The sequence below is a fragment of the Nerophis ophidion genome, linkage group LG27, assembly GCF_033978795.1.
Source record: "Nerophis ophidion isolate RoL-2023_Sa linkage group LG27, RoL_Noph_v1.0, whole genome shotgun sequence".
In the NCBI taxonomy this organism is placed as follows: Eukaryota; Metazoa; Chordata; class Actinopteri; order Syngnathiformes; family Syngnathidae; genus Nerophis; species Nerophis ophidion.
The window spans coordinates 4,681,981-4,749,691 of NC_084637.1; the positions used below are offsets into that span (position 1 = coordinate 4,681,981).

The following is a 67,711-nucleotide window of genomic DNA, read 5'->3' on the forward strand; positions in this document are numbered from 1 at the left end:
TGAAGTTCAGAAAATAATCCAGTTCCTGCCTGCTTAAATCTCACCCCATGTGACAGGAATCTGATTATGCAAGAGGTGTAAATCGACACTCTGATCATGCTACAAAGTTTTAGATGTGTTTTAGGAACAAATAGGATGTTGTTCTTCAAAACTTCCCCAGAATAAAGAAGACAGCATTGTCTTTGTGCTCGGCATGCTTAAAGTGAGTTCATGGTATCTATTTGCGTCAAGGCCTGTAAAAGTTCCCGAGGACATAACAGCAAGTGATAGAATTAACTTGGAAAGAATGTCAACTTTATTTATCAAAAGACAGCATTTTTTTTGATGGGTGCTCCTTTTTGAACGCCGCTTGAGTCTCGAGTTGAAATTCTGCAGGGGCTTCTGTAAATTACTGGAGGGATCATTAGGAGGATAAAACCTGCTGTAGTAGAATCACATCCAAAAATTGGCCGAAAGAAATGTGGAGCTGCTTATGTTAAACCAAGAAAATCTGTTGCATATTTTGCATGCATAATATGCATGTTAGGCTAATTGAAGAGTGCAAATTCTCCATAGCTGTGATGCAAGTGTGAAAGGTTGTCGAGAAGTCCTTTTCCACCACAGGAACTTTCCCATTTACCCTGGTAAATTAAGTACCCCCTGTGTTTCCACCAAAAACTACCCGAGTAAAAAAGGACAGGATGGGATAGACTTTATTTATCCCACAATGGGTATATTATGTGTTTCCAAAAGTTTGGACACACTCTCTCATTTCAATTTGTTTTCTTTCATTTCATGACTATATTGAAGATTGTCACCGAAGGCATCAAAACTATGACACCTGTGAAGTGAAAACCGTTTCCGTTGACTACCTCTTGAAGCTCATCGAGAGAATGCCAAGAGTGCACAAAACAGTCATCAGAGCAAAAGGTGACTATTTTGAAGAAAGTACAATTTAAAACATGTTTTCTGTTATTTCACCTTTTTTTGTGAAGTACATAACTCCACATGTGTTCATTCATAGTTTTGCCTTCAGTGACAATCTACAATGTTACAATGTAAATAGTCATGAAAAGAAAGATAACCCATTGAATGAGGTGTGTCCAAACTTTTAGCCTGTACTGTGTGTGTGTGTGTGTGTGTGTGTATGTATGTATATATATATATATATATATATATATATATATATATATATATATATGTGTGTGTGTGTGTGTATATTTATCCATCCATCCATTTTCTAGTGATTATTCCCTTTTGGGGTCGTGGGGGGCGCGGAAAGCGGGGTACACCCTGGACAAGTCGCCACCTCATCGCAGGGCCAACACAGATAGACAACATTCACACTCACATTCACACACTAGGGACCATTTAGTGTTGCCAATCTACTTATCCCCAGGTGCATGTCTTTGGAAGTGGGAGGAAGCCGGAGTACCCGGAGGGAACCCACGAATTCACAGGGAGAACATGCAAACTCCACATAGAAAGATCCCGAGCCTGGGATTGAACCCAGGACTACTCAGGACCTTCTTATTGTGAGGCAGACGCACTATATATATATATCTATCAACGGAGGGTGCTTACAAACATCAGTCGTTTACCAAGCAAAGGTAACACGCAAGGACATTAACACATCCGACACGTACGTAGGATTAACCGAAGGAGCGTTCAAAACAAGATGGAATAATCACAACGCCTCCTTTAGAAACCAGACTTTGCAGAATTCTACAGAACTCAGCAAACACATTTGGAACCTCAAAGACAATAATGTTGAATATTCAATAACATGGCAAATTCTTGCATCCAGCACACCTTACAACAGTGGTAATAAAAGATGCAACCTATGCTTAAAAAAGAAACTGTTTATTATATATCATCCAGATCTGTCATCCCTCAACAAGCGCAGTGAAATCATTTCTACATGCCGTCACGGACGGAAAGACCTCCTAGGTAACACATGAGCCAGTCACCACACCCCTACGCCTGCCTGTACCCACCCACTCTGTGCCCTATATAAACCATTGTATGTGAATGCTTCCATTAAAATCTCCTGATGATTGAGGGAACCCCTCATGAAACAGTTCTGTAGAGACGAAGTAGTCTTGTGATTTTTCCCACACCTTCATATATATATATATAAATATATATACATATATATATGTATATGTGTGTATATATATATACACATATATATATATGTGTGTGTATATATGTGTATATGTATATATATGTATGTATGTGTGTGTATATATATAGATATGTATATATGTGGAACGAAGTTAAATCACATCCAATATTCACTATTTTGTCGTTTTTGGCATCAACACAAGTAAACTGAATGCTAAAGCAAACAGGCTAGCGCTAAATCGGATTTATTCTCATGTTTATGGTTTTGTATATCGTTGTTTACAGCTTAAATGGATCATAAGGGATCGCCCGACCCTCATAGATTCAGCATGGCTTGTATCCTATTGCCATGTACTGTATTACTTTAGAATATATATATATATTTTAATCAATTAATTAAAAAATAAATATGATCTGACAGTTAACCGATCAATTCCCCAAAGTCTTCTATTTGTATTTGTGCCAGCTGTTTGGTCATTGCAGGCATCACATGCTGCCATCGCTGTGGTGATGATGTACTTGGGCGGGATCTCTGCCTCAAGAGATGTAATGATGACAATAGTGTTATTGTATTCAATAAAATATTGTCCTTCATAAGAAATGTATTTGTTGATCCAATGCTAATAGTGTCTGGTCGTTTCTTAACTGTGTAGGTCTTTTTCCCAGTGCCACCCACACTGGTTTAAATGTAACTTAGATAATGGGTTTCACTATGTAAAGCACTTTGAGTCCCTTGAGAAAAGCGCTATATAAATCTAATCCACTTCACTTCACTAACATTGTTTATTTATATGGCATACATGTAGAAATATACGTATGTACATAACGTCATCAGCCTGATTCGTCTAAGCTACCCTGAAATGTGGTGGAAACACAATCCACACAATTCTGTAATAATCTTTAGTTGCAGGAACTTCAAGTTTGTGAACTTATGGTGGAAATGGGCCTTGTGATTGGCTGGCGGCCATTCCAAGGTACCGCGCTTTTTGTCTGAGAGCAACTGGGATAGGCTTCAGTTTACCCGTGACACCTAATGATGACACGCGGTGTAGATAATGGATGGATGTTATGGTACGGTTTATTTGTTTCAGATATGCTTAATAAGTTACATGAAAGAACGTCATGTGCTCACATCTGCACAATTCAAGTCTGGAATGTGTAGGAAAAAGCAGGTTATTGAGTCATGCTCTCTTTCCGTCTACAAACCTCGTTTCCATATGAGTTGGGAAATAGTGTTAGATGTAAATATAAACGGAATACAATGATTTGCAAATCATTTTCAACCCATATTCAGTTGAATATGCTACAAAGACAACATATTTGATGTTCAAACTGATAAACATATTTCTTTTTTTTTGGAAAAAATCATTAATTTTAGAATTTGATGCCAGCAACACGTGACAAATAAGCTGGGAAAGGTGGCAATAAATACTGATAAAGTTGAGGAATGCTCATCAAACACTTATTTGGAACATCCCACAGGTGTGCAGGCTAATTGGGAACAGGTGGGTGCCATGATTGGCTATAAAAACAGCTTCCCAAAAAATGCTCAGTCTTTCACAAGAAAGGATGGGGCGAGGTACACCTCTTTGTCCACAACTGCGTGAGCAAATAGTCAAACAGTTTAAGAACAACATTTCTCAAAGTGAAATTGCAAGAAATTTAGGGATTTCAACATCTACGCTCCATAATATCATCAAAAGGTTCAGAGAATCTGGAGAAATCACTCCACGTAAGCGGCATGGCCGGAAACCAACATTGAATGACCATGACCTTCCATCCCTCAGACGGCACTGTATCAAGACCGACTTCAATCTCTAAAGGATATCACCACATGGGCTCAGGAACACTTCAGAAAACCACTGTCACTAAATACAGTTTGTCGCTACATCTGTAAGTGCAAGTTAAAGCTCTACTATGCAAAGCAAAAGCCATTTATCAACAACATCCAGAAACGCCGCCGGCTTCTCTGGGCCCGAGATCATCTAAGATGGACTGATGCAGAGTGGAAAAGTGTTCTGTGGTCTGACGAGTCCACATTTTCAATTGTTTTTGGGAGTATTCGACATCATATCATCCGGACCAAAGAGGAAGTGAACCATCTAGACCAGTGGTCCCCAACCACCGGGCCGTGGCCCGATTGGTACCGGGCCGCAGAATAATTTTTTATTAATTTTTATAAAAAAAATAATAAAACATTTTTATTTATTTTTTATTTATTTATTAAATCAACATAAAAAACACAATATACACTTACAATTAGTGCACCAACCACAAAAACCTCCCTTTTTCATGACAAAGAAAAAAAAAAAAAGGACACTCCTCACATCTGAACATTGTTTACAATCATGGCCACCAGCAGCGAGAGCGATACGGACCGAGAAAGCGACGATTTCCCCATTAATTTGAGCGAGGATGAAAAATTTGTGGATAAGGAAAATGAGAGTGAAGGACTAGAATTTTTTTTTTTTTTAAAGACGAGGGCAGTGGGAGCGATTCAGATATTATTAGACAAATTTACTACGATAATTCTGGAAAATCCCCTAATCTTCTTATTGTGTTACTAGTGTTTTAGTGAGATTATATGGTCGTACCTGAAAGTCGGAGGTGTGTGGCCACGGGTGTGGTGACCGCCAGTGTCTCTGAGGGAAGCCACGGTTCTCAACGAGCCGACGCCGGGCTGAGATTCCCCCCCCCTCCTCCACGATGTTGGCATCCGACGGTCGGGGGCGGCCGGTGGGAGGAGGCAAGAGAGTCCGCAGCTGCAGGAGGAACGACGCAAGCTCTGCCCTCATGTCTACGGTAAGAACCGACTTATTACCACCATTTTCTCACCGAAACCTGCCGGTTGACATGTGGTAGGGAACCATGTTCGCTTAACCCCTCTGTTCCATATGCTTCACCGTCATCTTTCTGGAATGTAAACAAGGAAACACCGGCTGTGTTTGTGTTGCTAAAGTCGGCCGCAATACACCGCTTCTCACTTACATCTTTCTTCCTTGATGTCTCTATTATTAATTGAACAAATTGCAAAAGATTCAGCAACACAGATGTCCAGAATACTGTGTAATTATGCGATTAAAGCAGACGACTTGTAGCTGGGATCGGTGCTGGATCAAAATGTCCGCTACAATCCGTGACATCAAACGCACGCGTCATCATACCGCGACTTTTTCAGCAGGATAATTTTGACGAAGTTTAAAATTGCAATTTTGTGTTGCAATGTTAATATTTCATCGTGGCTTTCAGTAGTTCTTTAAAATGATAACCAGCTGTACTTAAACCTGAAATTAAATCGCACACATATAATGCTTAACAGTGACTATCAATGTCAAAGTTGAGCGATGACAACTGATTTGCTCCAAGAATGTTTGTACATAAACTGGTTATTCACGCCACCTTGTCAGAGTATTTAAAGCGTGGTAAACCAGCCGGGACAAATCAGCTGCTTTAAAGCTATTCGCACTCCACTTCCGGTTGTTTTATTTTGAAAGCGTCCTCAACAGGAAGCTCAGCATTTTCTTAGCTGGACTGGTGAAAACTATCAGCGTGACAATGTCGGAAGCCGGAGAAAGAAACACTTTATGTTTTTTTGTCAACGGGAAAAAGGTAAGTGTGTCTATTTTGTGTTTTTATGTCGCTGCTTTTGTAAGAAAAGTGTACAGCTGCCACAACCAATAGGAGCCGATGCAGAATTACCATGAATTAATTAACGTGGACCCCGACTTAAACAAGTTGAAAAACTTATTGGGGTGTTACCATTTTTTTGTTAATTGTACGGAATATGTACTGAACTGTGCAATCTACTAATAAAAGTCTCAATCAATCAAAGTCACTACAAACACTTGGCTGTAGGCTACAGTCGTACAATTGTGCAAAAACAAAACTTCTAAGTTACATATCATGACTATCCGTCAAAAGTGAGCAAATTATTATTTGTAAAGACGGGATGTTTGAAAGTAAATTATTGTGACCAGGGGCGTCCCATGAAAAGAATCTTTACAGGGCCCCCAACACATCATTTTATATAATTTCATCATCATTAGGAGCCTCTCTGGGCCACCCTCCATCATGGGCCCCTAGAATCCGTCTCCTTTACCCCCCCTTTTCGGCGCCCCTGATTGTGACAGTTATGTAACACGATTAGGTGGCGACTTGTCCAGGTTGTACCCCGCCTTCCTGCCCGATCGTAGCTGAGATAGACACCAGCGACCCCAAAGGGGAATACACGGTAGAAATGGATGGATGGATTTGTTGTTACCATCATTTATCGATATAAACTTCACATGTGAATCGGCGCCAAAGAAAAAGTCACAAAAAGTAAAGATAAAATACACAGGTTGATATCTACTGTCATGTTGGACAGGTGTCAAACTCAAGACCCGGGGGCCAGAACTGGCCCGCCTCATCTTTAGTTTGTTCCATTTTGATGGAAAACAATCTATTAAACTGTAATATCTAATAATGCAACAAATTCAAGTTACCAATGATAGTCAGACACACACCAGGTGTGGTGAAATTACTCTCTGCATTTGACCCATCCCCTTGTGGTGAGGGGAGCAGTGAGCAGGAAGGGTAGCCGCGCTCGGGAATCATTTTGGTGATTTACCCCCAATTCCACACCTTGATGCTGAGTGCTAAGCACGGAGGTAATTGGTCCCATTTTTATAGTTTTTTAGTATGGTTTGAACTCACGAATGAATTGATTTAGGTGGACACTGACTTAAAAAAGTTGAAAAACTTATTCGGGTGTAAACACTTAGTGGTCAATTGTAGGGAATATGTACTGTTATGTGCAATCTACTAATAAAAGTTTCAATCAAACAATCAAACGACCTACCGGACACTCTAACCACAATACACTATCATGTCAATAAATATGTTTCAGACACCTGAAATGTTCACACATTTTACAGAGATACACACCTTGTTTCCAAATGAGTTGGGAAATTGTGTTAGATGTAAATATAAACAGAATACAATGATTTGCAAATCCTTTTCAACCCATATTCAGTTGAATGCACTACAAAGACAAGATATTTGATGTTCAAACTCATAAACTTTAGTTTTTTTTTACAAATAATAATTAACTTAGAATTTCATGGCTGCAACACGTGCCAAAGTAGTTGGGAAAGGGCATGTTCACCACTGTGTTGCATCACCTTTTCTTTTAACGGGTTGTACTTGTATAGCGCTTTTCTACCCCTTTTTAAGGAGCCCAAAGCGCTTTGACAGTATTTCCACAGTCGCCCATTCACACACACATTCACACACTGATGGCGGGAGCTGCCATACAAGGCGCTCACCAGGACCCATCAGGAGCAAGGGTGAAGTGTCTTGCCCAAGGACACAACGGACGTGACTAGGATTGTAGAAGGTGGGGATTGAACCAGTAACCCTCAGATTGTTGGCACAGCCACTCTACCAACTTCGCCACGCCGTCTGCAACACTCGATAAACGTTTGGGAACTGAGGAAACTAATTGTTCAATCAATCAATCAATCAATGTTTATTTATATAGCCCCAAATCACAAATGTTTCAAAGGACTGCACAAATCATTACGACTACAACATCCTCGGAAGAACCCACAAAAGGGCAAGGAAAACTCACACCCAGTGGGCAGGGAGAATTCACATCCAGTGGGACGCCAGTGACAATGCTGACTATGAGAAACCTTGGAGAGGACCTCAGATGTGGGCAACCCCCCCCCTCTAGGGGACCGAAAGCAATGGATGTCGAGCGGGTCTAACATGATACTGTGAAAGTTCAATCCATAGTGGCTCCAACACAGCCGCGAGAGTTCAGTTCAAAGCGGATCCAAGACAGCAGCGAGAGTCCCGTCCACAGGAAACCATCTTAAGCGGAGGCGGATCAGCAGCGTAGAGATGTCCCCAACCGATACAGGCGAGCGGTCCATCCTGGGTCCCGACGAGCGGTCCATCCTGGGTCTCGACTCTGGACAGCCAGTACTTCATCCATGGTCATCGGACCGGACCCCCTCCACAAGGGAGGGGGGGACATAGGAGAAAGAAAAGAAGCGGCAGATCAACTGGTCTAAAAAGGAGGTCTATTTAAAGGCTAGAGTATACAGATGAGTTTTAAGGTGAGACTTAAATGCTTCTACTGAGGTAGCATCTCGAACTGTTACCGGGAGGGCATTCCAGAGTACTGGAGCCCGAACGGAAAACGCTCTATAGCCCGCAGACTTTTTTTGGGCTCTAGGAATCACTAATAACCCGGAGTCTTTTGAACGCAGATTTCTTGCCGGGACATATGGTACAATACAATCGGCAAGATAGGCTGGAGCTAGACCGTGTAGTATTTTATACGTAAGTAGTAAAACCTTAAAGTCGCATCTTAAGTGCACAGGAAGCTGTTGAAGCTTTGAAAGTGTTATTTTTTCCCATTCTTGTTTTATGTAGAGCTTCAGTCGTTCAACAGTCCGTGGTCTCCGCTGTCGTATTTTACGCTTCATAATGCGCCACACATTTTCCATGGGAGACAGGTCTGGACTGCAGGCGGGCCAGGAAAGTACCCGCACTCTTTTTTTTACGAAGCCACGCTGTTGTAACACGTGCTGAATGTGGCTTGGCATTGTCTTGCTGAAATAAGCAGGGGCGTCCATGAAAAAGACGGCGCTTAGATGGCAGCATATGTTGTTCCAAAACCTGTATGTACCTTTCAGCATTAATGGTGCCTTCACAGATGTGTAAGTTACCCATGCCTTGGGCACTAATGCACCCCCATACCATCACAGATGCTGGCTTTTGAACTTTGCGTCGATAACAGTCTGGATGGTTCGCTTCCCCTTTGGTCCGGATGACACGATGTCGAATATTTCCAAAAACAATTTGAAATGTGGACTCGTCAGATCACAGAAGACTTTTCCACTTTGCATCAGTCCATCTTAGATGATCTCGGGCCCAGAGAAGCCGGCGGCGTTTGTGGATGTTGTTGATAAATGGCTTCCGCTTTGCATAGTAGAGCTTTAACTTGCACTTACAGATGTAGCGACCAACTGTATTTAGTGACAGTGGTTTTCTGAAGTGTTCTTGAACCCATGTGGTGATATCCTTTAGAGATTGATTTAGTTTTTTGATACAGTGCCGTCTGAGGGATCGAAGGTCACGGTCATTCAATGTTGGTTTCCGGCCATGCCGCTTACGTGGAGTGATTTCTCCAGATTCTCTGAACATTTTGATGATATTATGGAGCGTAGATGTTGAAATCCCTAAATTTCTTGCAATTGCACTTTGAGAAACGTTGTTCTTAAACTGTTTGACTATTTGCTCACGCAGTTGTGGATAAAGGGGTGTACCTCGCCCCATCCTTTCTTGTGAAAGACTGAGCATTTTTTGGGAAGCTGTTTTTATACCCAATCATGGCACCCACCTGTTCCCAATTAGCCCGCACACCTGTGGGATGTTCCAAATAAGTGTTTGATGAGCATTCCTCAATTTTATCAGTATTTATTGCCACCTTTCCCAACATCTTTGTCACGTGTTGCTGGCATCAAATTCTAAAGTTAATGATTATTTTCAAAAAATATGTTTATCATTTTGAACATCAAATATGTTGTCTTTGTAGCATATTCAACTGAATATGGGTTGAAAATGATTTGCAAATCATTGTATTCCGTTTATATTTACATCAAACACAATTCCCCAACTCATATGGAAACGGGGTTTGTATTATAAGCGGCAACATTAAAGACCTACGTTTAGCGGCACATTGATCACAGTCTGGCAACTTCCTTATGCTGCTGTATTGACAACCTCAGCTGGTGAGCTGCTTTCTCGCCACAGAGCCCGTGAAAGTTAATTGTAGATTTTTAAATAATGTCAGCATAAACTGAGAAGTCGGTCAACTTTGACAGCCAACTGAGACCCGGAGATGGCGAGAAAGGCACAGAAAAGACCCTTTGCGAGAATTATAAGTCATTATTCCTTTCTATGGTAATATATCAACATTCTAAAATACAGCATCTCAGTGACAGCAGACATCGTACAGTAAGTGATGTTTGTTTGCTCTCATGAAGTCTGCGTAAGTTGTAGCCGGTGTTGTAGTTGAAGGAAAAAGTAAACATCCTGATGCGTTTGTGAAATGAATACACAAATAGGACATGTTGTTATGAATGTGCCTGTTACATTACATATAACTGTATATAAAACATGGATGGAAGTGTTTAGATGTTTTTTTTAAGCGCTTAATAGGCAGAGTAGAGTAGACTTTTGCTTGCATTTTATTTTGGACCATGTCTGGAAAGAAAAATGCGCTGGCGACTTCAATCCTAATATCCTAATATTTATATAGCGCTTTTTCTCAAGTGACTCAAAGCGCTTTACATAGTGAAACCCAATATCTAAGTTACATTTAAAGCAGTGTGGGTGGCACTGGGAGCAGGTGGGTAAAGTGTCTTGCCCAAGGACACAACGGCAGTAACTAGGATGGCACAAGCGGGAATCGAACCTGCAACCCTCAAGTTGCCGGCACAGCCACTCTACCAACCGAGCTACGCCGCCCCACAAAGTGTACACTTTCAAAAAGATGAAATTTGATACTTTTGGAGAGGGTGGGGTTTCATTTGCATTCCAAAAATCCTCCAGAATGAAACATTTTGCAGAGAGACTCAAATAACGGGTAATAAAAGTGACCGTGAAGAAACATTTATGCAAATTACACTATCAAGCATTATCGAGACGAGGGGTTCTCAAACTTTTTTCACCAAGTGCCACCACGGAAAACACCATGATGAACAACATTAAAACACAGTAGCGTAGTAGGCGTACATATTCCTTAAAAACAAGGCAGGTTTTATTTCACAAGTATTTTTTTATATTTTTGGCCACTGTAACATTTGAATATTTAATGAAATGATTCGGTGGTTTACCACTGAATGTGTCAGGCTTGGACATGGATTGTGTGTGCTCCTTCGACGCAACGGAATTACAGGACGAGCCAGGCGTGAATGTTTTTTTTATTTAAACACTATAATCAAAAATAATCAAACTAAGGGCGCTCACAAGGAGGTATAAAACGTGGCTACAAAATATAAACAAGAAACAAAAACACCTGCTCGATTGGCATGAATGAACTATGAACAAACAAAACAAAACTAGCACTGTGGCATAAATACATAAACTTACTCGGCATGAAACTGTGGACGAGGACGTTAAGGTTTGAACAGCATGGGTAGGGTGCGTGCGAGTGTGAGAAGATCCCAGAATGATGAACAGAAAGAAAATTACTTAAATACCGGCTGTGATAATCAGGAACAGGTGCAGGACCGAGGGCAGGGGCGTGACATGGTGGGAACTAATACGTTGGCATGGAAACAAACAAAACCAGGAAGTGCAAAACGTGACTGAATGTCCAAAATCAAAAACATAACATGACAAAACAAAACATGATCCATAGGTGTGACAGAATGGAACCAACATAACAATACAGTTTGAGAACCGCTGCTCTAGATTAGAGTAGATTAGATTGTACTTTATTTATTCCTTCAGGAGAGTTCCTTCAGGAAAGGAACTCTAGACCAGTGGTTCTCAAATCGGGGGTACGCGTACCCCTGGGGGTACTTAAAGGTATGCCAAGGGGTACGTGAAATAAAAAAATAATTAAAAAATTCTAAAAATAGCAACAATTCAAAAATCCACTTTGACAAAATATGAATGTAAGTTCATAAACTGTGAAAAGAAATGCAACAATGCAATATTCAGTGTTGACTGCTAGATTTTTTCTGGACATGTTCCATGAATATTCTTTTTTTGTGAAGTAAATGTTTAGAATGAAGTTGATGAATCCAGATGGATCTCTATTACAATCCCCAAAGAGGGCACTTTAAGTTGATGATTACTTCTATGTGTAGAAATCTTTATTTATAAATAAATCACAAATTTAATTAAAGCTGCAAGCAGCGTTGGTCGGGTCCGCCTTTGGCCGCTGCCAAGCCCTGGTCTAAGTCAGACATACATAGAGGTCTTTGTTTCATGTCTCTACAACATTCCTAACAGAAGTTACAAGCAGTTTTGTCTGGGTTTTTTCCTAGGGGGCGCTGGAGCGCAATTTTGACTTTTGGGGTTTGATTTTTTATTAGATGGCAATTTTCGCCAATCCTGATGTGTGTGTAAATTTTGAAGCATGTTAAGGGGGTCAAATTACAGATCAGCGTTTCTGGATGTTGTTGATAAATGGCTTTCGCTTTGCATAGTAGAGCTTTAACTTGCACTTTGAAGCATTTTAAGGGGGTCAAATTACAGTTTAAAGAGGCAAAAATGAAATTTTTTAGGAAACATTGCGCAGGGGTTCTTTGAAGGCGCGTAAAATCCAAACCGGAGCAGTAATCAAAACTTTGTTGGATAGTTTTAATCAAAAGGGTTCAATCTCTCTCCTGTGTGAGTTTGAAGCCGAAACGACAAACGCACCCGGAGGAGTTTACGTTTGAAAAAGGTGACGGGTTTTTACAAAACTTTTATTTTGAAGGGGTAATTTTTAACTTCCTGTTGATTTTTGCTGAAGGATGTCAATTATTAAAACGTAGGTCTAAGTGAGACCTACATAGTAGTTTTTGTTTTATGTCTTTCCGGCATTCCTACTGGAAATTACAAGCAATTTTGTTTGTGTTTTCTTCCTAGGAGCAGTTTTTGCTGTGTTTTATTCAAAAATTGCGCTAGAGCGAAATTTTGAGTATTTGGATTTGGTTTTTTCATTAGATCGCAATTTTCGCCAGTCCTGATGTGTGTGCCAAGTTTGGTGAGTTTTGAAGCATTTTAAGGGGGTCAAATTTCAGCTCAAAGAGGCAAAAATAGCATTTTTTTGCGAAAATGTAGCTTTGAAGGGGTTTTTTCAAAATTTTTGTTGATTTTTGCCCTAGAAGATAAAATTATGAAATCTAGGTCTAGGTTAGACCTACGTGACAGTTTTTGTTTCATGACTGTACGACATTCCTAACGGAAGTTACAAGCAGTCTGTTTTTCTTTCCTTCCTAGGGGGCGCTAGTGCGCAATTTTGATTTTTCTGGTTTGGCTGTCTAATAAGTTGGGAAGGCATGCCAGACCGATGTGTGTCAAATTTGGTGAGTTTTGAAGCATGTTAAGGGGGTCAAATTACAGCGCATAGGTGCGGAATAATAATAATAAAACGCACCAGTTTCAATAGGGTCCTTTGCCATGGGCCAAGGACCCTAATTATAAGTTTTTAGTTATTTGTATACCTTTTTTTCCAAATAGTTCAAGAAAGACCACTACAAATGAACAATATTTTGCACTGTTCTACAATTTGATAAATCAGAAACTGATGACATAGTGCTGTATTTTACTTCTTTATCTCTTTTTTTTTAACCAAAAATGCTTTGCTCTGATTAGGGCTGAGAGAGCCATACAAGCAAAATATTTTTAAAAGTATTTCATAAGAGAGCCATATCATTTTATTTTTTTAACACTAAATACAACTATATACGTGGATTTTTTTAAGAAAGACCAACATTTTTTGAGTATAATAAGTCTCTTATTCTTTTTAATACCATTGTTATTCTGAGGCTAACCAAAAATAAATAAAATACTTCTTACCATTAATGCGACTTTTTGAACAGGTGCGGTAGAAACCGGATGGATGGATGAAAATGCATGAGAATGTTTTATATTTTGAACGTTATTTTTGACACTGTGATTACCAGCGGAAGTATTCATTATTTATCGTGTTAAGCAATGTCAGCTACGATTTATCTGAGAGCCAGATGCAGTCATCAAAAGAGCCACATCTGGCTCTAGAGCCATAGATTCCCTACCCCTGGATTAGGGGGTACTTGAATAAAAAATATGTTTACAGGGGGTACATTGCTGAAAAAAGGTTCAGAACCACTGCTCTAGACCAGGGGTAGGGAACCTATGGCTCTAGAGCCAGATGTGGCTCTTTTGATGACTGCATCTGGCTCTCAGATAAATCTTAGCTGACATTGCTCAATACGATAATTATGAATAATTCCACTTGTAATCACAGTGTTAAAAATAACATTCAAATTATAAAACATTCTCATGTATTTTTAATCCATCCATCCGTTTTGTACCGCAACCGTTTAAGAATTCGCATTAATGGTAAAAAGTATTTTATTTATTATTGTAACTGAACACAAACATTATGTTAAAATGTTATAATCATATTTATTACTACAAACACACGTTTTTAAGTGCAAATAATTGTGCAGAAATATCCACTGTTTCAAGCAAATATTATTTAAAAAAAACCTTACAATTCAGTGTCTTTTAAGGGAAAAACATTAAGTGTAAAAAATGTTCACCGGGTTTTTAAATTAGTTTCAGTTAGTCTTTTAACCAAAATGTGTTTTAGTATTGGGTTAGTCATCTAAATTAAATTTAGTCGAAGAAATTCCTAAACATCGGTCTTGAAAGGATTTTATTAATTATAATTGCAGAGCATCTCAAAAACTGAATTCACAGCAAGAACTGCACTCCATCAATATTTCAATAATAACATTTCACACACACACTACTATGGACAGCACAGTAGAACAGGGGTTAGTGTGTGTGCCTCACAATACAAAGGTCCTGAGTTCAATCCCGGGCTCGAGATCTTTCTGTGTGGAGTTTGCATGTTCTCCCCGTGACTGTGCGGGTTCCCTCCGGGTACGGGACAATGCTGACTATGAGAAACCTTGGAGAGGACCTCAGATGTGGGCAACCCCCCCCCTATAGGGGACCGAAAGCAATGGATGTCGAGCGGGTCCAACATGATACTGTGAAAGTTCAATCCATAGTGGCTCCAACACAGCCGCGAGAGTTCAGTTCAAGCGGATCCAAGACAGCAGCGAGAGTCCCGTCCACAGGAGACCATCTCAAGCGGAGGCGGGTTAAAAGAATTGTTACCCCTTTCAGAGATTACATTTAGTTCCTGTAACTTTGTCTGTAAAATACATATTTCTATTAGCATTTATGAAATCTAGTGACAATATTTCATGAATAATATCCTTATATTAACATTCTTAATAAATGGCAGTAAAATAAGCACACATCTGATTGAGGAGTCAGTGTTCCAACACAGATAAACAGACAACATTCACACTCACAGTTTATGAAAGCCAGGGAAATAGGTTGTCGAAAACCAAATAAGCCGCACAAAACCCCAAGTTAACGTTGATTTGAGCTGATCTCGCTGCATGCTGGAGTTAATGTTACTTTCCCAACAGGTGACTGAAGAGCACGTGGATCCTGAGACCACGCTGTTGTCCTTCCTGAGACAAAAGCGTATCCTTTCACTTCACAGCCGCAAAACAGGATCATCTGATCAAATTGTTTATCTGTGTGTTATCGACGGTCATGTGAGTGTCTCACACTTTTTGATGCATGTTTTTCTCCTGACCGTGACACCAGTGAGGTTAACCGGAACCAAATATGGCTGCGGAGGAGGAGGGTGCGGTGCATGCACCGTGATGGTGTCACGCTATCGGACTTCAAACAAAACCATTGTGTATCCTTCAAGATGACAACAGCAGTCTTTGCCCTTTCCAGTTAATGTTAGAACATTCATTAGTTTACTTTTGCAGGGAATATTTTGGTGGTCTTTGAACTCAACGTCGTTTGTTTACACCAGGGGTCTCAAACTCAACTTACCTGGGGGCCACTGGATGCAGACACTGGGTGAGGCTGGGCCGCAAAAAAAGATTTCTTAAAAAAAATCGAACATGCACTTTATAATGAATTCACCGTCTTTGAATGGCAACATACTTGCCAACTCTCGCGATCTTTCCGGGAAACACCCGTATATCAGTGCCCCTCCCGACAATCTCCCAGGGCAATCAGTCTACCGGTTTTCACCCGGACCACAATAAGGGCGTGCCGTGATGGCACTGCTTTGACCGTCCTCTACAAACTACCTTCTCAGTCGCTTTTCCACCATACTAACAGGGTTCTGGTCCAGTCACATATTGTATGAGGCTTCCGCAGACCCACGGTTGTGACTGCAAGACATACTTGATCAACAGCCATACAGGTCACTCTGAGGGTGGCCGTATAAACAACTTTAACACTGTCACAAATATGCGCCACACTCTGAACCCACACCAAACAAGATTGACAAACACATTTTGGGAGAACATCCTCATCGCGGGATTAGGTCTCTGCTTTTTGCAGACGATGTGGTCCTGTTGGCTTCATCTGGCCGGGATCTTCAGCTCTCACTGGATCGGTTCGCAGCCAAATGTGAAGCGGCCGGAATGTGAATCAGCCCCTCCAAATCCAAGTCCATGGTTCTCTCCCGGAAAAGGGTGGAGTGCCATCTCCGGGTTGGGGAGGAGACCCTGCCCCAAGTGGAGGAGTTCAAGTATCTAGGAGTCTTGTTCACGAGTGGGGGAAGAGTGGATCGTGAGATCGACAGGCGGATCGGTGCGGCGTCTTCAGTAATGCGGACGTTGTACCGATCCGTTGTGGTGAAGAAGGAGCTGAGCCGGAAGGCAAAGCTCTCAATTTACCGGTCGATCTACGTTCCCACCCTCACCTATGGTCATGAGCTTTGGGTCATGACCGAAAGGATAAGATCACGGGTACAAGCGGCCGAAATGAGTTTCCTCCGCCGTGTGGCGGGTCTCTCCCTTAGAGATAGGGTGAGAAGCTCTGCCATCCGAGAGGAACTCAACGTAAAGCCGCTGCTCCTCCACATGGAGAGGAGCCAGATGAGGTGGTTCGGGCATCTGGTCAGGATGCCACCCGAACGCCTCCCGAGGGAGGTGTTTAGGGCACGTCCAACCGGTAGGAGGCCACGGGGAAGACCCAGGACACGTTAGGAAGACTATGTCTCCCGGCTGGCCTGGGAACGCCTCGGGATCCCCCGGGAAGAGCTAGACGAAGTGGCTGGGGAGAGGGAAGTCTGGGCTTCCCTGCTTAGGCTGATGCCCCCGCGACCCGACCTCGGATAAGCGGAAGAAGATGGATGGATGGATCCTCACCGTAAAACAACATAAGCACCACAGAACAAATACCCAGAATCCCATGCAGCCCTAACTCTTCCGGGCGGTGTATATTGTAGTCCGGAAGAGTTAGGACTGCAAGGGATTCTGGGTATTTGTTCTCTGGTGTTTATGTTGTGTTACGGTGAGGATGTTCTCCCAAAATGTGTTTGTCATTTTTGTTTGGTGTGGGTTCACAGTGTGGTGCATAATTGTAACAGTGATAAAGTTGTTTATACGGCCACCCTCAGAGTGACCTGTATGGCTGTTGATCAAGTATGTCTTGCAGTCACAACCGTGGGTCTGCGGAAGCCTCATACAATATGTGACTGGACCAGAACTCTGTGTATAAGTATGACACCGTAAAGCGTCTTTTATATAAAACTCGCGGGCCGCACCAACATTAAATTATCACATCAAGGTGCGGGCCGCATAATAACGTCTCGCGGGCCGCATTTGGCCCCCGGGCCGCATGTTTTAGACCCCTGGTTTACATGTACAACGTTCTCCGACTTTCTAGGACAGGGGTAGGGAACCTATGGCTCTAGAGTCTTTTGATGACTGCATCTGGCTCTCGGATAAATCTTAGCTGACATTACTTAACGTAATAAGTAATTAATAATTCCGCTGGTAATCACAGCGTTAAAAATAAAATTCAAATTATAAAAAATTGTCATGCATTTTAATCCAACCATCCGTTTTCTATCGCACCTGTTCAAGATGTCACATTAATGGTAAGAAGTATTATATTTATTATTGGTTAACTTTAGTATAACAATGTCATTAAAAAGAGTAAGAGACTTATTATACTCTAAAAATGTTGGTCTTACTTAAAAATGCGTGCATTTAGTTGTATTCACTCTTAAAAAATATTATATTGCTCTCACGGAAATACATTTTGAAAAATTTGGCTTTCATGGCTCTCTCAGCCAAAAAAGTTCCCGACCCCTGTTCTAGGACGTGTTTCATGCCACTTCTTTTTCTGTCTCATTTTGTCAGCCAGACTTTTAATGTTGTGCGTGAATACACAAAGGTGAGTTTTGTTGATGTTTTTGACTTGTGTGGAGTGTTAATCAGACATATTTGGTCTGTGAATGACTGCAAGCTAATCGATGCTAACATGCTATTTAGGCTAGCTGTATGTACATATTGCATCATTATGCCTCATTTGTAGCTATATTTGAGCTCATTTAGTTTCCTTTAATTAAGAAAATGTATATCTCATGACACACTATCTGTATGTAATATGGCTTTTAAATTTGTTTTGCGGTTCCAGACAGATTTGTTTTTGTATTTCTGGTCCAATATGGCTTTTTCAACATTTTGGGTTGCCGACCCCTGACCTAAATGTAACCCACGTACCACCACAGTTGTAGTTAATGCATATTTTGAGTAGTCAATGAAAGGAAATTACGATAATAGATTCTTTAAAAGCTTTTCATTTGGGGACGGCGTGGCGAAGTTGGTAGAGTGGCTGTGCCAGCAATCTGAGGGTTACTGGTTCAATCCCCATTTTCTACCATCCTACTCACGTCCGTTGTGTCCTTGGGCAAGACACTTCACCCTTGCTCCTGATGGGTCCTGGTGATCGCCTTGCATGGCAGCTCCCGCCGTCAGTGCGTGAATGAATGGGTGAATGTGGAAATACTGTCAAAGCGCTTTGGGCTCCTTAAAAGGTATAGAAAAGCGCCATACAAGTACAACCCATTTACCATTTGCAATATTTAGAACATCAACGTCAGATTAAAGTAATAGAAAGCAAATACTTTTTTCTTCCTTTGAAAAAATGTTTTCTTTTCAGTGTCATACTATGCGAAGTTCTGATGCAGGCCGATCCCGGGCCAACAGAAAACAAGCTGTGGGTCTCAAATGGCCACCACATTAACGGAAACTTGTAGAAATGATTGTTGTCTTCAATGCACCTTCACCAACATTTCAGTCATTACTCGGCCAACGCCTGCCTGATGCCACTCTGCCAGCTTCACGGTGCCGCCATTACCACCGTTGAGGGTGTTGGGAGTACCAAGACCAGGATCCACCCTGTCCAGGTAAGACCTAGACCTAGACCTAATTGACTCATTACTTAACATGCAGTCAAGGCTCTCATTAGGCTTCTTTAGACTGAAACTTCACTTTGCTGGCAATTAGAATACTCTAGTTCAGGGGTGCCCACACTTTTTCTTCAGGCGAGCTACTTTTCAAATGACCAACTCGAGGGGATCTACCTCATTTATATAAATCATTTATATTTATTTATTTATGAAAGAGACATTTTTGTAAACAAGTTAAATGTGTTTAATGATAATACAAGCATGTGTAACACATATAGATGTCTTTCTTTCACAAAGACAAGAATATAAGTTGGTGTATTACCTGATTCTGATGACTTGCATTGATTGGAATCAGACAGTAATGATGATAACGCCCACATTTTCAAATGGAGGAGAAAAAAAGTTGTCCTTTCTGTACAATACCACATGAAAGTGGTTGGTTTTTGGCATCTAATTCATCCAGCTTCCATACACTTTACAAGAAAAACATTGGCGGCAAATTCCGTAGCTTGCTTGATTGACATTCACGGTACCCGAGGGTCTTGTGAGATGACGCTGGCTGCTGCCAGTTCATTATTATGAAAAAATGACAGAGAGGAAGGCGAGAAACACTTTTTATTTCAACAGACTTTCGCGCCGTCCCTTCCGTCAAAACTCTAAAGGCCGACTGCACATTTCCTATCTTCACAATAAAAGCCCTGCTTCATGCTGCCTGCGCTAACAAAATAAAAGTCTCGGAAAGCTGGCGTGCACAAGTGATGTGCACGCCAGCTTTCTGAGGGATCGCTTGTGCACGCCAGTTTTCCGAGACTCTGTATTTAGTTAGCGCAGGCAGCATGAAGCAGGGCTTTTATTGTGAAGATAGGAAATGTGCAGTCGGCCTTTAGAGTTTTGACGGAAGGTACGGCGCGAGAGTCTGTTGAAATAAAAAGTGTTTCTCGCCTTCCTCTCGGTCATATTTTAATAATAATGATCTTGCAGCAGCCAGCGTCATCTCACAAGACCCTCCGGTACCGTGAATGTCATTTAAGTGACGTCTTGGTGAAGATTGATGATCACTAATTTTTAGGTCTATTTTTTTTAAAAGCCTGTCTGGAGATCGACTGACACACCCCCCGCGGTCGACTGGTAGCTCGCGATCGACGTAATGGGCACCCCTGGGCTAGAGTATACAAATGAGTTTTAAGGTGAGACTTAAATGCTTCTACTGAGGTGGCATCTCGAACTGTTCCCGGGAGGGCATTCCAGAGTACTGGAGCCCGAACGGAAAACGCTCTATAGTCCGCAGACTTTTTTTGGGCTTTGGGAATCACTAATAAGCCGGAGTCTTTTGAAGGCAGATTTCTTGCCGGGACATATGGTACAATACAATCGGCAAGATAGGATGGAGCTAGACCGTGTAGTATTTTATACGTAAGTAGTAAAACCTTAAAGTCACATCTTAAATGTAACTTAGATATTGGGTTTCACTATGTAAAAGCGCTTTGAGTCACTAGAGAAAAGCGCTATATAAATATAATTCACTTCACTTCACATTCTATAATTTAGCCGTTAGCAAATAAAATTACGTATATTAGCTGCACCATTGTATAAAACCTCAGGGTTCAAAGCTTGGGGAAAAAGTAGCGGCTTACAGTAATTTTGCAAGCAGTAGTTTTGTCAGTAGTAATGCGTGATGTGTTTCCAGGAGCGGATAGCGAAGGCGCATGGCTCCCAGTGCGGCTTCTGCACTCCAGGCATGGTGATGTCTATGTACACCCTTCTGCGGAACAATCCTCAGCCCAGCCTAGATGACATCACCGAGGCGATGGCTGGTACCGCTTGATTATCATACATTTTTGTTTCAACCCTTCAGAAGCTTCGCCGTACGAATTAGGCATTGATCAAATTATATTTCAACGTACTTGACTTGACCTTGGCTTTCCTGATTCAGGGAATCTGTGCCGCTGCACCGGATATCGGCCCATTGTTGACGGCTGCAGGACCTTCTGTCAAGTGCAGTGATTTCTTCTGCAGTTTTTAGCTATTTTTTAAATGCTTCAACTAAAGTATGTTTAATCCATGCAGGAAGTCAACTGCTGCCAAGTCAACGGTGAGAAAAACTGCTGCAGCGAGGAAGAAAAATATGATGTAAGTTGAGATTTTATCCTGGGGAATAAAGGGAGATATTTTTTTTAATGTGCAGTATACACATTACAGTTTTTTTGTTTGTTTTTTTTAATTGTATTTATTGGGGCAACTGGAGGGTTGCAGGTTCGATCCCTGCTTGCACCATCCTAGTCACTGCCGTTGTGTCCTTGGGCAAGACACTTTACCCACCTGCTCCCAGTGCCACCCACACCGGTTTTAAATGTAATTTAGATATTGGGTTTCACAATGTAAAGCGCTTTGAGTCACTTGAGAAAAGCACTATCCATCCATCCATTTTCTACCGCTAATTCCCTTTTTTGGGGTCGCGGGGGGCGCTGGCGCCTATCTCAGCTACAATCGGGCGGAAGGCGGGGTACACCCTGGAAAAGTCGCCACCTTATCGCAGGGCCAACACAAATAGACAGACAACATTCACACTCACATTCACACACTAGGGACCATTTAGTGTTGCCAATCAACCTATCCCCAGGTGCATGTCTTTGGAAGTGGGAGGAAGCCGGAGTACCCGGAGGGAACCCACGCATTCACGGGGAGAACATGCAAACTCCACACAGAAAGATCCCGAGCCTGGATTAGAACCCAGGACTGCAGGAACTTCGTATTGTGAGGCAGACGCACTAACCCCTCTGCCACCGTGAAGCCCACGAGAAAAGCACTATATCAATATAATTAACTTCACTTATTACAGTACATGTGTGTCTAAGATCTTTACACAATTCAAACATGATATCTCTTCCTTAATGTGGATTGACTAATAACCATTTTTTTCTCTCCAGTATTATGCTAATACAAAACCGGAAATAAACAAATAATACAATGATTTGCAAATCGTTTTCAACCTATATTCCATTGAATAGACTGCAAAGACAAGGTACTTAAAGTTCCAACTGGTAAACTTTGGTATTTTTTGCAAATATTTGCTCATTTGTAATTTGATGCTTGCAACACTTTTCAAAAAATCTGGCACATGTGGCAAAAAAGACTGAGAAAGTTGAGGAATGCTCATCAAACACTTATTTGGAACATCCCACAGGTGAACAGGCTAATTGGGAACAGGTGGGTGCCATGATTGGGTATACAAGCAGCTTCAGTCATTTGCAAACAAGGATGGGGAGAGGGTCACCACTTTGTGAACAAATGCCCGAGCAAATACAGTTTAAGAACAACATTTTACCCCGGATTGTTGAACAACTTAAGTGTGAAGTGAATTATATTTATATAGCGCTTTTCTCAAGTGACTCAAAGCGCTTTACACAATGAAACCCAATATCTAAGTTACATTTAAACCAGTGTGGGTGGCACTGGGAGCATGTGGGTAAAGTGTCTTGCCCAAGGACACAACGGCAGTGACTAGGATGGCAGAAGCGGGAATCGAACCTGCAACCCTTAAATTGCTGACACGGTAGCTCTACCAACCGTACATCAAGCAAGAATGGGAAAGAATTCCACCTGAAAAGCTTCAAAAAGTGGTCTCCTCGGTTCCCAAACATTTACTGAGTGTTGTTAAAAGGAAAGGCCATGTAACACAGTGGTAAAAATGCCCCTGTGACAACTTTATTGCAATGTGTTGCTGCCATTACATTGTAAGTTAATGATTATTTAAAAAATACGTTTCTCAGTTCAAACCTTTATTATATTGTCTTTGCAGTCTATTCAATTGAATATAAGTTGAAAAGGATTTGAAAATCATTGTATTTTGTTTTTATTTACACAACATGCCAACTTCACTGGTTTTGTGTTTTGTAAAAAGACAGTTTGAATATATTTGGAAAAGCTTTGAGCAGCTCAAGTTAGCTTATTACACACACCTTTAGGCCCTAAGAATGTGTGCTTACTTAAAGTGCAATTACACATCACAACATCTTGACAAATAATCTTCCTGCTATTGACTTGATATAGTGCCCTCTGCTGGATTCAGAGCTGCAGCACTCTCCCTTCAGGTAGACCAGGGGTGCCCACACTTTTTCTGCAGGCGAGCTACTTTTCAACTGACCAACTTGAGGGGATCTACCTCATTTAAATATATCATTTATATTTATTTATTTATGAAAGAGACATTTTTGTAAACAAGTTAAATGTGTTTAATGATAATACAAGCATGTGTAACACATATAGATGTCTTTCTTTCACGAAGACAAGAATATAAGTTGGTGTATTACCTGATTCTGATGACTTGCATTGATTGGAATCAGACAGTAATGATGATAACGCCCACATTTTCAAATGGAGGAGAAAAAAAGTTGTCCTTTCTGTACAATACCACATGAAAGTGGTTGGTTTTTGGCATCTAATTCATCCAGCTTCCATACACTTTACAAGAAAAACATTGGCGGCAAATTCCGTAGCTTGCTTGATTGACATTCACGGCACCCGAGGGTCTTGTGAGATGACGCTGGCTGCTGCCAGTTCATTATTATGAAAAAATGACAGAGAGGAAGGCGAGAAACACTTTTTATTTCAACAGACTTTCGCGCCGTCCCTTCCGTCAAAACTCTAAAGACCGATTGCACATTTCCTATCTTCACAATAAAAGCCCTGCTTCATGCTGCCTGCGCTAACAAAATAAGAGTCTCGGAAAGCTGGCGTGCACAAGTGATGTGCAGGCCAGCTTTCTGAGGGATCGCTTGTGCACGCCAGTTTTCCGAGACTCTGTATTTAGTTAGCGCAGGCAGCATGAAGCAGGGCTTTTATTGTGAAGATAGGAAATGAGCAGTCGGCCTTTAGAGTTTTGACGGAAGGTACGGCGCGAGAGTCTGTTGAAATAAAAAGTGTTTCTCGCCTTCCTCTCGGTCATATTTTCATAATAATGATCTTGCAGCAGCCAGCGTCATCTCACAAGACCCTCCGGTACCGTGAATGTCATTTAAGTGACGTCTTGGTGAAGATTGATGATCACTCATTTTTAGGTCTATTTTTTTTAAAAGCCTGGCTGGAGATCGACTGACACACCCCCGCGGTCGACTGGTAGCTCGCGATCGACGTAATGGGCACCCCTGAGGTAGAGCATTCAAACTACATTCAATTTAAGTAACCATCAAAAAAGGAAACAACAAAAAAATATGCTGGGGAGTGAATGTCAAACCACAAATAAGCAGGGGTCTACTGTAAACTAAACTCACTATCTAAATACTAGTACACTACTTGACATTTGTACACAACAAATGCCTTTATAACTCCATTATTGTCACGTCTGTAAATCTGGTTTTATGTTTGATCATGTTTTGTTTTATTTTCTGGACTCTTGTTCCGTTTTTTCACTTCCTGGTTTGTTTTGTTACCATGACAACTCATTGCTTTTCACCTTGCCCTCCTAGTCACGCCCATGCCCTCAGTCCCGCACCTGTTCCTAATTATCACAGCCACTATTTAAGTCAATTTCTTTCTGTCCATCAGTCTGGGAACATTAACCATCATTATATTCTACGACCTTTGCTGCTCATTGATCCCCTGCCACGCACCTTGCTATTTACGCCTCTCGTTTTTTTGTCACAGTAAGTTTTTGATCGTATCTTTTGTTTGTTTTGTAGAATGCATTGCCATTGTGCTGTTTTTGTTCTAAGTTTTAGTCTAGATCAGGGGTGCCCATTACGTCGATCGCGAGCTACCAGTCGACCGCGGGGGGTGTGTCAGTCGATCTCGAGCCAGGCTTTTAAAAAAAATAGACCTAAAAATGAGTGATCATCAATCTTCACTAAGACGTCACTTAAATGACATTCACGGTACCGGAGGGTCTTGTGAGATGACGCTGGCTGCTGCAAGATCATTATTATGAAAATATGACCGAGAGGAAGGCGAGAAACACTTTTTATTTCAACAGACTCTCGCACCGTACCTTCTGTCAAAACTCTAAAGGCCGACTGCACATTTCCTATCTTCACAATAAAAGCCCTGCTTCATGCTGCCTGCGCTAACTAAATACAGAGTCTCGGAAAACTGGCGTGCACAAGCGATCCCTCAGAAAGCTGGCGTGCACATCACTTGTGCACGCCAGCTTTCCGAGACTCTTATTTTGTTAGCGCAGGCAGCATGAAGCAGGGCTTTTATTGTGAAGATAGGAAATGTGCAGTCGGCCTTTAAAGTTTTGACGGAAGGGACGGCGCGAAAGTCTGTTGAAATAAAAAGTGTTTCTCGCCTTCCTCTCTGTCATTTTTTCATAATAATGAACTGGCAGCAGCCAGCGTCATCTCACAAGACCCTCGGGTGCCGTGAATGTCAATCAAGCAAGCTACGGAATTGGCCGCCAATGTTTTTCTTGTAAAGTGTATGGAAGCTGGATGAATTAGATGCCAAAAACCAACCACTTTCATGTGGTATTGTACAGAAAGGACAACTTTTTTTCTCCTCCATTTGAAAATGTGGGCGTTATCATCATTACTGTCTGATTCCAATCAATGCAAGTCATCAGAATCAGGTAATACACCAACTTATATTCTTGTCTTCGTGAAAGAAAGACATCTATATGTGTTACACATGCTTGTATTATCATTAAACACATTTAAAGTGTTTACAAAAATGTCTCTTTCATAAATAAATAAATATAAATGATATATATAAATGAGGTAGATCCCCTCGAGTTGGTCAATTGAAAAGTAGCTCGCCTGCAGAAAAAGTGTGGGCACCCCTGGTCTAGATTATCCGCCATCGAGTGTGCTTTTTGTTTTGCCTTTATTATTGTATTTTGAGTAATAATAATTAAATCATGTACCTGAATTCACGCCTGGCTCGTCCTGTAATCCCGCTGCGTCGAAGGAGCACACTCAATCCATGTCCAAGCCTGACAATTATCCTGATAAGTATGCAATTGTTAGTGATTTTAAGCTGTTTTTGGAGTATTTGTTTCCTACTGCATGATTAGAATAACAATCATATTAATGCAGGAGTAGTTTGCAATACTACTTTTGAATTATTTGGTTATATTAATGTAGTGGAAACTAACAACATCAGCAATGTAACAACATGAGCAATACCACCCCAGGTTGTGACTAAGGAATGTTACAATGTAGAAACTTCATGGTGCAGTATTATTATTGTGGTGTATGTCCAAAAAAAGCCCTAAAAATGCCATAGTGTGTAAATTGAAGCTTCAGGAATATTTAGAATAAAGACAAGTACTGTAATTGAACACAAACATGATGCTCAAATGTTCTAAACATATTTGTTACTACAAACAAGTATTTTTAAAAGCGAAGAATTGCGGGAACATCCACTGCGTCTCTCAACTTTTACTTGCAGAGACGCTGTGTCCTTTATAGTGGATATTTTTATATCAGTTTTGAAAATGCAGTTTCTCAGAAACACCTCTCTCTCTCTTCCTTTTCATCTTTCGGTATTCCTTCTGTTTTTTTCTTCTTTTTTTTCCATTTATTTATTTTTATTTTTTTAATTATCTTTCTAGCTATCATTATGTATACGTATCGTTGCATTTGACCAACTTTATTGTTGATAATAGAGGTAATCTATTGGTTTTGTTCATGATCAATAGCGCTTTTTCTATTGGTATTTGTATTGCTCCAGTTTTAGTGTAAAAATGCTCATTGTCCTTACTATATTATTTATATCACTAACTGCTTATTTGCTATCACTTTTACGATCATATTTGTACATATTATGTATGTGCTGGTGTTGTTGTATTTGCTGTTGTTGTTTTTGTCTCTCTGTCTAATCCCCCTCTTATCCCCACAATTTCCCCCTCTGTCTTCCTTTTTTTCTCTTTCTATTCCCTCCTGCTCCGGCCCGGCTGCACCAAATGATAATATAAATACATTTAATAAAGTCACATTCAAATTAGATAACAAGAGAAGTATCCTACACTTCTCTTTTGTAAAGTAAATCTAAATCTACATCTACATCAACTATAGGATTTGCCTGAGAAGCTGGACAGGACAAAAAAAAAAAAAAGGCGCCATGCCATTAATGAGAAGATTCTGAAACCGTAATACTGTGGTTTTTACAAATTGTTGCATCCCTAGTAGGGTTTTACGGAATACCGGTACTAATAAAGTACCGCAGTGCTCATGAATTAAAAACGTTACTATACGGCTTCTGAAAAATACCAGTACTTTTTTTTTCCCCGACACGAATAATGAAATGTTCTTATTGTCCCCTTTATTTGGAAATGTATCAAAGTTTTGGTATTGGAACAACCCCGATCCTGAGTTCTGACTGTATCATCGCCTCGTGACCACACATTTCTAGTTTATATTTGTACATGAATGCCTTACATTGTCTCTGCTTCCCAGGAAACTCCATTGCTGTTTGACAAGTTGGACTTTCTGCCACTGGACGCGACACAAGACCTGATCTTTCCCCCGGAACTGATTGTAAACCCACAAAGTGTTCCATTTGCTGGACTACTCACTTTGCTCCCTCAGACAGTCCAACCCGTCTGTGTTCTTACCCCCAGCTGATGGCGGAAACCGACAGGCCACAAACACTCACATTTCGTGGGGAGAGGATGACCTGGAAGTCCCCTGTTCTGCTAGAGGAGCTGGTCCAGCTCAAGACCAGCAACCCAAAGGCTCCGCTGATCATGGGGAATACTAATTTAGGTCCAAATGAATATGTCATTTGAGGATTAATTCTGATAAGAAAAAAACAGGATGCAGGGTGGTTGCAATTTGCTGATCCTTGTGCTTGGTGTCAAAGGTCCGGATATGAAATTCAAAGGCGTTCTGCATCCATTGGTGATATCTTCCATCCGAGTATTGGAGCTCTTTGAGGTGACTGAGACGCCACATGGTGGGTAAAATCTATCAGGCTGTGCTTTGATAATCTGATCAAGGTCCATGTCACTAGTTATTGGTTCTCTGCAGGTGTTTGTTTGGGAGCGGGCTACACCCTCTCTGAGACCCGGGCTATTTTAAATAAGTTTTGCAGCCAGTTTCCAGAGGAGAAGACAGAGCTGTTCAGAGCGCTCATCAAGCAGCTAGGGAATTTGGGAAGCCAGCAGATCCGCAATGTTGCTGTGAGTAGACTACCAAAGGCATTGTTTTTGTTTTTAACCTTTGTTGTGATTTGATTGTGCACTAATTATAATATTGTGTATTCCAAACATTTTTGTTGTAAGTATCTACCTGTCACCTTGACTTATGGTTTTCAAAGCAAGTTATCCATCAGTTTGTTCATAGAAAAATCTAATAATCAAACACGTAGGTTATTGTATGATTATTATGGTTTAACTAAGGGGGTGACAGCAAACGGACACCAGGGGAAAGTAATGTACAAATGATTAAATATAAAAACAAAGTATACATACTAATACCAAACAATAATAATAATAAACAATACTAATAAACTATAGAATGGTGTGTGGCAAAATCCAAGAGTGTATGTGTGAGACTATGTGTGTAGATTGGCTGTTAAATGTCACCGTAAATGTTGAATGAGGAAGCAGACAGAAACCAAAGAGGGCAAGGCAAAAGGAGTCCAAGATACGCGAGGGGTCTGTGGGGCAGAGAGAGACGTCAGAGTCCGGGGGCGAGCGAGGAGTCGGGAAACGAGGGAGGCAGTCCAAATCCAGGGCAACGGAAGGGAAACACTGCGAAAACACCGGAGAACAAACAAGGATGTCAGAACACGAGGGAAAAGCGCAGAGAGAGAGAGCATAAGCCCTATGGTATCCGATAGAGAAACTAAGTTCCCGCGCCGATCCTTGGGTCCACTGGTCCTTTATTGAGCATGCCCTCATCAGTACCATTTGAGCAGATTGGAAAATAAGTGCAGGCTTGTCACTGCGTGGACGTGCTGCGCTAAGCGTGAACCGCCGCGGAGGAAGACGCAGACTGCACGTGTGCCACAACAATAATATTATCATGAAGTGATTATACATTTATATTTCTGTGTCACGAAGGCTGTGAATTGTGTGTCACATGTTTTCATTTTTCAGACTCTTGGAGGAAACATTATGAGTGCATATCCAAACTCTGACCTAAACCCAGTTTTTGCTGCCGGTAACTGCAGCGTGAGCGTCATCAACAGTGGTAAGATACTGACAAACAGGAACTTTCACCACTTCAGCAAATCACACGTTTATTCTGCATCACCAGAAGGAAAACGGGAGGTTCCACTCAATCAGGACTTCTTTGTGAGCCTTGGGAAGACCATCTTGAAGCCAGAGGAGATTGTTGTCTCTGTGCTAATCCCTTTCTCCAGAAAGGTGAAAATATTGCTTTTGAAAATACTAAAAAAGTACACACATAAACATACTAAAAACAGCATAGATTTATGGTGCCATGTCATGTTTGTACTGCAGGGAGAGTTTGTTCGAGCGTTCCGTCAGGCTCCAAGAAAGGAGAGCGCATTTGCTACAGTGACCACTGGGATGCGAGTGATGTTCTCTAAAGGGTCCAGAATAGTAGAAGATATCAGTATTTACTATGGAGGTGTAGGCGCGACCACAGCCAGCGCCGCCAAAACTTGTGCTGCTATCATTGCACGGTCAGCCATGTTTTATATAGTACCACAAGATTAGAGCATTCTTAATATTGTTTCTGTTAGTTTTGACAATCCATCTTCTTGACAATCCATGTAGAATGAATCTAAAGCAGTGATTATAGATTGTTGATGTTTCACCATTAATTTTTAACATCTTATCCAGACCGTGGAATGATGAAACCCTCAGCCAGGCTTACGACATCCTCATCAAAGAATTTGACATCCCACCTTCGATTCCAGGAGGAAAAGCAGAGTTCCGTCGCTCTTTGACTCTCAGTTTCCTTTTCAAATTCAATCTAGAGATCCTTCAGACCCTCAGAAAGATGGTAAGCACCTGCTGCATGGTCCAGCCTACCTCGTTTATAATGGAAACGTTGGTCAAGTATTCTCAGTGCATTGAATAGCTAGCTACTGGATCAGAGGCTAAATTTACCCCCTGGGCAAACCATCCCTCGTTTACTGACTGCATCTGAAGTAAGAAGGCTACAGTATCACCTTAGTTACATAAATCACATCACAAAAAACAATTGTCACTGCCTACAAGTAGAGGACTTAAAGGGAATTGCACTTTTTTTTAGAATTTTGCCTATCGTTCACAATCATTGAGAGAAATAACGATGGATGTTTTTGTTTTTTTCCATCCATCCATCTTCTTGGGCTTATCCGAGGTCGGGTCAGATTTTTTTTTACATTCTAAATCAGGGGTCTCAAACTCAATTTACCTGGGGTCCACTGGACGCAGAGTCTGGGTGAGGCTGAGACGTAAGAAAAGATTTCTCAAAAAAAAATGTTGCATACTCCTCAGCATGTCTGGTTGTATAATGACGTTACAAATTGTATTCCTTGTGCACCGCAACTTTCTCTGTGCAAATAAGACCCTGTGCTCAACAAAGAAATGTTGCATCTCCCACTTTCCTTGGAATTGTCTTTGCTCATCACTAACCTTTCTCTACACTGCAGGCTTTGAAAAAGACATGTTTGGGGTTGTGGGATCTATTTGTATTTAGCCGACGCACGGAGAATAATTTTATTTCCGCAACGTGTGTCGTTCCACTTTTCTTTCCTTCAGGAACACGGCAGTCAACAGATAATAGCCGAGAAAGTACCGGGATGACGAGCGCAAAAAAGTTACGGCTCCCAGAGTGTTATCTGGCGTCATATAGAAACATATGTAGTGTTCATCGTGTGAGGCAAAGCAAATTAAAGAATAAAATAACTGTTTGAATTAGTCCAGGTTATCGGGGACTGTTATTACTGACGGACAGGTGTCGCGCTGTGACTGCAGCCAGGCACATAAGAAAACCCTGGTCTCCATGGCAACGTCTTTGTCACTTTCACTCATTTGCCGCTTTTCCACTAACGCAGGGGTAGACTACCCAGAACGTTGAAAGAGCCATTTTGGACCCAAATAACGCCATTTATATAAAACTCGCGTGGCGCGCTAACAATAAACTTTCATATTAAGGTGGGGGCCGCAAAATAACACGTGTCTGAGACCCCTGTTCTAAATATGAAATAAATGCGATCAAAAGTTGGCTTACAATGGAGCCAATGGCAGCCGGTGCCGCGCAATTCAGCCTATAAAGCCCTTAAAAAAACATCCAAACACCTATCGAGGGTTTACATGATGTAGGTATATTTATAATAACATTTAATACATACGTATTTTGATCATTTTAAGCATTGATTTCAAAAACAACGTTTGCTTTTTATTTTTCTTCATCACTGATTATTACTCAATGCAGACTTCAATCAATTATCAATCAATCATACACTTAATGATGAGAGCCAACAAACATAATATAACATCACTTACTGTGCAAGGTCTGTTGTCATTAGGATGCCGACTACTGGAATGTACATACAGTTTATTCCCATTTAGATGAAGAATGACAATAGTCCTGGGAGGCTTTGGGGGGACAAAGCGTCTTTTAGTGTCACAACTTGTCAGAATAAGTCTGCAAACTTCTTCTGTCCAGGTGAGATGCATGATTCATGATATGCAATTAACTTTCAGGGGGCAAGGAAGTGAGAAAGCAGCAGACCGATCAATGATGTAAACATGGGGACACACGGTAGTCACCACGGCGCCGCTATAAATAGTTGGTCCGTGTTAGCGCTTATAAAAACATTGATTGATTTAAACATTTATTAGTAGATTGCACAGTACAGTACATATTCCGTACAATTGACCACTAAATGGTGACACCCCAATAAGTTTTTCAACTTGTTTAAGTCCACGTTAATCAATTCATGGTAATATCACTAATACTTGGTTAATATTCAAGTCACAAATTATATTGCTGGCAGTTTTTGAATGGTTGTTCATTGGATTTTATGGACGCAATACAGGACCTCCAGTTATCTTCACTGTTAGTGGACTTTTATTTACGTTTGTTGGCAAGTCTTTCATAATGATTGTGAACGATAGGCAAAATTCCAAAAAATGTGCAGTTCCCCTTTAAAGGGTTACTTTAAAGGCCTACTGAAATGAGATTTTCTTATTTAAAGGGGGATAGCAGGTCCATTCTATGTGTCATACTTGATCATTTCGCGATATTGCCATATTTATGCTGAAAGGATTGAGTAGAGAACATCGATAATAAAGTTCGCAACTTTTGGTCGCTAATAAAAAGGCCTTGCCTGTACCGGAAGTAGCAGACGATGTGCGCGTGATGTCACGGGTTGTGGAGCTCCTCACATCTGAACATTGTTTACAATCATGGCCACTAGCAGCGAGAGCGATTCGGACCGAGAAAGCGACGATTTCCCCATTAAATTGAGCGAGGATGAAAGATTTGTGGATGAGGATATTGAGAGTGAAGGACTAGAAAAAAACTAAATAAAAAGCGACGGCTCCGGGCGGCGGCAGTGTGAGCGTTTCAGATGTAATTAGACACATGGGGGGCGGCGTGGCGCAGTGGAAGAGTGGCCGTGCGCAACCCGAGAGTCACTGGTTCAAATCCCACCTAGAACCAACCTCGTCACGTCCGTTGTGTCCTGAGCAAGACACTTCACCCTTGCTCCTGATGGGTGCTGGTTGGCGCCTTGCATGGCAGCTCCCTCCATCAGTGTGTGAATGTGTGTGTGAATGGGTAAATGTGGAAGTAGTATCAAAGCGCTTTGAGTATCTTGAAGGTAGAAAAGCGCTATACAAGTACAACCCATTTATCATTTATTTACTAGGATGATTCTGGAAGATCCCTTATCTGCTTATTGTTTTAATAGTGTTTTAGTGAGATTGTAAAGACATACCTCAAAGTCGGATGGCTGCGGTGAACACGCCAGTGTCTCAGAGAGAACCCGAGGAGCCAAGCTCACAGCTGCCTTTTTTGACAGCTACTGCAGGAGGACGCGTAATCCACTGATGTCTCCGGTAAGTTATATATCACGATTTTCCCATCCAAAAACATGCTGGTTGACGTAGAGAAACATGTTCGCTTGACCGCTCTGTGTTGAAGCTTCAAAGCAAACAAAGAAACACCGGCTGTGTTTCGGTGCTAAAGACAGCTGCAATACACCGCTTTCCACCAACAGCATTCTTCTTCATAGTCTCCATTATTAATTGAACAAATTGCAAAAGATTCAGCAACACAGATGTCCAAAATACTGTGTAATTATGCGATGAAAAGAGAAGACTTTTAGCCGTAAGTGGTGCTGAGCTAGTATGTCCCCTCCAACCAATGATGTCACAAACACACGTCATCATGCGCGTCATCATTCCGCGACGTTTTTAACGGCATACCTCGCGGGACATTTAAAATTGTAATTTAGTGAACTAAACCGGCCGTATTGGCATGTGTTGCAATATTAATATGATATATAAACTACCAGACTGCGTGGTCTCTAGTAGTGGCTTTCAGTAGGCCTTTGAGGAACACCTCAGTTATGTAAATCACAACTTTGGAACACAGTGTTCCATGTTTGCTAGCAAGGTTCCAATGCCAATGCAAGTATCTGTGCATACAATGGTCAAAGTGCCTTCATACAACAGGAGCACTCTAGTGTTTTTAGGAATTTGTTGCAAAAATGTTTGTCTCCCAAGTTTTGAACTGAACTCGGTGCCCAGTATGGTCTCATTCTGGCTATATTTGGCAGCCAGTTGAATAGACTTGCTTTACATCATTTGGATCCTGCACTATGACCTCAAACCAGAGCTGTCTAACTAAAGTGTGTGAGTATGGACTGATGAAGTCTGCTAGCTCAGGAGAAATGTTTTCTAAGAATTGCTGAACAGTCCACTTATGGTCAATTCTCAGAATGATGCCTTGAGAATACAATGACCGTTGGATGAATGAGAATTTTCGCTGGCATGGTAAATTATTGTCTTTTGAAGAACGTGATTGAAGAGGAAGCCATGGAGAAGATTGAGCCTCTGCCCAGAGAGATCCAGCGGAGCCAACAGGAGTTCAATGTCAGTATAGGTCACCATTTTCTCCTTCAAACGCACATATTCGTCAAATAAGCCTAGCTGCCTCTTCTTTAGAATGTCTCTGAGGGCCAGAGCGAACATGACCCGGTGGGCCGACCCGTCATGCATCGATCCGCCATCAGCCAGGCCACCGGAGAGGCAGTTTACTGCGATGATCTCCCAACAATTGATGGCGAACATTTCCTGGCTCTGGTCACCAGCTCAAAAGCACATGCCAAGATCATGTGAGGAAAAAGGATTCTGGACATCAACACATTCAACATGTTCTGCATGACTCGTGTTTTTATTTTTGTTTTAACAGAAGCGTGGATGTGAGCAAAGCCCTACTACTTCCTGGTGTCATTGACGTCATCACGGCCAAAGATATTCCTGGGAAGAAAACCCGCATCCTTTGTGGTTATGATGAAGACGTGCTTGCTAGGTCACAGGTCAGTCATTTGTTAATCTTGGATGTAATTGTCAGCAGAAAATGTGCATGTGCTAGTTCCGTGTGTCCAGGTGTCATGCATCGGTCACATAGTGTGTGCTGTCTTGGCGGACTCCAGAGCTCATGCCAAAAGAGGTGCGTCAGCAGTGAATATCAGCTATGAAGACTTGCCAAACCCGATTTTTACGATCGAGGTGAAGAAAAAACACCTATCTGGTTGTACATCGTTGCCGGGTTCGTGTTAAGTGGTCTTACTCTCACTGTTACAGGACGCCATTAAGCAGTCATCCTTCTTTGAGCCACGGCGAGAGATTGAGAGAGGACATGTGACAGAGGCCTTCAAGGGTGTAGATCTGGTTCACGAAGGTGAATAGCCTTTCAACTCTTTGGAGTTAAACGGCTCTACTCCAGCCCTTACCGTAATCTATTGCTTTTGTCAGTTTGTTGTATTGTTTGTGTTGTGTTTGTCACTTCATGATTATGACGTACTCCCATAAATTACCGTATTTTCCGGACCATAGGACGCACCAGATTATAAATAGATAGATAGATAGTACTTTATGGCGCACTGCCGATAAATGGACTATTTGCGATCTGTCAGGTTCAAACACTGGTGACATCAATTAATCCGACAAGAACCAAGGAACCAAGCAGACACAGAGTTAAATAGAGCTCATGAGGAGACACGTGTTTTGGGCTGTACTCTAGTTACAGATCCGAAACAACGTTCTAAAGCACAGCCTCCTGTATTTATTAAGGAAATCCCTATTACATCATTGTGACTGAGGGAAAAGGGGGGAGTGGACTCGACAAGATATGATGATACAACGTTGCAAATATGTTGACACTTGGTGCTATCGCCCAGTCTGTTCTTGTGCTGGTCCCAGAACACAAAGTTTGGCCTTGGCAGTCAGCAGGCGGTATCTGAACAGAACACTCATGGAAAAGAAAGGCAAGCAATCTTTGCACAAATACAGAAAAAACCCTTCAACACAAATTGACAATATTTTATAGTAACGGCCCTTAAGTATATAGTTATGATGATAATATATACATAATTATTCTAACAGATCTTTTTTCATATATAAGGCACACCACATAAGGTGCATTGAAGGAGTCATATTATTATTTTTCATTTTGTCAAAATGTAAAAGACTTCCTTGCGGTCTACATAACGAGTAATGGTGGTTCTTTGATCAAAATGTTGTATAGATGTTTTATAGATCATCCTCAAGTCGCTTTCTGACAGTCGCTGCAGGATGCGCCGTTATATGGGCGGTCTTATTTACGTGGCTCACCTTTGGCAGCGTATTCTCCTTGTCATTTTTGTTGTAGCGGTGTAGCGTGCAAGGACGGGAGTGGAAGAAATGTCAAAAGATTGAGCAAACTGTTTTAATGACATTAAGACTTTACTTCAATCAATAACAGAGCAGCATTTCCTCATTTGGAAACAACAACAACGCCGGAAATGTATCCCGTGAAAAAACGTCCGACCGGAACTCTCTAAAAACTAAAGCTCCTTGGGTGAATAATGTAAACTCACTACACCGGTATGTTTTAGTACTTTCATAGCGAGTTTACTGACAGATATAAGTAAGAACTTTAGACTAGCTTTATATTAGAAATGGAAACAGCAGAGGATGAATGTCCCATAACAAGAAGATAGATAAAAAGAAGAAGCTTATCGACTACGGTGTCACACGGACTACAAAGGCGGAGGCGCGCAATTTTTCAGAATTTATGCCGATCCCAAATACAGATCAGCAGGTACCAGAGAAAAGTTGTTTTTGCATAATATTGCGAAACAAAACGCCAGATAATATGTCTTACCTTATACACACACCATAATAATACTCCTATGTTGAAGCACAGTACAATACATCAAGCAGTGCGGCTTCATAACTTACCAAAATCGTACTAAAACGTTTTTATAGATTTTTTTAGCGCCGTGTGTAATATTCTATATTTTCAAAGGAATATATAAAATCTACACGTATCTCTTATGTTTGACTGCCATCTACTGGTCACACTTATTATTAAACCATGTGCCAAATAACATTGCTTCAAGGTCGGTAAGCAAAACCAGAATTATTCTGTACATTAGGCGCACCGGAGCGACATGGTGGACAGGGGTTAGTGCATGCGCCTCACAAAACAAAGGTCCTGAATAGTCCTGAGTTCAATCCCAGGTTCTGGATATTTCTGTGTGGAGTTTGCATGTTCTCCCCTTGACTGCGTGGGTTCCCTCCAGGTACTCCGGCTTCCTCCCACCTCCAAAGACATGCACCTGGGGATAGGTTGATTGGCAACACTAAATGGTCCCTAGTGTGTGAATGTGAGTGTGAATGTTGTCTGTCTATCTGTGTTGGCCCTCTGATGAGATGGCGACTTGTCCAGGGTGTATTCTGCCTTCCTCCCTAATGCAGCTGAGATAGGCTCTAGTACCCCTCCGACCCCAAAAGGGACAAGCGGTAGAAAATGGACGGATGGATGGATTGATGTGTTAAGAAAGCTGCTAACTATCTTACAGAGAAGTGTTGGGGACCACATCCTCCAGATGTTAGAGCTTTAAATGCTCCTGAATCACAGGCGGCATAGCTCGGTTGGTAGAGTGGCCGTGCCAGCAACTTAAAGGGTTGCAGGTTCGATTCCCGCTTCCGCCATCCTAGTCACTGCCGTTGTGTCCTTGGGCAAGACACTTTACCCACCTGCTCCCAGTGCCACCCACACTGGTTTAAATGTAACTTAGATATTGGGTTTCACTATGTACAAGCGCTTTGAGTCACTAGAAAAAAGCGCTATATAAATATAATTCACTTCACTAATTCACATTAAAAGCAAGGTCTGGTTTGACATGTTTAGGGAGAAATGTTACCATACTTTCCATGTTTTCCCCACGTTTCCGTCCAGAAAAACACAAGTGACAACGTCAACAACAAAACTGTATTATCCCTTGCTTAATTTGGGTTGAAAAGTTGCTTTATAATCCTCATTGGTGTGGGAAGTCTTTAGTGGCCTCATTGAGAAATCTTAGGAATGAAGTTTGTTCCTTTATTTTTCATTCTGCAGGCGCCCAATTTTGTGATGTCAGAGTATATTTTAAAAACAAGAGTGTGAATTTTTTAAAATTGCTTCAGACAGATTTCTATGCCCAGCTCGGGCTAGTCGGGTACCGATCTGAGGACCATGTGCTGTATTGTATTTCAATCAATCAATCAATGTTTACTTATATAGCCCTAAATCACTAGTGTCTCAAAGGGCTGCACAAACCACCACGACATCCTCGGTAGGCCCACATAAGGGCAAGGAAAACTCACACCCAGTGGGACGTCGGTGACAATGATGACTATGAGAACCTTGGAGAGGAGGAAAGCAATGGATGTCGAGCGGGTCTAACATGATACTGTGAGAGTTCAATCCACAATGGATCCAACACAGTCGCGAGAGTCCAGTCCAAAGCGGATCCAACACAGCAGCGAGAGTCCTGTTCACAGCAGAGCCAGCAGGAAACCATCCCAAGCGGAGGCGGATCAGCAGCGCAGAGATGTCCCCAGCCGATACACAGGCAAGCAGTACATGGCCACCGGATCGGACCGGACCCCCTCCACAAGGGAGAGTGGGACATAGAAGAAAAAGAAAAGAAACGGCAGATCAACTGGTCTAAAAAGGGAGTCTATTTAAAGGCTAGAGTGTACAAATGAGTTTTAAGGTGAGACTTAAATGCTTCTACTGAGGTAGCATCTCGAACTGTTACCGGGAGGGCATTCCAGAGTACTGGAGCCCGAACGGAAAACGCTCTATAGCCCGCAGACTTTTTTTGGGCTTTGGGAATCACTAATAAGCCGGAGTCCTTTGAACGCAGATTTCTTGCCGGGACATATGGTACAATACAATCGGCAAGATAGGATGGAGTTAGACCGTGTAGTATTTTATACGTAAGTAGTAAAACCTTAAAGTCACATCTTAAGTGCACAGGAAGCCAGTGCAGGTGAGCCAGTACAGGCTTAATGTGATCAAACTTTCTTGTTCTTGTCAAAAGTCTAGCGGCTTTGATAACCTTTGGTTATTTTCTTCAGGTGAGATTCGCATAGGCGGCCAGGAACATTTCTACATGGAGACCCAGAGCATGTTGGTGGTACCAGTGGGAGAGGAAAGGGAGTTAAACGTTTATGCGTCTTCTCAGTGGCCAACAGCACTTCAGGTACTTCAAGACCATGCGTTATGTATTTCCTCCCTTGTGACATCAGGTGTGCTGCCATATGTTCTGCCTCCAGATAGCCGTTGCTGAAACGTTGGCCATCCCGTCCAACCGAGTCATCTGTCACGTCAAAAGACTGGGCGGGGCATTTGGAGGGAAGGTCATAAAAACCAACATACTTGCTTGTATCACGTCTGTGGCTGCCTGGAAGTAAGTGTTTCCAAAAACTAGAGATGTCCGATAATGGCTTTTTTGCCGATATCCGATATTGTCCAACTCTTAATTACCGATTCCGATAACAACCAATACCGATACATACAGTCGTGGAATGAACACATTATTATGCTTAATTTTGTTGTGATGCCCCGCTGGATACATTAAACAATGTAACAAGGTTTTCCAAAATAAATCATGGCACTGCCATATTTATTATTGAAGTCACAAAGTGCATTATTTTTTTTAAAATGCCTCAAAACAGCAGCTTGGAATTTGGGACATGCTCTCCCTGTGAGAGTATGAGGAGGCTGAGGTGGGCGGGGTCAGGAGTAGCGGGAGGTATATTGTAGTGTCCCGGGAGAGTTAGTGCTGCAAAGGGTTCTGGGTATTTGTTCTGTTGTGTTTATGTTGTGTTACAGTGCGGATGTTCTCCCGAAATGTGTTCGTCATTCTTGTTTGGTGTGGGTTCACAGTGTGGCGCATATTTGTAACAGTGTTAAAGTTGTTTATACGGCCACCCTTAGCGTGACTTGACCAAGTATGACTGGCATTCACTTGTGTTTGTGAAAAGCCGTAGATAATATGTGATTAGGCCGGCACGCAAAGGCAGCGCCTTTAACCCTTCTATTATGTTGAGGGTCAATTTTACCCATTTCAGTTTTTGTGTTTATCAAAGTACTGGTTATCCTTTCTTTTTCTTGCTGAAATTTGGTGACTTTTCCTCATCTAGGGTCATGAACTGGTGTGTAAAATCTGGACACTATGTTGAGTAGTGGAATGTCTTGCAGAGTTTGTATACAAAGATGATGTTGTGGGTCATTTGGACCCAGACACTTTCATGTGGGTAAATAGCCAAAATAAACAAGTCTCTTTGATGTACTTTTTACTTTGATGTACAATTGTTTGTATTTTGATTGCCTCTGAGACCCAGAGCCAGGTGTGTGAAGAGAGGGAACTTTCTCAAACTTGTCCTTGTCACTGTTCTCATGTCATATCTTTGACAAACTTACCAAAAATGAGCTCCAGAAGGATGACATCTGAGGAGACAAAGACAAGTGTGAGAAAGTTCCCTCTCTTCACACACCTTGCTCTGGGTCTCGGAGACAATCAAAATACAAACAATTGTACATCAAAGTAAAAAGTACATCAGCGAGACATTTTTATTTTTGGATCTGAACAGCTATTTACCCACATTAAAGCGCCTGGGTCAAAATGACTCGCAACATCATCTTTTTATACAAACTCTTCACAAACATTCCACTACACAACGAAGTGTCCAGATTTACACACCAGTTCATGACCCTAGATGAGGAAAAGTCACCAGATTTCAGCAAGAAACAGAAAGGATAACCAGTACTTTGATCAACACAAAAACTGAAATGGGTCAAATTGACCCTTAACATAATACAATTGGAATAAAAAATGTATTGTATGTAACTTTTCTAAATGTTTATATAACATAAAATTGTTATTGGTTTTCTTGACTGTTTTGAGTGCATCTACACAGTATGGGTCAAAACGACCCGCAACACAATCAATGTCATTTCTTTTCCAACATAATACAAGGGTTAAGGTTTATTGGCGCTCTGTACTTCTCCCTTCATCCGTGTACCACTCCGTACAGCGGCGTTTTAAAAAGTCATAAATTTTACTTTTTGAAACCAATACCGATAATTTCGGCGGTCCGATATTATCGGATATCTCTACCAAAAACCTAACTGATGTTCTTCATCACTTAAAAAGATAGTCAGATTTTTTTCTTGCTTTGTTTCAGGAACAACTGTCCGGTCCGCTGTGTTCTGGAACGAGGTGAGGACATGCTGATCACTGGCGGACGTCATCCTGTGCTGGGTAAATACAAGGTATTGGACACATTTGTACAAATCCGCAGACTCTTCAGTTAACAACAACAGTTGTTTTTAGGTTGGCTTCCAGAAAGACGGAAGGATCCTGGCGGCAGATATCCAGATCTACACCAATGCTGGCAATGCAGTTGATGAATCAGTCTTTGTGAGTGACATAGGTTCACTCTTTCATAGTCCTTTTTTTCCACCAAGCAGTCCAGTTCCCAGAGCAAACAATTGATCACAAAAGATTTTCAGGTTCTGGTTGTTTTAGTCTAGAGCTGTCCTAACTAGTCTTTGAGCATGAACCAATGAAGCTTGCTTGGATGATGAAACATCTTCTAAGAAATGTTCTGAGGCTCTTAGGTTTGTCCAGTTTAGGGGTGGGGCAGGGTTTGGTGGTAGCGGGGGTGTATATTGTAGTGTCCCGGAAAAGTTAGTGCTGCAAGGGGTTGTGGGTATTTGTTCTGTTGGGTTTATGTTGTGTTACGGTGCAGATGTTCTCCCAAAATGTGTTTGTCATTCTTGTTTGGTGTGGGTTCACAGTGTGGCGCATATTTGTAACAGTGTTAAAGTTGTTTATACGGCCACCCTCAGTGTGACCTGTATGGCTGTTGCCCAAGTATGGATTGCATCCACTAATGTGTGTGAAAAAGCCGCATATGTTATGTGACTGGACCGGCACGCTGTTCGTATGGAAGAAAAGTGGACGTGACGGCAGGTTGTAGAGGACGCTAAAGACAGTGCCTTAAAGGATCTTTCTGTGTGGAGTTTGCATGTTCTCCCCGTGAATGCGTGGGTTCCCTCCGGGTACTCCGGCTTCCTCCCACTTCCAAAGACATGCACCTGGGGATAGGTTGATTGGCAGCACTAAATGGTCCCTAGTGTGTGAATGTGAGTGTGAATGTTGTCTGTCTATCTGTGTTGACCCTGCGATGAGGTGGCGACTTGTCCAGGGTGTACCCCGCCTTCCGCCCGATTGTAGCTGAGATAGGCGCCAGCGCTCCTTGTGACCCCCAAAGGGACTAAGCAGTAGGAAATGGATGGATGTATGGTAGCAATTGGAACGTTAAATATCTTGTCTTTGAAGTCTATTCAATTGAATATAAGTTGAAAAGGATTTGCAAATCATTGTATTCTGTCTTTATTTACCATTTACACAACGTGCCAACGTTTTGGGTTCTGTAGTTGATCTGAACGTCTCACCTACAAACTCTGTGATAGAAACAAAGCGATCTCAGGGTTTGATTTGGCAGGCAACCCTGATATGCACATCAAGTGGCGACCTAAACTGAACTTGGTGGAAACATGTTTTAGTTGACCATATGACTGTTTCTTTTTCAAATACCCAAGACCCAGATGATATTGTTCTTGCAGGTAGCAGAGAAGATACTGCTTCACCTGGACAACTCCTACAACATTCCCAATCTGCGTGGCCGAGCTGCCGCCTGCAGAACCAACCTGCCCTCCAACACATCCTTCAGAGGCTTCGGGGTGCCTCAAGGTGCTTGTATTGTGGAGAACATCATTCATGATGTGGGAATGGCGCTACAGTTTCCTGTGGATAAGGTCAAATCTAAAGTACAATCCAATTATTTATATTTTATATGAAATGTCTGATTAATGATTGATTGATCAGATTCAAGAGATCAATATGTACAGAGGACCATCACTCACCCACTACAAGATGGAGTTCAGCCCAGAGAACTTACTGCGCTGCTGGGACAAATGTAAAGTCGAGTCTGACTACAATGCTCGCTGCGATGCTGTAGAAAAGTTTAACCAGCAGAACCGCTGGAAGAAGAGAGGAATCGCTATTACCCCGATTAAATATGGCATCAGCTTTGCAGAAGGCTTCATGAACCAAGTAGGTTGTTTGTGTAGCTCCTTTCTGGTTCACAAAATGAGGTGAAATGAGTTTGTTTGTCTAGGGTGCCGCTCTGGTGAACATCTATGGGGATGGCTCGGTTCTGGTGACTCATGCTGGGACAGAGATGGGTCAAGGAGTCCACACTAAAATGCAACAGGTGCGCATGTGACGGCTGACATCCGTCTGATATTTCAGAGCATCAAAATCTCGTATGCGGACAGGTGGCCAGTCGTGAGCTTCACATCCCCCCCTCGAAAGTCTACATCAGTGAAACCAACACCAGCACTGTTCCTAACACCTTCCCCTCCGCCGCCTCCTATGGCACAGACGCCAACGGCATTGCCGTAAAGGTATACGACTTTTTTTCACGCTTTTTGTTCCCCTGTCTTAAAGGCCTACTGAAATGCGATTTTCTTATTTAAACGGGGATAGCAGGTCCATTCTATGTGTCATACTTGATCATTTCGCGATATTGCCATATTTTTGCTGAAAGGATTTAGTAGACCAGTGGCCCGATTGGTACCGGACCGCAGAAGAATTTTTTATTAAAAAATTAAATGTATATATATATTTTTTTAATTAAATCAACATAAAAAGCACAATATACACTTACAATTAAAAAATAAAATTTATATATATATTTTTTTAATTAAATCAACATAAAAAGCACAATATACACTTACAATTAAAAAATTAAATGTATGTATATATTTTTTTAATTAAATCAACATAAAAAGCACAATATACACTTACAATTAGTGCACCAACCACAAAAACATCCCTTTTTCTTGACAAAGAAGATAAAAAAATAAATACAATTTAAAAAAAGGACCCCCCCACCCGGGCCGCGGGACAAATTATTAAGCGTTGACCGGTCCGCGGATACAAAAAGGTTGGGGACCACTGTAGTAGAGAACATCCACGATAAAGTTCGCAACTTTGGGTCGCTAATAAAAAAGCCTTGCCTGTACCGGAAGTAGCAGACGATGTGCGCGTGACGTCACGGGTTGTGGAGCTCCTCACATCTGAACATTGTTTACAATCATGGCCACCAGCAGCGAGAGCGATTCGGACCGAGAAAGTGACGATTTCCCCATTAATTTGAGCGAGGATGAAAGATTCGTGAATGAGGAAAGGGAGAGTGAAGGACTAGAAAAAAGAAAAAAAAGACTAGAGGGCAGTGGGAGCGATTCAGATGTTATTAGACACATTTGCTAGGATGATTCTGGAAAATCTCTTATCTGCTTATTGTGTTACTAGTGTTTTAGTGAGATTCTATGGTCGTACCTGTACAACCTGAAGGTTGGCCCCGCACCTTTCTTCATGTTTTTCATGTGTTCGCACACATCAACACACATACAGGTACAGCTGCACTTGTTTTTTCATGTGTTTATTCCTTAAAGGAATGAGTTAAACGTTTAAAATGACTGGTTAATAGCGCTATTATGAAGTGCAAAGTCAGCACTATTTTTTTTTCCTGCAATTTCAAATGCACTTGTTTTATTTAATAAATAAATACAGTGTTTTAAAACCATGCACAATCTGTGTAAATATATTAGTCTGTGGTTAAAAGGACTTGAAAGGACTCCACTCATCCATTATCTAGCGCTTGTCCCTTTTGGGGTCGCGGGGGGTGTTGGAGCCTGTCTCAGCTAAATTCGGGCAGAAGGCGGGGTACACCCTGGACAAGTCGCCATCTCATCGCAGGGCCAACAAAGATAGACAACATTCACACTCACATTCACACACTAGGGACCATTTAGTGTTGCCAATCAACCTATCAAAAAAAAAAAAGAATTAAAATCAATAGTGTTATGAGTTATTGACCTTTTTAATGCTCCACTTAACATTGTTTACAATCATGGCCACCAGCAGCGAGAGCGATTCGGACCGAGAAAGTGACGATTTCCCCATTAATTTGAGCGAGGATGAAAGATTCGTGAATGAGGAAAGGGAGAGTGAAGGACTAGAAAAAAGAAAAAAAAGACTAGAGGGCAGTGGGAGCGATTCAGATGTTATTAGACACATTTGCTAGGATAATTCTGGAAAATCCCTTATCTGCTTATTGTGTTACTAGTGTTTTAGTGAGATTATATGGTACCTGTACAACCTGAAGGTTGGCCCCGCACCAGTCGACGGGTGGTGGCAATGCCCATCTCTGCCCTTCGCAAGGGACCCTCTTCGAAACACGATCTTTCGAAATGATCGCTGCATAATACACTGTACTTTGTGTGTGTGGTCCAATCCAACAGTGTTCGCTTGACGTCTCTGTTCCATAGTAAAGCTTGACTGTCATCTTTCGGGAATGTAAACAATGAAACACCGGCTGTGTTTGTGTTGCTGAAGCCGGCCGCAATACACCGCTTCCCACCTACAGCTTTCTTCTTTGACGTCTCCATTGTCCATTGAACAAATTGCAAAAGATTCAACAACACAGATGTCAAGAATACTGTGGAATTCCGAAATGAAAACAGACGAGCTAATAGCTGGGAACGATGCCGGAACAAAATGTCCTCGATAATCCTTGACATCACTCTTGTCATCATACTGAGATGTTTCAGCAGGATATTTTGGCGCGAAATTTAAAATTGCAATTTAGTAAACTAACCCGGCCGTATTGGCATGTGTTGCAATGTTAATATTTCATCATTGATATATAAACTATCAGACTGCGTGGTGGGTAGTAGTGGGCTTCAGTAGGCCTTTAAAGTACAAGTACACTGCTAAATATCAGTCATGTTTTTAGAATGCTTGCCAGACACTCTATCAGCGACTGGAGCCTGTCCGGCTGAAGAACCCCAAAGGAACATGGGAGAATTGGGTATGAAGGGAGGATACATTTAATTGCAGCTATGTCACACACAACAAGTTATTTAGTACATTACTTTATTTGCAGGTCTCTGAAGCCATTATGGAGAAGATCAGTTTATCTGCCACTGGATACCACGGGTGAGACTTAAACATTGTGTCAGACGTCCTACCTTAGACCAGTGCTTCCTAAGTACGTAGGGCGACACTCTCCAGTGGGTCTGAGTGAGGTATCAAGAGGGTGTGAAGGTTAGGCCTTTCACTACATGCTGGAGGATAACAAGCTGGAAGCTTTGCCACCAAATCAGTCGGCTGCCTGGTTAACCTAATAAAAAAGTACACAGAAACATGGATGCACAGAGAGAGCTGGAGAAGTTTGTGTTAGGAGAAGTTGTCAGAGGGAAAGAAAAAAAAATGGCAATAACTAGTGTTTACGTAAATACGGTAGGAAATGAGGAACGAGTGGTATGTAATTGTTTTTTAATGGGCACTGTCCGTTTAAGACCATGTCTGGAGACCTTTTACCCCTGCAGTCATGTCAGTAAGCCTCTGGAAATGTTTCTTTTGCCAACACACTGATTATTTTGTGAGTGTTGGAGGCAGCAGTACATAAAAAAGCAGTTTAGGCCTTGCTCAAAGTTGAAAAGTGCAAAACCTTTTATATATATAAAAAAGACATGTTAGGATGTCAATATTTTACCTTTTTTAAAAATAATACGCGAATTCGGAGGTCTCAAGGTTGGCAAGTATGGATCAATGCGATATTTTTTTGTGATGAATCACATGAGTTAACTTGTTATTTTTGACAGTTCTGGTCGAATTATATTCCCATTTCATACAAGAATTACAATAACACTAAGAGTGCTTATAAACATACTGCTTGCCGCATTCCCCTTAGGGGTGCAGACTCTCACATGGACTGGGACAAGATGGAGGGCCGCCCCTACCCTTATTTCACATTCGGGGTCTGCTGTAGTGAGGTGGAGCTAGACTGCCTCACCGGTGACTACATGGTACGTTAAGCTTGGCACATCTTCAGTCAGTCGCTGTGTGGCAGACATTTTAGGTGTGGCTTTGTGGATCTTGTAGACGGTGAGGACAGACATTGTTGTGGACATTGGCCAGAGTTTGAACCCGTCAGTGGACATCGGCCAGGTGAGTCTGACAGAGACCTGAGGGAATTATTGTCAACAGAGAGAAATTAAAAAGTAATACGATTTTTTTTTTCGGGTCATCAATTGCCTGGAGCAGATTGAAGGTGCCTTCATGCAGGGATTGGGTCTTTACACGCTGGAGGAGTTGAAGTTTTCTCAATCTGGGCTTCTGTACACCCGAGGTCCATCACAGTATAAAATACCCGCTGTTTGCGACATGCCCCTCAGCTTCAATGTCTATCTCCTCTCGGACTCCTACAACCCCCATGCCATCTACTCTTCCAAGGTCAGACGTCGTGGTGGGCGAGTAACTGTTTTTTTTTAGGTCAACTCTGCAGTGTCATTACTCTTTTGTTTTCCCTTTAGGGTATCGGGGAACCCGTCCTCTTCTTGGGCTGTTCAGTGTTCTTCGCCATCAAACATGCTATCGCAGCAGCACGCAAAGAGGTCGGCCTCACGGGCTGTTTTTCTCTCAGCAGCCCTGCTACTGCAGAGAGAATTTGCCTCGCCTGTGCAGCCCCCTTCACCCAAAAGGTGTGAAGCCATCTTTTTAATCTATTGATAGCATCGTCTTTTGTTGAAATGCTACAGATGAAGGCAGTAAAATGTTATTAGAACTACCGTATTTCCTTGAATTGCTGCCGGGTATATATATAGTATGCGCCTGCCTGGAATTACTGCCGGGTCAAACCCGTTTCGCAAAATAATTAGCGCATGCTTAGCATTACCGCTGGCTCAGGATTAACGCCGGGTCAAACTTGTTATGGAAAATATTATTTTTATTAGCACATGTCTACAATTTCCGCCGGGTCAAACTCGTTTCGCAAATTAATTAGCATATGCCTAGAATTTCCGCCGGGTCAAACTCGTCACGTCACGAGTGACACTTCACCTGTCATCATTTTCAAAATGGAGGAGGCTGATTTCAATCATTTGAAATCGGATAAAGGGAAGAAGATTGAGAGCTATTCAGTAGGATTTAAGGTCCAAGCTATTGAATATGCTAAAAAGAACAGTAAGCAGCTATGTTTTATTAATATACCGTAGCTGCGTGTGTCAAATATGAGTCATTAAATGACTCCCGCCTCCTGGTGGTAGAGGGCGCTAGTGATCCTTCTTGCGACTACTCGGCTGCAGAAGAAGTGACAACAAGCAGCAAGAGTGAGCAGCGATCCTTTATTTTTTCCTCTCACTTGCACTTTTAACATGGAGGATTACATATCTAAAATAAAAAAGTTTTCTAAACTGGACTTTCAATCGAAGCAGGAGGTAATAAAGGAAGATCTCCATCGAGACAGAGACTTTTAAAACTGAAGAAAGATAAGGAAGACTTCTATAAACAAGTTAACGATGCTTTTGGTCAGAAGAAGCTGCGCATGGACTTCATTTATAAGTAAAGGTAAGACCAAAATAAAGTTTTTTTATTAATGCGCTTTTCATGATGGTATCCTTACATCACACTCAAATTCATAAGCGCAGGCCTAAACTTACCGCATGCCTTTGGGAAGCGCCGGAGTGAGAAGAGTTTTTAAATTAATTAGCGCCCGGCGGCAATTCAAGGAAATACGGTAGTTTGAATAAAAATAAAAGCTTACAAAGAGGACACAAATAAGTAAATATTGAACGGTTATTTTAATGAAATCTTAATTGAATTTGTTTTTTTGGTTTGATTTGCAGGTTCAAGCGAGCGAAACTGGATCCGTCCAATAACCCTGGGCCCTAAACATTTAAAACCCTCAGCTACCTGAAGTGACTGTAGACCATTATTTTACGCACAAATTGTTAACTTTCTGGTGATTTACAGTAACAATGATTCTGCTTGCTTTTTAGAAATGTGGCCCCATGACACTCTACTCTTAATGCAGACAGTTAATATCACACGTCGTCAGAGGTGGGTAGTGACACGTTACATTTAGTCCGTTACATCTACTTGAGTAACTTTTGAGATAAATTGTACTTCTAAGAGTAGTTTTAATGCAACATAGTTTTACTTTTTTGCTTGAATATATTTATAGAGAAGAAACTATACTTTTACTCCGCGCCATTTATCTACATTCAGCTCGCTACTCGCTACTGATTTTTATCGATCTGTTAATGCACGCTTTGTCTGGTTTGTCAGACAGACCTTCAAAGTAAGATCCATCACATGCCTGCGTTTCACCAATCAAATGCAGTCACTGGTGACGTTTGACTCCGTTTCACCAATCAAACAGAGCCAGGCGGTCACATGATTAACTGCACTTTTTTACAAAACCTTTATTTATACATTTCAACCTTTACAAACACTTGAAAATAATAATCAATGTAAATACAAAAACAGTACAAAACAATATAAAAACCGTACAAAACAGCGCCAGGGGTTTGTAAATTCAAAGTAACTAAAATAGAATGCAAAAAATATATATATAAAATAAACAAAGTGCAAATCCATATGCTCACTCAATCTCAGTAAATAATTTAAATTTGGAACACAACATCATCGTTTTCACAGCTTTTTGGTTGTTAGAGGTAGAATGTTTTAATGTAGAGTTCTAAATCTTTTTTAAAGGCACAAAAAAAACAGGTCAGGTATTGAGAAACTTACATTTATGAATATAAATCTTAGCCAATAGTATAATGTGGTTGCAAAGGTAAAATTCATTTTTAAAAAATGTTTTCAATACAGTGTAAAACCAAATATATATTATTTATTTGCTTAAGAGATATTCCTGGCTGTGAATTTCTTCATTTCTATTTTTATGTTTTTGTGCATTACTTGTTGCCGTCATCATTAAACAAACAGGTTACTCATCAGTTACTCAGTACTTGAGTAGTTTTTTTCACAACATACTTTTTATTTTTACTCAAGCAAATATTTGGGTGACTACTCCTTACTTTTACTTGAGTAATACATCTCTAAAGTAACAGTACTCTTACTTGAGTACAATTTCTGGCTACTCTACCCACCTCTGCACGTGGTCTGCATTATGAATATCACTTTTTAAATGAACGCCGCCCTTATTCAAGCCCCTAACTGCAGACCTTCAATACAGTAATACTGTCAATGCTTTGTGAGACATGTAAACAAATCCCAAACCTCTATGCATGTTCGAAATAAACTTCACCCAACCAACTATGAAGAACCGTTTATCCTTTTCATGATTTGAACGGTTCGTACAGATTGATTGATTGATTGATTGATACTTTTATTAGTAGATTGCACAGTACAGTACGTATTCCGTACAATTGACCACTAAATGGTAACACCCCAATAAGTTTTTCAACTTGTTTAAGTCGGGGTCCACGTTAATCAATTCATGGTACAAATATATACTATCAAGATAATACAGTCATCACACGAGTTAATCATCATAGTATGTACATTGAATTATTTACATTATTTACAATCCGGGGGGTGGGATGAGGAGCTTTGGTTGATATCAGAACTTCAGTCATCAACAATTGCATCAACAGAGAAATGTGGACATTGAAACAGTGTAGGTCTTATTTAGTAGGATATGTAGAGCCAGCAGAGAACATAGTGAGTTCACATAGCATAAGAACAAGTATATACATTAGAAGTACATTTGAGTTGTTTATAATCCGGGGAGATGGGATGTGAATGGAGGAGGGTATTAGTAAAGTGTTGAAGTTGCCTGGAGGTGTTGTTTTAGAGCGGTATTGAAGGAATATAGAGATGCACTTACTTATGGGGCGGTATAGCTCGGTTGGTAGAGTGGCCGTGCCAGCAACTTGAGGGTTGCAGGTTCGATTCCCGCTTCCGCCATCCTAGTCACTGCCGTTGTGTCCTTGGGCAAGACACTTTACCCACCTGCTCCCAGTGCCACCCACACTGGTTTAAATTTAACTTAGATATTGGGTTTCACTATGTAAAGCGCTTTGAGTCACTAGAGAAAAGCGCTATATAAATATAATTCACTTCACTTTTATACCTGTTGGGAGTGCATTCCACATTGATGTGGCATAGAAAGAGAATGAGTTAAGACCTTTGTTAGATCGAAATCTGGGTTTAACGTGGTTTGTGGAGCTCCAGCCGAAAACTACGCAAGGATAGGGCATTTTTAGTCAAAATAGGCTAAATGTTGCCTCGTACCCAGTGAGAACAGACGAGGGCTTGACCAAAACACATATTTGATGAGCCGGACACGACGTCATTTTGAATCCAAGCAGTAGTACCAATGAAGTCCTCAACTGACGCGGGATCTGGAATTCTCTTCAGATCAATCAATCAATCAATCAATATATTTTATATAGCTCTAAATCACGAGTGTCTCAAAGGGCTGCACAAGCCACAACGACATCCTCGGTTCAGAGCCCACATCAGGGCATTGAAAAACTCAACCCAGTGGTATGACAATGAGAAACCTTGGAGGGGACCCCCCCCCCAACCCCCAATCATGATAGGGGTGTAATGGTACACAAACATTTTGGTTCGGTACGTACCTCAATTTAGAGGTCACGGTTCGGTTCATTTTTGGTACAGTAAGAAAACAACAAAATATACATTCTTTGGGTTATTTATTTACTAAATTTGTAAACAATGGCTTTATCCTTTCAACATTGGGAACCACTTCATTCTCTGTCTTTACATTTTCTACCGCTTGTCCCTCTCTGGATCCCTATCTCAGCGGCAGTCGGTGGGGATGTGGGGTACACCCTAGACAAGGTGGCATCACAGAGCCAACATATAGACAACCATTCACACAATCATCCTCTCCCCAGCTGCATGTCTCATTTATATTGACATTTTTTATCTTTCCTTCTGAAAAGTATTGAGGGCAATCCTTGGCACCATTTTTATTGAAGCTATGTAGTATGCCCATGTTGCTCTCATGTTAGTTGTGTTCCTGTCTAAAACAATTACTAATATTGTGTCCTACATGTTCGTAACATGCAAATTAGCTTGTCTTTATAACTTATATTATAGCTTATTTTCTACCTCTGTGGACATTTATTATAAATCTTGTGGATAATGTATTCTTCAGTCATTTTGTCATCCAGGATTTGATTGAAAAACTTATTGGGGTGTTACCATTTAGTGGTCAATTGTACAGAAGATGTACTGTATTGTGCAATCTACTAATAAAAGTTTCAACCAATCAATCAATACCTAAGGGTATGGAAGGTTTATTGCCAGCGAGCCAGGTGCAAATACTACTTGCATCCATCTTGATGAGGTTTTACCAAATCCGATTGCATCTTAGCTTATCCAACATTAGAAATAAAGGTCAGTTAAAATGTATACTATATTAAGAACATGTGCACATATTGCATTGGGCCCTGACATCTAAAAAGTAAACTCTGTTCATGTATTTGTTGTGTTTTTCATGTGTACACACACATCAACACGCATACAGGTACAGCTGCACCTGTTTTTTCATGTGTTTATTCCATAAAGGAATGAGTTAAATGTTTAAAATGACTAGTTAATAGCACTATTATGAAGTGCAAAGTCAGCACTATTTTTTACTGCAATTTCAAAAGCACTTGTTTTATTTAATAAATAAATACAGCGTTTTAAAACCATGCACAATCTGTGTAAATATATTAGTCAGTGGTTAAAAGGACTTGAAAGGACTCCATTCATCCATTATCTAGCGCTTGTCCCTTTTGGGGTCGCGGGGGGTGTTGGAGCCTGTCTCAGCTAAATTCGGGCAGAAGGCGGGGTACACCCTGGACAAGTCGCCTTCTCATCGCAGGGCCAACAAAGATAGACAACATTCACACTCACATTCACACACTAGGGACCATTTAGTGTTGCCAATCAACCTATCAAAAAAAAAAAAAAAAAGAATTAAAATCAATAGTGTTATGAGTTATTGACCTTTTTAATGCTCCACTTAATATTCCACTTGTAAAAATTATTGGGTGAAAATATTGCATATTTAGTGATTTTTCCATAAAAAAATGTTTTTTTTGTGTGACAAAAAGAGCATAAAACTTAAAATCTTTAAAATTACTATATTGACGGATAGACCTAATGTTGATCTAGATATTTAAAACTTGAATAATAATTTAAAAAAATAATAATACTGAATAATGACACATTTTTAATATTATTTTGACCAAAACCCTTTGGGGTCCCTGAGATCAAGCCTGAGTAGAGGCCGAAATGTATATACATATATTGTATTGTTTTTTAAAATAAAAAATATGAAAATTACCCCTGCTAGCTTTGATTTTTCAGTGTGCGGCCCTCAGTGGATAAAGTTTGGACACCCCTGGAGTAGGAGTTACACCTTCGGTCCACACTCCATTTCAGTAGGTGGCGCAAATGCGCACCAGACGGTTGCTTGCCATTAAACAAGAGAAGAAGAAGACGGTATTGTTCTGTGGTCAAACGGAAGCTGCCCTTATAAGGAGCGCGCGCAGAGGGCGGAGCATGCGCAAGGACTGACGGGAAAGTCTTTTTGTTTGGGGCCGCACACACTCGCGACGCTGCGTTGGATTCCTCTGGTTCATAACCGCTTTTTTATCTGCATTCATATCGGTGAGTGTTCGACTCTCTGATCACCTTGTCCGTGTGTGCCACCTCATCGCCCATTAAAGACCGTGAAAACACGCCACCGCCTGGCGTCAAACGTCGTTGTCAGTGTGGCCGTCATGGGCGACGTTCGAGGGCTCGACAGCTAAATTAGCCCAACTTCTGGACGTCGCCGCTGGGCTGGTATTAGATGACACGTCGCCGGGGTTTTCCGCCGTAAAAAACCCCCCTTCACCACCGCTGTGTTACACTCATTAACGAGGCTTTCTGTGTCGAATATTAAGCAAGTTTGTCGGGAGGGCCGTGCTAACTAACCCGTGCTAGCCCAGCGCATGGTGAGGGCCTCGGGGAGCTAATGCTAGCAGGCGTCTAGTCGGCTAAAGCCTGCAATCTGTGACGTGCGGGGATCTAAACACCAGGTGAGGAATATATATATAAATATGTATATAAATATATATATACTTGAGGAGTTTGTATTAGGGCAGGCCTTTTTCTGATATCTCGATATTTCAGGCCGTATCGCGATACACGATATATTTCTCGTCGGGCTGGGCGATATGGCCTTTTTTAAATACCGCGATATTTTTAAGTATTTTTAGATTCTGTTCATAACTTTTATATACAGAATTTCAAGGCGTTAAGAGGTTCCGGTTTGGTGGCCGCAGGATTAGGTCTCTGCTTTTTGCGGATGATGTGGTCCTGATGGCTTCATCTGGCCGGGATCTTCAGCTCTCGCAGCAGAGTGTGAAGCGACTCGGATGAGAACCAGCACCTCCAAGTCCTTGTCCATGGTTCTCGCCCGGAAAAGGGTGGAGTGCCACCTCCGGGTTGGGGAGGAGACCCTGCCCCAAGTGGAGGAGTTCAAGTACCTTGGATTCTTGTTCACGAGTGAGGGAAGAGTGGATCGTGAGATCGACGGGCGGATCGGTGCAGCGTCTTCAGTAATGCGGACGTGGCGCAGTGGGAGAGTGGCCGTGTGTTACCCGAGGGTCCCAGGTTCAATACCCACCTAGTACCAACCCTGTCACGTCCCTTGTTCCTGATGGGTGCTGGTTAGCATGGCAGCTCCCTCCATCAGTGTGTGAATGTGTGTGTGAATGGGTAAATGTGGAACTAGTTTCAAAGCGCTTTGAGTACCTTAAAGGTAGAAAAGCGCTATACAAGTACAACCCATTTATTTGTACCGATCCGTTGTGGTGAAGAAGGAGCTGAGGCGGAAGGCAAAGGTCTCAATTTACCGGTCGATCTACGTTCCCATCCTCACCTATGGTCAGGAGTTTTGGGTCATAACCGAAAGGATAAGATCACGGGTACAAGCGGCCGAAATGAGTTCCCTCCGCCGTGTGGCGGGGCTCTCCCTTAGAGATAGGGTGAGAAGCTCTGTCATCCGGGAGGAACTCATAGTCATATAGTCAAGTCATTTTCAATCAAATAGTCATTGAAGACAGAACCAGCTGAAACAAAAGTAAAGCCGCTGCTCCTCCACATGGAGAGGAGCCAGATGCGGTGGTTCGGGCATCTGGTCAGGATGCCACCCGAACGACTCCCTAGGGAGGTGTTTAGGGCATGTCCAACCGGTAGGAGGCCACGGGGAAGACCCAGGACACATTGGGAAGACTATGTCTCCCGTCTGGCCTGGGAACGCCTCGGGATACCCCGGGAAGAGATAGACGAAGTGGCTGGGGAGAGGGAAGTCTGGGCTTCCCTGCTTAGGCTGCTGCCCCCGCGACCCGACCTCGGATAAGCAGAAGAAGGTGGATGGAATATTTTTAGGCCGTATCGCAATACACAATATATATATCTAGATAATTTACCTTGGCTTTAAATCAGGGTCGGCAACCCGCGGCTCTTTGGCCACTCTGATGTGGATTTGGTGCCTCTTCCGGAAATCAGCCGAGGCTAACGTTCTCCAATTTTCACCCGGATTACACTATTGAGGGCATGCTGTGATGGCTACACTTTTAACGTCCAATACAACATGTCATCATGCCCGCTTTTACACTATGCTATCTGCGTGCCGGCCGGACACATGAATTTCGCTGCTTGTCATCACACGTACGAGATTACAAGGCTAACTTGGTCAACAGCCATACAGGTTACACTGAAGGTTGTGATATAAACAACTTTAACACTCTTACTAATATGCGCCACACTGTGAACCCACACCAAAAAAGAATGAAAACACATTTCAGGAGAACATCCTCACAGTAACACAACATAAACAGAACAGAACAAATACCCAGAATCCCATACATCCCTAACTATTCCTGGCTTCATTATACACCCCCGCTAGCACCAAACCCCGCCCACCTCAACCGACGCACGGAGGGGGGGTTCTGGGTATTTGTTCTGTTCTGTTTGTTGTGTTACAGTGACGATGTTCTCCCGAAATGTTTGTCATTGTTTGGTGTGGGTTCACAGTGCGGCGCATATTAGTAAGAGTGTTAAAGTTGTTTATATCACAACCTTCAGTGTGACCTGTATGGCTGTTGAACAACAATACCTCGCAGTCGAGTACGTGTATCTGTGGAAGCCACATACAACATGTTACTGGGCTGGCAAGCCGTTTGTACATGTTGTAGAAGGCGTCAAAGGCAGTGCCTTCATAGCACGCCTTTATTATTGTTACCTGGGGGAACACCTCCCGGAAAATTTGGGAGAGTTGGCAAGTGTAATGCTGTCAAGCGGCATTCATATAAAACTTGTGGGCCGCACTAACCATAAATTATCTTATCAAGACCAGACCCCTGGTTTGCTTTGTGCTATTTCATTTTAAATTTCAAAAGAGTTTTGTGGCTCCCATTGTTTTCTTTATTTTGTAAAACGGGTCAAAATGGCTTTTTGAGTGGTAAAGGCTGCCGCCCCCTGCTTTAAATGGACACTTGATGCATATAATCTCAGCAGTATGATGATTATATGTGTCTACATTAAAACATTCTTCATACTGCATTAATATATGCTACTTTTAAACTTTCATGCAGAGAATGAAATCACAACTAAGTCAACTGACCGAAACAGTATTTATTAAACAGTTATTAAGCAGTGGCACAAACATTCATGTCATTTCCAAAACAGGACGTGCAAGATTGTCGGAGACATTTGAAGTGTCAAATAAAAATGAGCTGCATAATAGGAAATCAAATAGTATTCGTGCTTCGCTATGTGGTTGGTTGCTACGGACGTTTTGAAATTCTATTCATTCTCTAGCAGGTGACTTTTCAAATGATGCTACATATTAGCAGGAATGCTACTTTTAATAGCAACACTTGACAATTTTCGGTTGTCTTTTCGACATATTCCCACTAGAAGCCAAACCACCACCAGATGATGGACCCCCCCGCTGTTATTCTTGGGAATTAATTCTTCCTTCATTCGCACCTTCTTTCTCTCGTATTACCACTCGTATGGTTCCGCTAGCATCACAGCTATCGTTACCCATGCTGCTAGCTCTCTGCTGGGCGAGGGCGTATACATATGTGACGTTTGACGTGACAGTATGTGACGTATGTAAGAAAGTGCGCTTGTCTGTGAGAAGGAGAGACACGAAAGAGCAAGGAGAGCCTGTCATGTAATGCCCGCAGCTCACGTATACTCGAATATCACGATATAGTCATTTTCTATATCGCACAGACAAACCGCGATATATTGGTATCCTTTTTTTTTTTTTCTATCATTCATATGTGCATCCCTAATCACTGTTGATTTAGCTTGCACATTAGAGTAACTGGAAAAAAGAAGGGAGTAAAACGTTATCATAATGATATTATGATATGATAAATGGGTCCAAAAAGTATTTGAGAACTTAATACTTTTTAGTCCCATTTGCTTTTAACAAAATAAATCAAGTACTGTTAGTGCAACTTACCTTTCTGTATTTGAAGCAGCAATAGCTATCCTCCATGATCACATTAATTTGGTCTAAAAGTCCGGTTTAGAGAAGTATTTCATTTTGAATACAGTATATAATCCTCTAGGGATATTTTTTTTTTAAAGAAACCGTTCTCCCGATGCTTTGATAAGAAGCGGAGACCCACTCAAGGAGGTGAGGCAATGTATATTGGAGAAAAAGGCTGCCTCGATTGGCATACTTTCATACTTGTCCTTAGCATTTTAAGTGCATGGACAGAGGATTACGTCAAAATGCAGTATAGGGGTGTATTGGGATAGCCCACTATTCTGACGCTTCGATTCAGAGAAGTCTGATTCGACTATCACCCTCATTGTCGAATCACAGAAGCCAACCGGCGAGGCCGATTCAAGGTCCCTAATTAAAATTTGCAATAATTGCCATGTTTGTTTCTAGTAATGTTCATTTTTTTTAAATGGAAAGTCACAAATCGGATCGGTTCATTTTTAGTGATTCTCATAAGCTGTGATCTTGCTGGCATCCAAAAAATGTTTAGCAAGTAGTTCACTAGTGATGGGTAAATATTGCCTAAGTTTAATAGAAGACTCACTGCCAGTATAGACAATGTAATCAACAACAACAACACCTGTAGCCGCTTGAATTGCCTTGTCTTTGTTAGCCATTGTTAATTGAGGTTAGTTTGTTCCCAGTTGATGCTGTTTTTTTTTTCCAGGTTGTGTGTACTCATCCTTCTTAAACCATTAAATCTTCTTCTAGGTGTCTTTTATGAATAATCAGAAGCAGCAAAAGCCAACGCTAACAGGCCAGCGTTTCAAAACTAGAAAAAGAGGTTGGTGCTTCAATTGACTTTGGTTAATGGTATTTTTGTCGCTCTAATGTCCTAACAAATGCACATGTTTCCAACAGATGAAAAGGAGAGATTTGACCCTACTCAGTTTCAAGAAAGTATCGTACAAGGCTTGAATCAAACTGGCTCTGACTTGGAGGCAGTTGCGAAGTTCCTTGATGCCTCTGGCGCCAAGCTTGACTACCGCCGCTATGCAGAGACACTCTTTGACATCCTGGTGGCCGGTGGAATGTTGGGTAAATTGTGTTTTGTTTTCTTGTCACTATTGAACTGATTGTTGTATCTTAATTTCTAATACTTGCTTCCTCGATGCAGCCCCAGGTGGGACTCTCTCCGATGACCTGACCCGCACAGAGTTTTGCCTCTTTACGGCACAAGAAGACCTGGAGACAATGCAAGCTTATGCTCAGGTAGACTGGAAGTGCGGCCAATGACTTGTAAACATTAACTCCTGTCCGTCGTCCCCTACTGGAAATAATCTCTGAATGTCTCATCAGGTTTTTAACAAGCTGATCAGACGTTACAAGTACCTGGAGAAGGGATTTGAAGAGGAGATCAAGAAGGTGAGCGTTTTTGTTTTTTTATGGTGTCTTCCTTTGGAGTGGGTGACTAACATCTACATTTCAACATAACCGTAACTTGCATTTGCTTGCACGGATTCTCGTGACTTTTGCCAGACATAATGATAATGGGCGATAATTATTACGTTTTCTTCCATTCATGCATTTTTAAGTGTCTTAGATGACTAAACAGAACTTTCTGATTTAATTAAATATATTAAGATGTGAGGGACCAACTCGTTTTCAATTTTCACTTCCTGTAGGTGCAGTGACTATGTGTCGAATGTGTTCTCTATTTTGCCTTGAGTGAGGTGCCACAACCAGAGTTGTTTTTTTACAATCAGTACGACTGTCATTTTTATTCTTTGTGTATAGTTGCTGCTGTTCCTAAAAGGGTTCACTGAGTCTGAGCGCAACAAGCTGGCCATGCTTACCGGTATTCTGTTAGCCAACGGAAACATATCGGCCTCCATCCTCAGCAGCCTCTTCAATGAGAATCTTGTCAAAGAGGGTGAGGTTTAAATGAGCTGTTTTTGATCAGACTGTTTGAAATCACACTTACACCATATCTCACGCCCAGGAGTGTCTGCGGCTTTTGCTGTCAAGCTGTTCAAGTCTTGGATCAATGAGAGAGACATCAACTCAGTCGCTGGAAGTCTCCGCAAAGTGGGCATGGACAACCGACTGATGGTATGAAAAGCGTTAGTGAGGCATGGTTTTCTTTTCTGCTTTTGCTGACGCTGCTGTACTTTGCAGGAACTCTTTCCTGCCAACAAACGGAGCTGCGAGCATTTTTCTAAGTACTTCACAGACGCTGGGCTGAAGGAGCTGTCCGACTTTGCTCGCAACCAGCAGTCCATTGGCGCCCGCAAAGAGCTGCAGAAGGAGCTCCAAGAGCAGATGTCCCGCGGAGACCCACTCAAGGAGGTGAGGAAATGGATATTGGAGAAAAAAGCTGTCTCGATTGGCACACTTTTATACGTGTCCTTAGCTTTTTTAGTGCATTAGTGCGTTGACAGAGAATTACGTCAAAATGCAGTGTAGGGGTGTTTTAGATTAGCCGACAATTCTGACGCTTCAATTCAGAGGAGTCTGATTCGACTATCACCCTCAGTCGAATCACAGAAGCTGACCGGCGAGGCTGATCCAAGGTCTCTAACTAAAATATGCAATTATTACCATGTTTGTTTCTTCCAGTAATGCTCCTTTTTTGAAATGGAAATTCACAAATTGGATCCGTTTGTTTTTTGTGATTCTCATTAGCTGTGATCTTGCTAGCATCCAAAAAATATTATGCAAGTAGTTGTATAGTGTTGGTTAAATATTTCCTCAGTTTGTTAATGGAAAACTCACAACCTGTATAGACAGTGCACCAAACTGTTATTGTTTCATAGTGGTTTCACCAGCTACTGGATAAGTTCATTACATTTGACCGGCAAATAAAATGAATAGAATGTTATTGGTAGGCGTGTAACAGTACACAAAAATTTTGGTTCGGTACGTACCTCGGTTTAGAGGTCACGGTTATGTTCATTTTTGGTAGAGTAAGAAATCAACAAAATTATACATTTTTAGGTTATTAATTTACCAAATTTGTAAACAATGTCTTTATCCTTTTAACATTGGGAACACTTATAATAATTCTGCCCATGTTAATCAACATTAAACTGCCTCAAATTGTTGCTCAGATTAAATAAAATGACAAAACTTTTCTTCTACATATAAAAAATCCAACATTAAACAGTTTCAAGTCAACTCATCATGCTTAATTTATCACAGCATTTGGGAAGCCTGTACTTGATTTTTATTATGTAAATGTTATATTTTTATCAACATGTGATAGCAGGGACCCTTCCATTCAAAGCTTTTCTGTCCGTAGAACACACACACACCGCAAAATGAGCTAATGTTACGCTAAACGCTAATCAACCTTCACCTCAAGCCAGAACTGCGAGCGAGCTGAACTGCGGTTTAAGTTTCTAGAAAGTCAACGGGCTCATAGTGATGTTAATAGTAGTTGACTGGGAGGTGTTTATTATTATTTGGGGAGAGTACGCTGCCTTATGCTCACCTGCTAAACATCTATCTGCTCGAAGCTGAAGCATTTACTACATGCGCTCTGAATACGCACAGCTGATTGGCTGTTACCGCTCTGAATACGCACTGCTGATTGGTTGTTGCCGCTATATATGGAACCAATCAGATGGTTTTGTGGGTGGGACAATGCTGGGTGCTGAAACAGAGGCAGAAGAAGCAAAGCAGCTTGTTAAGACTAGCTTAGAATCTTGTTCGGTGCACCCCCGTACCAAAATAAAAACCCCGTACTGAAACGGTTCAATACAAATACACGTACCGTTACACCCCTGGTTATTGGGTATGTTTTTAACCAGTAACTGCCGAAAGGAATATGAAGGGCGCAACTCTGGTCAATGAGCCCAATTGTAAACAGAAAATATGAACTTTTAATGGTTTTGGTGCCTTATCAAAATGATGCCATACTTTGGAATTTCATACTTTTTGTCACTCATGAGCCGAAAGTGCTTCCTGATACAGTTTGGCACTTCAGTCAATGGACACAGCAGCTGTATCAGTCACTGTTTCCATGCACTAAAGTAGTCTTGATTTCTAAAATATCTTGTATTTTTACACTTATGTGTGAAGTCCCAGTGGCCATGCACATTCTGTTATGCAACTCTTTGTTATACCTCTCCCGTACACTGGAGGGCGCTTATTTCCTCTTAGCACAGATTATTATTGCTTTTCTGGTTGATCCATGACATCACACCAGGCATCTGTGGCTCTTTACAAATCAACAGTTTAGCTCTGCTGTGCGTGATGTGTGCTGTAATGTTGGCACATATTAGGAAAAGTACATCTCTAATGGCTATGCTGATGTTAAATAGCAGACAGCATAAATAAATGATCTTATATTGCGTTACAAACATGACGCTACTACCAAGAAGGTCTCGGACCGGATGTAGGTCCGAAGCAAAGAAAGACCGGCAGGAGAGTTTTTTTGGACGGAGAATCATGGAAACAAAACTTGAGAATGTCTCAAGAGTTCATTCATAATGCTTCTGTGGATTGATAGGAGTTTTAAATCCAAAGGAAAAGATTGTTCTTGCCCTGGCTGATATTGTTCCAGATGATGGTTGCTATTGTTCTGGACTATCTTGCCAGTTTGTGCAATACAGACTTATAGTTGATCAGTTTGGAGTGCACAAATGCAGCGTGAAGAGGTTTGTGTAAGTTGTATAATTTGCCTTTATTAAACTTGCTTCATTCACTTTCCTCTCGTTTGTATTTGGTTTGGGAGTCCAAAATTAAGACACAATTTTACATTTCCTTTGCCGACTTCTTATCTGTTTTTCCCTCCAATGTATTCACTTCGAAATGTTCTATTTTTAAATTGAGAATCAACCAGTCTCTCCTTCATTACAAAGGTTATGTTTTTATTAAATGGTATCTGCTTCCGGGTTATATTCCGCACGTTGAGACTGGCGCATGCTTGATTCCCTCCGGTGGCACGCACCCACTCGAGCTGTCTGGGTTTCAATCGCATAATTCAGGTGTGTTAGTCTGACTTTGTAAAAAAAACGAACGCGGTCAGATTATGGTCTTTCCATGGTTTGTAGGAAGTTTGTTTAGGGCCAAACTATTTGAGGAATCGGACAAATGTATCAGATGCTGCAGTTTAGTTTGACTCATCAATTTGTCAACTATTGGCAAAATACAACACATCAGATTTGACGATGAAAATCCTTAGTCGAAGAAATGGATTGTCCGTATCTGGATGTTGTACTCTCATGTTCCAAGTGATGTGTGCAGAAACTGATCCCAACTGCACTCTCTCACGACCATTGTGACTACATAGAAGGGGATAGACTTAAGTTAAAGTACACTCGGTGTGGCAAAATTATCCTCTGCATTTGACCCATCACCCTTGATCACCCCCTGGGAGGTGAGAGGAGCAGTGGGTAGCATCGGTGCCGTGCCTGGGAACCAATTCCAACACTTGATGCTGAGTGCCAAGCAGGGAGGTAACGGGTCCCATTTTTATAGTCTTTGGTATGACTCGGCCGGGGTTTGAACTCGTAGGCAGCACTGTGGTGGAGGAGTTAGTGCGTCTGACTCACAATGCGAAGGTCCTGGGTTCGATCCTGCGCTCAGGATCTTTCTGTGTGTAGTTTGCATGTTCTCCCCGTGACTGTGTGGGTTCCCTCCTGGGGATAGGTTGATGGGCAAAACTAATTTGGCCCTAGTGTGTGAATGTTGTCTATCTGAGTTGGCACTGCGATGAGGTGGTGACTTGTCCAGGGTGTACACCCCCCCGCCCGAATGCAGCTGATATAGGCTCCAGCAGTTGCAATTCACAATTAAAAAGGGACAAGCAGCGAATCAGGCATGTGTATGGCAGTAATTGATACATGACAGTGGAGGGAGAAATAATCGATTTTTAGATGCATCACAATTTGGACATGGACTATTATAAAATGGATTAGTACACTGGTTGCTACACCAGGATGCTGCGTGCGGTGCTTAACATCAACAAAAGTGCGCACGTAACCAACAGAATCTTCTACAAGGGAATAGCAAGGGTGAGCGAGAAGATTGCTGTAAGGAGAATGAGACTAGCAGGACAGTGCCAAAGTCATCAGGAGCTGCCAGCCAGCAAAATGGTGCTGTGGGAACCAACACATGGGCATCGGTCAAGAGGACGTCCCGCACAAACATACATGGACATACTTAAGAAGGATGAAGGAGCTCAGAGTACCAAGGAACTGGCCAAATGTATGGAGAATGGGGATGACTGGAAGCAACGATGGAAGGCTTGTCTGAGGACGACCTAGAGAGAGATTAGTACACGTCAATAATCAATGTATTTATTGTAAATTAAGTCATGCAGGCGGTTCTAAAATGTGTCTGACAGCAGCAAGAGGCCTCACAGAGATTCCACCAGCTCCTTTATTTTAGGGCACTTATCTTCCAGTTTTGCACACATTTCCATCAGTTTTGTAAATGCGATGGGAATGAATTTAAAATGTTTATTACAAATGCACTGTTTTTAGAAATCCCAGGGGCTAAACACTTATTTAGTAAAAGGAAATGGAAAACCGCCTCAATATACATCCATTAAAGAAGCATCGATTGATTTTTAATCGACTCATGAGGTGCTCAAAGATTTCCACCTCTACATGTCCGTACTACACTTCCTTCACATACTAAATATGCGACCGCAGTGTGTACAGTAAAGTTAAACTACCGATGTTTGTCACACACACACACGAGGTGTGGCAAAATTATTCTCTGCATTAGACTCATCACCCTTGATCACCCCCTGGGAGGTGAGGGGGGCAGCGGCCGGGCCTGGGAATCGTTTTTGGTGATTCAACCCCCCAGGCAGGGAGGTAATGGGTCCCGGTTTTTATAGTCTTTGGTATGACTGCTGGGGTTTGAACTCACAACCTACCGAACTCAGGACGGACACTCCAACCACTAGGCCAGGGGTCGGGAACCTTTTTGGCTGAGAGAGCCATACAAGCCAAATATTTTAAAAAGTATTTCAGTGAGAGACATTTTTTTAAGACTGAATACAACTAAATGCGTGCATTTTTAAGTAATACCAACATTTTTAGAGTATAATAAGTCTCTTATTCTTTTTAATAACATTATCTTTCTGAAGCTAACCAACAATAAATAAAATACTTCTTACCATTAATGCGACTTCTTGAACAGGTGCGGTAGAAACTGCATGGATGGATTAAAATGCATGAGAATGTTTTATATTTTGAACGTTATTTTTGACACTGTGATTACCAGCGGAATTATTCATTACGTAGCGTGTTAAGCAATGTCAGCTAAGATTTATCTGAGAGCCAGGGGCAGTCATCAAAAGAGCCACAGGTTCCCTACCCCTGCACTAGGCCATTGAGTAGGTTTCTGAGTGTACTTAATGAAGTCTCCAATTCCTGGTTCTGCTTTGGAATAAAGTAAATCAAGCATCTCCTGCAACCACAGATCATTGCCTTCACCAAGGAGGAGATGAAAAAGGCCAACCTCTCTGAACAAGGCATGATCGGCATCATCTGGACCTGCGTGATGAGCTCTGTGGAGTGGAACAAGAAGGAAGAGCTGGTGACCGAACAAGCCATCAAACACTTGAAGGTTTGCTATGCCCGCCGGCCTCTTTGGACCTTGTGTCTGTTCATCTGCGGTGATGCCGTGTTCTCTTTGGCAGCAATACAGCCCGCTGCTGAAAGCCTTCACCTCCCAGGATCATTCTGAGCTCAGCCTGTTGCTGAAGATCCAGGAGTACTGCTATGACAACATCCACTTCATGAGGGCCTTTCAGAAGATTGTGGTGCTCCTCTATAAAGGTCTGCAGCGTACACACCGCCTCTGCGTTACACTTGGCGTCGCAGCTACAACTTTTTGGCTTACTTTTCCACCCCAGCGGACGTGTTGGGCGAAGAGGCCATACTGAAGTGGTATACGGAAGCCCACCTTGCCAAGGGGAAGAGTGTCTTCCTTGAGCAGATGAAAAAGTTTGTCGAGTGGTTGAAGAACGCAGAGGAAGGTAAGAAAGCAAATGACTACTGAAATCATGAAATTGAAAGATCTTAAATGCAGGGTTTACCGTATTTTTCAGATTATACGTCGCTCAGGCCGAAAATGCATAATAAAGAAGGAAAAAAACATAAGTTGCAGTTTTGGGTTAAATTTATTGGATAAAACTCAACACCAAGAATAGACATCTGAAAGGCAATTCAAAATAAATAAAGAATAGTGAACAACAGGCTGAAGAAGTGTACCTTATATGAGGCATAAATAGATTAGATTAGATTAGATAGTACTTAATTTATTCCGTCAGGAGAGTTCCTTCAGGAAAATTACAATTTTCAGCACAATCCCATTCAAGATCAGACAAACATTACAGGGAGACAGAACAGGATCGCTTCCAGCGCCTCTTACAAAAAAGATGACATACAGGTAAACAAGGGGGGGGGGGTGGGAGAAAAGAATAGACGATTAAAATAAAAAAAAAAATCGGTCTTAGCCTGGGCCCTGGAGTGGGGGTCCAGAATGAGGCCAAGGGGAAAAAAATAACCAACTGAGAAGGTGCCTGCTATGTTAACGTAGCATATTATGGTGAGAGTCATTCAAATAACTATAACATATAGAACATTCTATATGTTTACCAAACAATCTGTCACTCATCCATAAATCCCATAAAATCTTCTTCCTCGATGTCGCTTCTAAACAACTCTGCCAACTCCAAAGGTATGCGCCGCTTCCTCTTTTTGTTTTCTGCTGCATATTTCACTACGTCCAGTTTGTAATCTGCAGTACATGATTTCCTTTCCGGTGCCATTTTTGTTCAGCCCTTCTCAGTTTTTATAAGTTACCGCCAACGATGAAATGATCCATTTTAAAAGCTACGGCAGTAGCATATAGCAGTTAGCATTCCATGACCCACAATGCACTTCTGCCATGACCCTCCCCTGCCGAATTTTTATTTGTTGACGTGTGTGTGACCATTGCTGACATTTTTCTTCGGCGAATGAGATAAATAATATTATTTGATATTTTACGATAATGTGTTAATTTCTCACATAAGTCGCTCCAGAGTAGATGTCGCACCCCCGGCCAAACTATGAAAAAACTGCGACCTATTGTCTGAAAAATACGGTAGTTACAAGGGACTCAAATGTTGAACTTTTCCTCTGCAGAGTCTGAATCCGACGAAGAGGAAGCAGACTAAAAACTGATTGCCAGATGAGAGCGTCTCCCTCCCCACCCCCCACAATTATTATTTTTTCAGAAATCATTGGAAACAGAAGCAGTAGAGTGTTGCCCTTCTGATTTCTCTACCTCCAGATAGTTCCCCCACCCACACCACCGGCACATGTCATTTGACTTTTTTTTTTTTTAAGGGGTTTAGTCTTTCTTTTGTAACCAGCTGTCATCTTCAGTTCTTGCTCTTGGAGCGCCCTCTAATTTGGACAGCAAACATTCCGTGTGATCTTGTGGCCTCCGCTCGCTCCTTTCTGCACCAAGGACTTCACAACAGTCCCCGAGGCCAACACACTCCTTCAATTTTTTGCCAAAGTTCTTTTTTTAAACTATTTTTCTCACACCCTTCACTTTAAGTTCCAAGCTCATTTTAAGCTCCGCTTACCTTTTTTGACTTTTGGGAGAATCGGTTTTGCGTGTCGTGGTTTAGTCCATTCAGACATGCCCCCGCCCGGTAGAAAGCCTCGCCAGTGAACAGATTATTGGTTTCTACTTTCTTTAATCTGATGTAAACCAATTGACTTTTTTATTGAATAAATATTATTAAAATGTTTCCGCTTGTATTTGATCATAATTGACAAAATACACAATTTTAGATACAACGGTACCATTTATTTTACAGTCATGGTAAACATTTGAACCTCTTAAGGCTCAAGCTGTTTGTTTACATGCGTTTTTTAATCTCCCTTTGCTATATGATGCACTTAGTCCATAAGTACACAAACGTGTACTTAATGTGTAGTGACATGCACATTTTTATTTTTACCCTTTTTTTTTTTTTTTTCAAATTCCATTGTATTTTATACTCTTCTGACACCACCAGATGGCAGTATAAGTGTCCACATAAGTGGCCATAAGGCCCCAATTCAGTAGTGTACACAATTTTGGAAATTAGAGCTAAAAGCTGCCGTCCACGCATGTGGCCACTAAGCCTTTAGAGTTATAGCCATTTCCTTGAATAACGACACTAATTCATGGTACAAAAATATTTATTTTAGGACATTTGTGTGCAAAAGTAAAAGAACCGTACAATGCAGTCATGTTACACATTTGATGTGGAGGTATACACGGTTGAGGTAGTGCAACATTTCCTGCGAGGCTTACATCTGTAGTCCTTACAAACACAAAAAACCTCACTTGTATGTGCATTTGAAAGCAACTGTGCAAAAAAAAATATTGGATCCAAGTCATGTGACACATCAGTGGCCACTTGGGAGCTGCTTTTATGGGGGGGGGGGGGGGAAGCGTAATTAGTGGGACCAAAATAGTGCAACCTTACACAACGGCTCAGATTGCATCTCAAGCAAAACAGGTTGGTTGAGCAGCACACCAATGTAAACAGACAGTGCTTCGCAGTGCTAATTCTCTGTTACTTCTACGCTAAGAATAAATATTCAAATATGTACAAATGTAAACAAACATGTGCGATGACTCCGTGGGGGTCCGAAGCTTTCACTTAAGTCTTCCGCTTTCCGCCGTCTCTGAGCTGCTGAGGAAAACAAAAAAGC

General features: G+C 41.6%; 3 protein-coding genes across 6 annotated transcripts in view; 2 read left to right on the forward strand and 1 right to left on the reverse strand.

Annotated features, from left to right (window-relative positions):
- Positions 1-5,597: 5,597 nt before the first annotated feature.
- LOC133544201 (aldehyde oxidase 1-like) lies at positions 5,598-49,762 on the forward strand. The gene is given in 35 exon segments (XM_061889324.1): positions 5,598-5,715; positions 15,312-15,369; positions 15,496-15,592; positions 19,006-19,114; positions 20,805-20,931; positions 21,051-21,112; positions 21,185-21,247; positions 27,508-27,588; positions 27,672-27,816; positions 27,914-28,006; positions 28,081-28,232; positions 29,154-29,247; positions 29,314-29,423; positions 29,520-29,704; positions 29,865-30,027; positions 34,038-34,115; positions 34,188-34,357; positions 34,435-34,561; positions 34,632-34,754; positions 34,830-34,926; positions 38,637-38,761; positions 38,835-38,968; positions 40,749-40,836; positions 40,898-40,984; positions 42,196-42,387; positions 42,458-42,685; positions 42,750-42,845; positions 42,910-43,038; positions 45,435-45,509; positions 45,585-45,637; positions 46,395-46,509; positions 46,586-46,651; positions 46,748-46,936; positions 47,017-47,184; positions 48,328-49,762. Coding segments are annotated over 35 exon segments (3,987 nt in total). The 5' UTR covers positions 5,598-5,661; the 3' UTR covers positions 48,382-49,762.
- A 3,223-nt stretch (positions 49,763-52,985) lies between these two features.
- Positions 52,986-66,756, forward strand: bzw1a (basic leucine zipper and W2 domains 1a). Of its 2 annotated transcripts, XM_061889853.1 has the most exons (12): positions 52,986-53,140; positions 57,759-57,831; positions 57,909-58,085; positions 58,165-58,259; positions 58,347-58,412; positions 58,785-58,920; positions 58,990-59,099; positions 59,166-59,336; positions 64,428-64,574; positions 64,648-64,786; positions 64,864-64,986; positions 66,140-66,756. In XM_061889853.1, the coding sequence occupies exons 2-12, from the start codon at positions 57,768-57,770 to the stop codon at positions 66,169-66,171; spliced, it is 1,260 nt and encodes a 419-aa protein (XP_061745837.1). In that variant the 5' UTR covers positions 52,986-53,140; positions 57,759-57,767; the 3' UTR covers positions 66,172-66,756. The 2 variants fall into 2 exon arrangements, with proteins under 2 accessions (XP_061745837.1, XP_061745838.1); XM_061889854.1 differs by lacking the exons at positions 52,986-53,140; positions 57,759-57,831 and having other exon boundaries at positions 58,008-58,085; positions 58,165-58,170.
- Positions 63,142-67,711, reverse strand: part of si:ch211-246m6.4 (transcription factor 15) — an 11,805-nt gene continuing 7,235 nt past the window's right edge. The window contains exon 2 of one of the 3 annotated variants that reach the window (XM_061889855.1): positions 63,142-63,255. In XM_061889855.1, coding sequence (XP_061745839.1) covers positions 63,175-63,255 — 81 coding nt within the window. In that variant the 3' untranslated portion in view covers positions 63,142-63,174. Of the gene's footprint in view, positions 63,256-66,192; positions 67,693-67,711 lie in introns of those variants that run through there. The other 2 variants (XM_061889857.1, XM_061889856.1) reach the window with 2 other exon arrangements.

Bases quoted from the DNA above. Each gene is read 5' to 3' on its own strand.
- bzw1a (XM_061889853.1), top strand. From the start codon at position 57,768: ATGAATAATCAGAAGCAGCAAAAGCCAACGCTAACAGGCCAGCGTTTC. The intron at 64,575-64,647 runs GTTTGCTATGCC...TCTCTTTGGCAG, and splicing joins AAGCCATCAAACACTTGAAG to CAATACAGCCCGCTGCTGAA. The intron at 64,787-64,863 runs GTCTGCAGCGTA...TTTCCACCCCAG, and splicing joins TGTGGTGCTCCTCTATAAAG to CGGACGTGTTGGGCGAAGAG.